This window comes from Dendrobium catenatum, unplaced genomic scaffold (genome assembly GCF_001605985.2).
Source record: "Dendrobium catenatum unplaced genomic scaffold, ASM160598v2 fragScaff_scaffold_1583, whole genome shotgun sequence".
Taxonomy (NCBI): Eukaryota; Viridiplantae; Streptophyta; class Magnoliopsida; order Asparagales; family Orchidaceae; genus Dendrobium; species Dendrobium catenatum.
Genome location: NW_021320045.1, coordinates 80,912 through 146,441, shown reverse-complemented (window position 1 = coordinate 146,441; position 65,530 = coordinate 80,912). Strand labels below are relative to the sequence as shown.

General features: G+C 34.9%; 3 protein-coding genes across 7 annotated transcripts in view; 1 reads left to right on the top strand and 2 right to left on the bottom strand.

The window, feature by feature from the left end:
* The first annotated feature begins 11,404 nt into the window (after positions 1-11,404).
* LOC110107842 (LRR receptor-like serine/threonine-protein kinase RPK2) lies at positions 11,405-16,312 on the top strand. The gene is made up of 3 exons (XM_020838260.2): positions 11,405-15,323; positions 15,657-15,733; positions 15,821-16,312. Exon 1 carries the CDS (start codon positions 12,085-12,087, stop codon positions 15,244-15,246), a length of 3,162 nt encoding a protein of 1,053 aa, XP_020693919.1. The 5' UTR covers positions 11,405-12,084; the 3' UTR covers positions 15,247-15,323; positions 15,657-15,733; positions 15,821-16,312.
* A 7,705-nt stretch (positions 16,313-24,017) lies between these two features.
* LOC110107844 lies at positions 24,018-59,831 on the bottom strand. 2 transcript variants are annotated; one of them, XM_020838261.2, is made up of 16 exons: positions 59,466-59,825; positions 59,251-59,345; positions 54,799-54,912; positions 54,462-54,566; positions 54,312-54,383; positions 34,077-34,189; positions 33,868-34,002; positions 33,712-33,780; positions 33,453-33,540; positions 33,278-33,349; positions 33,088-33,188; positions 32,733-32,850; positions 32,587-32,646; positions 32,385-32,495; positions 24,470-24,592; positions 24,018-24,391 (listed from the first exon to the last, which is right to left on the bottom strand). In XM_020838261.2, exons 1-15 carry the CDS (start codon positions 59,575-59,577, stop codon positions 24,485-24,487), a joined length of 1,473 nt encoding a protein of 490 aa, XP_020693920.1. In that variant the 5' UTR covers positions 59,578-59,825; the 3' UTR covers positions 24,018-24,391; positions 24,470-24,484. The 2 variants fall into 2 exon arrangements, 1 of the variants encoding a protein (XP_020693920.1); XR_003703046.1 differs by lacking the exon at positions 24,018-24,391 and having other exon boundaries at positions 24,577-24,592; positions 32,385-32,507; positions 59,466-59,831.
* A 5,259-nt stretch (positions 59,832-65,090) lies between these two features.
* Positions 65,091-65,530, bottom strand: part of LOC110107841 (probable beta-1,4-xylosyltransferase IRX10) — a 16,708-nt gene continuing 16,268 nt past the window's right edge. The window contains exons 4-5 of one of the 4 annotated variants that reach the window (XM_028700732.1): positions 65,459-65,530; positions 65,091-65,282 (exon numbers count right to left, since the gene is read on the bottom strand). The exon at positions 65,459-65,530 is cut by the window's right edge and continues 468 nt beyond it. In XM_028700732.1, the coding sequence (XP_028556565.1) occupies positions 65,485-65,530 (46 nt within the window). In that variant the 3' untranslated portion in view covers positions 65,091-65,282; positions 65,459-65,484. Of the gene's footprint in view, positions 65,283-65,326 lie in introns of those variants that run through there. The other 3 variants (XM_028700731.1, XM_028700733.1, XM_020838259.2) reach the window with 3 other exon arrangements.

Sequence of the window (65,530 nt, the reverse complement as noted above, 5' to 3'; positions counted from 1 at the left end):
CGGAATGCCAGAAACATTCACCTCCCCAGAAGCAAGAGGAATGTTTAAGGTGAAATCCCCAACCGTTACAGCGGTTTTAAAAGGAGAATTTTTAGGTGTGGGTGAATGGGGCTGATAATTTAAAGGTTGTCCTAGAGCATTTGTGATGGACGTTGTAGCTTGAATGACATGAACAATATTAATTTGCCCAGAATCGGTCTTACCCACAATTACCTCAGATTGTCTGATCTGAGATTTTGATTTTGCCCGATAACGAGCCTGCCTGCTAAAACTCCGACCACAATTGCCTTTTCCTTGGTTTTAACATTTTTATCAAGAATAGGTTTTGTCGGACAAGATGATGAAAAATGCATTAAAGACTTACAATGATCACAGGGGAACGGTCTCCACTCATACTGAACTTTCAGCTTAACCTCAACACCGTCCAAAGAGACACGAATCTCCTCCGGATAGGTAGCCAGATTATCCACAAGAACACAAATCCTGGCATAAGTAAGTCTGGTCTTTTCCTCAGTGAGTTTGTCCGCAGCAACAGGAATGCCGATCTTGCTAGCAATGCGAGAAATCCCTTCAGAATTCCAACAAGCTAGGGGGAGGTCATGAATTTTAACCCAGATAGGAACAGTGGAAAATTCCTCCCGCTTGGGGATGAACTTCGGATGCCATTTCTGAAACACGAACGGCTTTCCCAGAAGAAACCACACACCTCTCGACCAGACCATGTCGAAATCATCCCGACAAGAGAAGCGAAAGAGGAAGAAGCCGTCATTTAATGAGAAAAGCTTAACCGAACCAGACAAGCTCCACGTTTTATTGATAGCTCCGGTCAGAGCTTCGTAAAAAGGCCTTTGGCCAATCGAGTACCCAACCAGACATAAACTCTAATCCTCACCTCCTTTGCTCAGTTTCTCACAAGAGAAAGGAATGACTTCCGGCTCCGAAGGATGATGTGAAAAAGAAAGGGTTTTAGTAGAACTGACCTCAGAGGCAAACACATGACTCCAGTTTTTAGGAGGAGAGCTAACAAAACTACCAGCTTGCGGACAGAGGGGGAAAATCAGAAGGGGGAAGAGAGGAACCCATGGCGAAGAGAGGAACGTATCCTCCGGCAACGCCGGAGGAGGAGGACGAGATGAGGGATCAGCAGGAGGAGGCGCTAGGGCAAAAGAAAACCCTAGGCGCTCGGGGTCCAAACTCTCTATACTTAGGGTTTGTTTGAGATGACTTTGTTATTGCTTTTTAAAATAATTTTTTAGTACGAAAATTTCAAGTTTTAATTTTTTTTTGTATTAGAAGCTTTGCTTTAAAAATAGTAAGAAAGCTATCTTAAACAAAGACTTAAGTTTCGTTTGGGACGAGTTTCTTATTGCTTCTTAAAATTACTTTTTAGTACAAAAATTAGAATTTTCATATTAAAAAGTTGTTGTAAGAAGCAGTAAGAAAGCTGTCCCAAATGAAATCTAGTTTTAGTGATGTGTTCTTTTTATTGTAATAACTATTTCTTAGTTGTCCTTCATTAATGCATCTTTTTTTATTTTTATTTTCTGGAAAAAAGTTAAATCATATGAAATTTCTTGTTTAACTTAGTCATGCATTATTATTATTATTATTATTATTTGCATGGGCTAAAAAAATTGAAGGTGATTTTAAAAATATTATAATTGATTCTCAGTTCTTTTTTTTATGATTATGAGTTCTAAAAATGCTCATTTAGTTCCAAAGATTCTTTTATTATGGTGAGTTGAAGAATGTAAATATAAATAGTTATTCAAATCCAAAGATTCTATCATTCACAATGATTATTAAATCTGTAGTCTATAGAATTAATGATAGGTGCCAAGCTATGGAGAAAAAAACAATAATTTTTTTGTGTATGACTTCATAACAAGTGATAGACAGCCTATAGAATTAGTGAAAGGGAATCTAGGACACCCTGTATTTAGAAAGAAAAAAATATTATTCAATAGCATGTTTTTTTCCCTTCACAACTAATACACAGCAAGACCATGAGATTACCAAAAGTCTTGCCTCCTTTGGATTTTGTTGATATATCCTTGATGTTAAACAGTGCGCTGTTTCTCTTTGTGTATTGTGGCTCGGTATTGTTTGGTACTACGGCTCAGTATCGATGACGTGGTTGTACCTGATTCACCTCCGGATTTAGAATTAACTTAAATAGGCTAATTTGGATTCACCTTATGCTAACTTTAGTTAGCCAAAGAGTTAGATAAACCCAAGTTGTCTCTACATCTTCTAAGAGCCTATAAGATATAGTTGAGCCTCTAAGAAAGTAATCTAAGAGATAGATCAATCTAGGTCAAGTCAGAATGGTAGGTATAGTCATCTATGAAATTTAAGATGACTATATTAAAATAATAAAATAATACCTCAAATTTATTTTTTGTATTTTTCAAAATAAATCAATTTATTTTTAAAAATAAATACATTTAATTTTAATTAAAAAATAAACAAAAACAAAAATTGATTGCAATAATTAGCATTTGTTGATCCTAAATGATACAATTAAGGGGGATTTACAAACATACCATTTTATTTCATGTTATTTATCTATCTAATGCCTAAAATTTTAATATTATATGTCTACCACTCATAGAATAAATATGAGTGTATGAAATAAAATATTAAAATTTATAAGTGATATGAGTGGTAAGAATGAAATATAACAGTGATATATTTGATATTAAAAATTTATATAAGTGATAGGAATGTAATATTAAAATTTAGGATGTGTAAATATGATGAAATAAAGTGTAAATCCCCCTAAAAATAATTATGATGTTGAGTGTCATTTGTTTATTAAAAAATTGTTACGTAATCATGCTGTCAGCAGTCATAGTTACTGTACGCGTTAGCTTTATTTCAAAGTTTTATTAAAGACTAAATTTATTAATTTAAATTTCCTACTCATTAAGAAATAAAAGTGCTTAGAATCACGTGAGTATAATTAGACTAAAACCATATCCTAATTAATTTAAGAGTGGACTGAGCCATTGAGGCACGCATGTGAAGAGCTCTGAACATGCCATTAACTTAATTGATTTAAACAGTATTATGAGCATAATTTTTCTTTAAATTGTGATTAAGACAACTAATCATATTTTTAAACCTGTGCTCTGACAAATCTGTCCTGTGTTAATCCATAACTAATAATCGAATTTCAAATGATGAGCAACACAATTTGTCCATTTATTTCCTTATTTCCTTAAGGTTTTGAATATAAGATCTTCGGGTTGTTTGGCTTGCTGAAAAAGAAATGTAAAGTGCTCAATGTTGAAATGTTGGTGTTTGGTTTAATGAAGAAGTAACGAGTAAAGTTTTGATTAATTTACTCATCATCCATAATTCGATTTTTATGTATTCTAAATTCGTCTGTTTTGACCAAATTCTACAATACATTGCAAGCAGACTTTGCTGTTGTTACCAAGCATCGCCCCTTGTCATTAACGGCCCCCATCGATCTCCCCTTGCCATTGTCGCCCACTACTGACTGAAGTGGAGCATCTGCTAGCCATCGCTGTTATCGCCTACCCACCATCATGCCATTGCCAACTAACGTTGTTGGCCGCCAGTCAGCCATTGTTCCTACTAATAGTTGGTCGTTGGCACCAATTAGCTGTTGTGGCCACTACTGCACATGTGATTGGGGGTGTCAATTCGGGTCAGCAGGTCGGGTTCGGGTCGAACCCGGAACTGACCCGGCACTGTTCGGGTCAACCTGAACCAAATCTGTTTTTAAAAACGGGTCAGGTTTCTGGACCGATTCGGGTCCAGGTCAACCCAACCCGACACGAATGACTCGAAGTTGACCTAAAATTGCTAATTTTAGGGTCAAAATTGGGTCAATATTCGATTTTCGGGTCAATCTCGGGTTTTCGGGTCAAATATGAGTTTTCGTGTCACTTTCGGGTCAATTACGGGTTGTTTGGTCAACCCGAACCCGACCCGATTTTTAAAACGGGTTGATTTGTTCAACACGAACCCGACCCATTTCGGGTTCGGGTCAACCCGAACCCGGATTTTTCCGGGTCGAGTTCGGGTCGTGTCAAAAATTGACACCCTGCATCTTGTACCTCCACTGCTAACTACTGACCATCACTATAGTTGGGCTTTACATTATATTCATTTTATTTTTTTTACAATAATCCAAACAACTCCAAATATTAAAAAAATATATTTATTTACATAATATTTCATTTTACTCTTTATTATTTTTTCAATAAGTCAAAAAGCCCCTTAGTTCAATATTAACTCAAAGCGGTTCTCTCTTATTTTGATTCCAGTCAAATCCAGCTATTGACTAATTTTGCTTAGCTTAATTTGATTCAATTTTAACCCTAAATTTGATCCTCATAAAAAAATCATTAAATTTCTTGAATGATTATCAATCTTTCAGTAAAATTCTTATGTCGAAGTTTTTTTATGATAAAAATGATGAATAAATTTGAAATAATATAAATAAATTTATATTTAAGTTTTTTTATTTTTTTAGATATTTAAGTTAATTAAATCAAATTCATACATACATCATATATATAAGACTCGAATCCAAAACCTCTTAATTAATAGTTAAAACTCTCAACAAAAAAAATAAAATAAAATAAAATGAGCTACGTATTTATATTTGTTTGAGTGACGGTTCTTCTGATAATTTTTAATCAAACTAATAAATTATTCATAATTCATCGTAACAAGCTTTTCTTCTCCATTGTTTGACCCATATTTTTATATCTGAAGATTCCTGCTTGAATTTGTCCGAAAGCAAATCAAATCATTATGGTAAATGAACAAAGTTAATTTATTTTAAACCAAAAAATTTGACTCACTGAGTGAGGGTCAATTATTAGATTTTCCTAGTGTTAGACTATGGCTTCGTTTGGGATAGCTTTCTCATTGCTTTTTAAAATAGCTTATTAGTACAAAAAAATTCTAATTCAATTTTTTTTTTTTAACTAAAACACTGTTTTAAAAAGCATTAAGAAAGCTGTCCCAAACGAACCTTATGACGTTATTTAGGAACTTTTTTATTGTTTTTTAAAGTAACTTTTTAACAATCTTCTTTATTTGAGAACTCGAAGCTTTATATATTGATCATCGCTCTCCTTTAAACTGGAACTTTTCAGCATCATAGGGCATCATTAATCATATGAGCTCCTCAACTGTATAAAATCATAGTCAGAGTACTCAACTGAATCTTTGATTTTGATATTACTTATCATGAAGTGAATAGAAGAAAAATTCGACACACTGAGATCAACTTTATTTCAACTTAAAATTTGAATAAGGGTATCAAAATGGGCAAATTTCAGTCCATTCGAATTCGATCTATTTAATAAATAAGTTAAAAAGATTAATTTGAACCCAACTCGTTAGTAACATGAATGATTTGAACCCAACCCATTAACTCATTTTGATTATTATTATTATTATTTATTTATTAACTATAAAATTTAGGATATGTGATCCAAAATAAGAAGATTACAAGCACAAGTAAAAAAAAGTTAAGGAAAAAAAATGTTAAATGTGTTAGTTTCAGGATAATATGAACCCGACCTTTCTTTTTTACAACAAATAAATGCATTCATTAGTAGAAAAGAAAATTATTGAGAAAGGTCAAAACGAGGCCAATGAAGGAAGAAACCATAGTATTCAAGGCAACCTGAAAAAGCCAAAAGACAACAATAGAAAAAAGAAGGCCAAGAAATTAGTCGGACTCAGCAGTGCCACTTAGTTGTCAGTAAATGACTATTCATTGGCGGCCAAAAAACATGCATCACGAAGCCCCAAATTACACCAGAACAAAGATAACAACCACAAAGGTTGCCAAAATAAGACCATGCAATCCAGAGGGCCGAGCAGTGAAACTGCCTCATCATAGTCCAATGATCCAACCAAGCGACAACACTTTAAACAACCAACTAAAAGGCCACATCAAGCAACTAACTGACCCGAACGTCAAAAATCCCACGAACGAGCCACAAAAACCATATAACGAAGAACCCAAGATAACATAAGAGTCTACTTCTTTTTAGATTTCTTTTTGTTTTTTCGCCTACATCGTTTAGAGCCCCCAGTGGAAAGGGCTTCATCCTCAATACGAGATACATTCCGACCAAACAAATCTTGAAATTCATCTCTAGACTCTGACATTTCATCCCCATCAGCCCGATCTTCCAAAGAGGAATAATCCTCCAACCACTCAAATTGAACCATAGAGGGAACTTTCAAATTTGAAGCAAGACGGGCATTCAAGGCATCATTATAAATAAGAGAGATAGACACATCGATAAGGAACCCATTATCATTCTCAATGGCAATATTAGGCGACAATGCCATTTCAAACAAAGGAGAACTACCATCAACTAAATTCCCTTGACAAGAATAGTTTTCCAAAGAAACCTTCTCAAACACAATAGGGGAAGCATCAATATGTTGATCAATAGCCAGAACTCAGCCAAATCATTCGCATCATCATAATTTATGCCCACACCGACCCCTTGGATTGAAGGGGACACACAAAGACTAATAGAATTGTTGCACACATGATCTGGAACATCTTTATCATACAAATTAACATTAATGCCAACATCCACCTCATAATCAAAACCACCAACAAGTAAGGCAAACGGGTCCATAGGGATGACCCAATCCAAAGGCGCAACCAAATTCTCCAACTCACAAACAGGAGAAGTCAAAGGCCCACTTTCCACATTAACCCCATTTCCTTTAAAAGTTAAACCAGCATTCCCAAGTCCCCCATCAGAAATTGTCACACCCGTATTAATAGAAATTGGGATGTCAGCATGCAATTTATCTAGTTGAGGGTGCAAAATCCGACACTCCACGACCAAATGGCCAAGCTATTTGCAGTGTGAATAATAAGATGGAAAATCTTCCAACACAACAGACTGTATGTACTCAAAATTTTATGGACCAACCCAGATCCTATCGGGGTAATGTTTGTGACATCAAGCTCAACAAAAACATGTACAACAGAAGACCTAAACCTGCAAAAAGAGGCATTATCAGTTTTAAGAGGGCGGCCAAACATGTAACCAAGGCTGTGAATGATACGGGAGGAGAAGAGATGAGGTCTTAGATTAGGGAATGAGATATAGATGAGACCTTAGATTAGGGAATGAGATCTAGATCGGGATAATAGAGAATTCCACCTCAATATCAAAAAGAGGGGTCCATTTGAAAATTTTCATGAAACAGTTGCTCACAAAATAGAAACGATGAGAGAATACTCTACAATAATTCATATCATTAGCAAACTTTATCAAAACATGCTTATGATTAAGCAAAGTAACAGAGAAATCTCCTAAAAGCTTCAGGTTGAAGAAAAAGTTGCGAATAAAATCGATAGAGGGCCGCCGACCAGGGAACTTTCCCACCAAAGAAAATTCGAAAGGAGCAGCAAGAGCACGAATTTCATCTTCAGAAATCCAAAGGGATGGCATTCCACGATGAGTTGTTATTTTAAGATTAGGAAAATGCGAAGAAGAAGAGAGCCAGCCAAAGCTTCTTTAAAGGAACAAGAAATTGATGATCCATCACAAAAATCAGGGCCTTTCAATCAATTAACAACCATGCTAGAAACAAAAAAAAAGGGGAAAGAATGAACTTCCCTGAAGACGGAACCCTAGCGGTTCGAGATCAAGTTGGATTTTCCGACCTGTTTATTAAACAAGTCAATCCGAACCAAAATTTTTCATGTTGAGTTCAAGTCAGGTCATTCATTGATACCCTAAATCTGAAGCCAATGATGAAGGCTAATAAAAACAAGATATTTTATATCATGAATTAAATTAAAAGAATTTATTATGAATTCTATTTTGCATCAACTTTTTATTTTTATTTTTTGACAAAACTCCTAAATCTAAGGAGTAAAAGTAAACTAAAAAATTAGTGCATCAAATCAAAGAAAACAAGCAACAACTTAATTAATCAATCACAAAATCAGTAATTAAATATAAATTTATTTTACAACAATAAGATTTTGTAAAATAAATTTATATATTTTGTATTTAGAAATTTGTGCATTACATATGATCTCGAATTGAACCGAATTTAACTCATAGTATACTTAGAAAGACAATAGAGATAAATCTCGAGCAAAGTTAAATTTGGGCCATTGTCTACCTTTAATTCTGTCCAATTAGCTATCTTCTAATCCCTAACTATTGAGGGTTCTGATCAAGTGATTCATTAATTTCAATTTCAATTTAATTTTAATCAAAATAAAATTTATTTCAAATAATCTTACTCTAATTAAGTTCACAATACCATATAAAGCTGTGGATTTTTTTGAATATAACCTATAGATTAAACTAAGAATCTTGGAAAAGCTTTTCTCATTTCTTGGCTTTTAAGTTCTACCGGAAAGAACGTTGCCTTGCGATGAAGGTTGGGAGGATTGTAGTCGGCGAGCGATGGAGGTCGGAAGTGTTGTCAGGCGACGGTGGTCGGTTGAGTGGAAGTCCGGTGTCGGTTGGTGGCCGAGTAGACCTCTGAAATTTATTGGTGGCCGGATGTACGTCCAACAATAATTGGATGTTTGGTGGAAGTCCATCGTCAGTTGGTCCCCAAACTGAAGTCCAATTTATGGTTTAAACTTTCTAAATACACTTCAGGTCTTCGATTTGAACTCATTTGGACTTCAATTGAGTCGAATTTAGTGTTGTTGAGTTTTTATAATAAGAGAAATAGACACATCAATAAGGATCACATTATCATTCTCAATGGCAATATTAGGCAACAATGCCATTTCAAACAAAGGAGAACTACCATCAACAAAATTTACTTGACAAGAATCGTTTTCCAAAGAAACCTTCTCACACACAATAGGGGAAGCATCAATATGTTGATCAATAGCCAGAACTAAAGCCAAATCATTCACATCATCATAATTTATGCCCACACCGACCCCTTGGATTGAAGGGGACACACAAGGATTAATAGAATTGTTGCACACATGATTTGGAACATCTTTATCATACCAATTAACATTGATGCCAACATCCACCTCAGAATCAAAACCACCAACAAAGTAAGGCAAACGGGGCCATAGGGATGACCAAATCCAAAGGCACAACCAAATTCTCCAACTCACAAATAGGAGAAGTCAAAGACCCACTTTCCACATTAACCCCATTTCCTTTAAAAGTTAAACCAGCATTCCCAAGCCCCCCATCAGAAATTGTCATACCCACATTAATAGAAATTGGGATGTCAGCATGCAATTTATCTAGTTGAGGGTGCAAAATCTGACACTCCACGACCAAATGGCCAAGCAACTTGCAATGTGAATAATAAGATGGAAAATCTTCCAACACAACAGACTGTATGTACTCAAAATTTTCTGGACCAACCCAGATCCTATCGGGGTAATGTTTGTGACATCAAGCTCAACAAAAACATGTGCAACAGAAGACCTAAACCTGCAAAAAAGTGGCATTATCAGTTTTAAGAGGGCGGCCAAACATGTAACCAAGGCCGTGAATGATACGGGAGGAGAAGAGATGAGACCTTAGATTAGGGAATGAGATATAGATCGGGATAATAGGGGATTCCACCTCAATATCAAAAACAGGGGTCCATTTGAAAATTTTCATGAAATAGTTGCTCACAAAATATAAATTATAAGAGAATACTCTACAATAATTCATATAATCAGCAAACTTTATCAAAACATACTTATGGTTAAGCAAAGTAATAGAGAAATCTCCTAAAAGCATGAGGTTGAAGAAAAAGTTGCGGATAAAATCGATAGAGGGCTGCCGACCAGGAAACTTTCCCACAAAAGCAAACTCGAAAGGGGTAGCAAGAGCACGAATTTCATCTTCGAAAATCCAAAGGGATGACATTCCACGATGAGTTGTTATTTTAAGATCAGAGAAATGCGAAGAAGAAGAGAGCCGGCCAAAGCTTATTTAAAGGAACGAGAAATCGACAACCCATCCAAAAAATCGGGGTCTTTCAATCGATTAACAACCAGGCTAGAACTAAAAAAAGGGGAAAGAATGAACTTCTCTGAAGACGAAACCCTAGCGGTTCGGGATCAAGTTGGGTTTTCCGACCTGTATTAAACGAGTCAACCTGAACCATAATTTTTCATGTTGAGTTCGAGTTAGGTCATTTATTGATACCCTAAGTTTGAAGCCAACAATGAAGACTAATAACCGCTAAATAATTTTACATTAACATATTTGAAACTATTTAACATTATATTAAATCCAGCGTGTCATGCATCCTAATAAAAACAAGATATTTTATATCATGAATTAAATTAAAACAATTTCTATTTTGCATCACTTATATTTTTTTTACAAAACTCCTAAATCTAAGGAGTAAAAGTAAACTAAAAAAATTAATGCATCAAATCAAAGAAAACAAGCAACAACTTAATTAATCAATCACAAAATGAGTAATTAAATATAAATTTATTTTAAAACAATAAGATTTTGTAAAATAAATTTATATTTTTTTGTATTTAGAAATTTGTGCATTACATATGATCTCGAATTGAACCGAGTTTAACTCATAGTATACTTAGAAAGACAATAGATAAATCTCGAGCAAAGTTAAATTTGGGCCATTGTCTACCTTTAATTCTGTCCAATTAGCTATCTTCTAATCCCTAACTATTGAGGGTTCTGATCAAGTGATTCATTAATTTCAATTTCAATTTAATTTTAATTAAAATAAAATTTATTTCAAATAGTCTTACTCTAATTAAGTTCAAAATACCATATAAAGCTGTGGATTTTTTTGAATATAACGTATAGATTAAACTAAGAATCTTGGAAAAGCTTTTCTCATTTCTTGGCTTTTAAGTTCTACCGGAAAGAACGTTGCCTTGCGATGAAGGTTGGGAGGATTGTAGTCGGCGAGCGATGGAGGTCGGAAGTGTTGTCAGGCGACGGTGGTCGGTTGAGTGGAAGTCCGGTGTCGGTTGGTGGCCGAGTAGACCTCTGAAATTTATTGGTGGCCGGATGTACGTCCAACAATAATTGGATGTTTGGTGGAAGTCCATCGTCAGTTGGTCCCCAAACTGAAGTCCAATTTATGGTTTAAACTTTCTAAATACACTTCAGGTCTTCGATTTGAACTCATTTGGACTTCAATTGAGTCGAATTTAGTGTTGTTGAGTTTTTATTTTCGAAACATTCATTTTGACTATAAATTTGCTGAAATTAGAGTTCAGATGATCCCATATTTAATTTCGAAAGTTTCCAACTTGATTTTGTCTCGAGAGTCTGTGCCCGACCAAGATAAATTTTTGAAGATATCATTCTCATTTCATTGTTTTAATTTAATAAAAAATAATTTTAGGATTCAATTTTTAAAATTTATAATTAAGATCCATTAATTTAATGCTTTTATAAAATTAAATCATCCAGATTATTGAAATACACACCCTTAAATTACTATATAAATCCTAATAATAGTTATCATAAACTCCCTAAGTTCCCAACAATATATGCATCTACTGAATGCTAAATGACAATATATCCTTAAGATGACCATTGCTTTGTCTCTTAAGCGCTAATGATCCAAACAGTACTAAATTTAAAAAGACCCCATCTTTCACATAACACCACACCCGTCTCTGTTTTGGCTAATTTTTTATTAAACGTAATTGAGATTTTTAATTGGTTACGGCCGGCAGGTTGTCTTGATCTTCCTCCTGGTGGCCCCCGCGGAGCATCTTACCGTTCCCTCGGTTTTCTGGCTGAGCTTTATTAAAATTTTTAAAAAATAATAAGATCATTATTTAAAAGTACTCGAGCACAATTTTAAATATTCGGAGTCCCGTCTTCTTCCTTTCGTGTCCTCGTCGTTGCTTCCCTGTTTTGTAACTCCCACTGAATCTTCTTCGATAAGGTTGGCCGCAGCGGTGAACTCTTCCGACCGGTGGCTTGTTCGTTTACGATTATTTACGGCAAAGGAGCCGTTTTTCTTACACAGAAAGGCTGCCGGCTATGGGTTATTCTTGGTGGATGAAAAAGTAGTTAGCTTTGTGGAAGCGCGCGGCCGTCTGCTCTTCCCTTTCCGCCGGCAATGGGGTTCCTCTTCGTACTAAATTTTCTTGTTTTGGTCTGTCTTGTGTTATTATTTTCATCAATGGCGGCGGCGTTGGACGCGGCGGCCGGGGATGAGGCTGCCCTCCTGGCATTTAAGAGCTCCGTCACCTTTGATCCCTCTGAAATCCTTTCTGGATGGGATCCGGCGGTGAGTAACCAGTGCGCGTGGTATGGAGTTACTTGTGACGTGACTTCCGGCAGAGTCACTGGCCTCGATCTCGCCGGCACAAAGGCATCGCCGCTTGCTGGAATGCTGAACTCCGACATCGGGAATCTTACCGAGCTCAGGTTCCTCTCCCTATCTTACAATTTATTTTCCGGTGAGATTCCTGCCGCGGCGATTGGCGCGCTTCGGCAACTAGAGCTTCTGGATCTCCGCGGCAACAATTTCTCTGGGCGGATCCCCGATCAGATAGCTAACTTGCCGTCCCTTGGTGTTCTTAATCTCTCCCATAACTCACTTCAAGGCCCCATTCCTGACGGCTTAATCGGACTGGCGCCACTAAAATCTTTGGATTTGTCGTTTAATCGTCTTTCGGGAAGGATAAATGTTAGTCCCATTGGAGATTGCAAGTCGCTGAATCACCTTAAACTTTCAGGCAATCTTTTCGTTGGTGCAATTCCTCCAGATATTGGGAAATGCTCCAATATCCAAACTTTGCTTCTTGATGGCAATATTTTCGAAGGGAGCATTCCGGCGAACTTAGGCAGGATAACCGAGCTTCGAGTACTGGATATTTCCATGAACAGCCTCACTGATAGGATTCCAAACGAGCTCGGTAACTGCCACCAGCTTTCAGTTCTAGTCCTGACCAATTTGATTAGCTACTCCATTACTGGTAGCTCTCCACAGCTCTACTTGAGTACCACTGAGGAGTTTAACGCCTTCATTGGGGCTATCCCACCTGAAATTTTCTCAATTCCGAGCCTGGAGATTCTCTGGACTCCAAGAGCAAACCTTGATGGAAGGTTACCTGGTTTTCGAAACAGTGCATGCAATCTGAGGATTCTTAACCTTGGGCAAAACTACATAGCTGGTGGTGTACCAGAGTGGCTTGGCTTGTGTGGGAATCTTACTTACTTGGATCTGAGCTTGAACAATCTCCAGGGTCCAGTTCCTGCAGCTTTAAGTGTGCCGTGCATGGCCTATTTTAATGTCAGTCAAAACACTCTTTCGGGATCTCTTGCTGGATTGTCTGGCAAGATTTGCACAAAAAATATGTTCTCTGAAACTCTACTTGGGAGCCAGGAAGACGATGATCTTTTGAAAATTTACTACAAAAATCTTCTTCATAGTGCTGAAGAAGCTAATCCATTTGGATTAGTGTTTGATGGTGATTTTCTGATTCTCCATGACTTCAGTTCCAATGATTTCAGTGACTCGATGCCTTATTTTCTTCTACCAGCTAATGAGAATTTCTCATATGGCTTGTTATTGAGTAATAATAGGTTCAACGGTTCCCTTCCTGAGAATTTATGGAAATCATGTACTGGTTTAAGAGGCTTTGCAATCAACTTGAGTAGCAATCAGGTATCAGGGGAGATCGGGATGCTCCAAAATTGCTTGCAAATTAAGATCTTTGAAGCAGCAAATAATAATTTAAGTGGCTCATTTCCTTCTGATATCGGCAATTTGCTCTCCCTCTTGTATATTGACTTAAGAAGGAACAATCTGAATGGTACCGTTACAAATCAGTTGGGAACATTGAAGCATGTGGAAGTTATTCTCTTAGGTGGTAATTATTTATCAGGAACAATCCCGGTTCAGCTTGGGGAACTAACGTCTCTTAAACTCTTGGATTTGTCAAGGAATTCTCTATCTGGTTCTATCCCTTCAAGCTTAGCTGATGCCTCTAACCTTGAAATGCTTTTACTTGATCATAACTACCTTTCAGGCAATATACCTCCATCTTTTTCAAATCTATCAAGACTTGCAATGCTAAATGTTTCTTTCAACAACCTCTCTGGTGAAATTCCACATCTTGTGCATGTCACTGATTGCAAACTCTTCCAAGGAAACCAATTCTTGGAGCCATGCTTATATTTGAACACCAACCCTCCAGGACTTGCTTCGAAAAATTACACGGCAAGCTCGAATGGCCGAATTAGCAAGTTCAAGCCCTTCATGGTAGCATCTATTGCTTCTGCGACCGCCGTCGTTTTCATTCTGGCGCTGCTGATCATTTTTCTGATAACTTGGAGAAAGAGATTTATAAATCCAAGTATAGGAAGTAAAGTTGTTGTGACCTTTACTGAAACTCCTTCTGAGTTAACTTGTAGTAACGTTCTAAGAGCTACTGGTAATTTCAGCGTCCAAAGCTTGATAGGAACTGGTGGGTTTGGGGCCACTTACAAGGCAGAGTTGCTCCCTGGTTACTTGGTAGCTGTAAAGAGGCTCTACATAGGAAAATTTCAGGGTCTCCAGCAGTTTGATACTGAAATTAGAACATTGGGAAGGATTCGACACAAAAACCTAGTGACACTAATAGGTTACCACAGGGGAGAAAGAGACACATTCCTCATTTACAATTATCTCTCTGGTGGAAACCTTGAAACTTTTATTCAGAATATGCCTCAGCTTGATATCCAATGGCCAGTGATTCACAAGATAGCTCTAGATCTTGCACAAGCAATTTCATATCTTCACTACTCTTGTGCACCTAGAATAGTTCATAGAGATATCAAGCCTAGTAACATTTTACTAGACGAGAAACTAAATGCTTATCTCTCTGATTTTGGGCTAGCAAGATTATTAGAAGTGTCGCAAACTCATGCGACAACTAATGTGGCAGGTACCTTTGGATATGTTGCTCCTGAGTATGCCACAACATGTAAAGTATCAGATAAGGCTGATGTTTATAGCTTTGGTGTTGTACTGCTGGAGTTGTTGTCAGGGAAGAGATCTCTTGATCCAGCATTCTGGGATTTTGGAGATGGCTTCAACATTGTTGCTTGGGGAAGGTTGTTGATCCAGGAAGAACGCTCTGTCGAGCTCTTCTCTCCTTCTCTCTTGGAGGCGGGACCGATGGATAAGCTTGTCGGAATTTTGAGACTTGCACTAGCTTGCACTGTTGAATCTCTTTCCATAAGACCATCTATGAAACAGGTTGTGGAGATCCTTAAAAAATTGAAGAATTAGCTTGTTCTTCCAATCCTAGCTTTTGCAAATTCATTTAAGAGGGCCACAAGAATGTGGCATTATGCAGCAGCTAATAGGTAAAACTATATAATTGTTTTTCAAGTCTTTTATTCCTCTTGTTCTACCAGTCAATTTGCTTCTTGGTGATGTTAGTTTTGAGTTAAGCTTTGATCTACATTCCTAACAATTCTACCAACGAAGTCTATCATTTCCTTTGGTAATTTGAGGCTGATTTTAACTTTTTAGCTGGTTCTTGTTCTATGATAATTTACTCATGTTTATACGTTTAATGGAAAATTTAACGTTTGCTTATACCATGTAATAAATTCAGCTTGTGGATATGATTAATTTTTTAATAATAAACTTTAGAACATTGTTTCAATCATAATTTGTGTTATTTTTCTGTGTAGCCAATTGGAACTATGAACCCTAAGAGTTGAAGATCACTCCCCCATTTTTTCATCACAGATGAAAATCACTTGTTCATGTAAGGTTCCAGCATTCCTACTTCTTCGGCTGCATTACTTATTATTATGAACATGAAGAGTTTATTTCTATACCTCTTCTCCTACAGCTAACTTTCATCCCCAAGCAGCTGCCAGCATATGAAATCCGAGCAAGAGATCAGTAATAAGCACTGAAATATATGAAGAGATCGCAAGGCACTTGTAATTACTTATTTCCAAGCAATTTGTTCCGTCTTTCCATGTCTAAGTTTGGGCGAAATTATTACATGTGATCATCGGATCATCTGAAGGCGAATCAGGATATGCCATGTCACAAAGTATATAGCATCCGTACACAACAAAATGGTAGTGGTACATCCTGATTTGCCTCTGAACGACTTCCAGTGACCGCACGAAATAATTTCTCCAAATTTGAACAGGTTACCTTCATTCTTATTGTAATTTAATAAATTGGCGTTCAGTTATTTGTAAAGCTAATTAAGGGTCTTTTTTGACCGTTGAGTTCCAGGAAGAAAATCGCAATTCTTCAGTCCATTAAACTTAGATATTTTATTGTTCAAAATTATTGATTGGCTTTAATTCCATTATAATTAATTACATACATGATTTGAAGTTTTTTAATTATTATTTAATCATCAATGAAATTAATAAAGGTTTATATATTTTCAAATAATTTGTAATAAACCACTTGGGTTCTCAATTATATGTTGTATTCATAGTATTGGCGAAACATTTGAATAATTTAAAATATTTATAAGTTTTTATAAATTTTTCATTACTTTTATAGTTTTTAATATAATTGATCAATAATTAAATTATCGTGAAAATAATTAAGGTAAGATCGTATTGAGGACACTAAAGACTATTCTGGTTCAAGGAATCCTAAATAATAATAGCAATGTGGTGAGGATAACACCGCATAACATACCTTAGCCCGACATGGACAACAGTGTAAAACTAATTTATTTATTTATTTTTATCAATCATCGCTCATTTGACGTTTCCTGAGTTCGCTGAAAAAGACATCTCATTCCAACGGCTATGAAAACAATGTTGTGAAAATACAACTGAAATAGTTTTAGAATCAAAGCATAATTAATACAAAGAATATGATGATTTATGTGGTACGATGAACATGCTTATATCCACGGGAAGGGAATGATGATTTCACTATATTAGAAAAAAATATAGATTACAATTTGGTTCTCATCCTCTCGTTCCCTCATACATATAGAAGCCCTTAGACCCACTTTATATATTTGAAACAAACATTAATAAGGAAAACTTCCTAATTAATACACCAATTAAATCTCCCGATTAGGTAATAATTAGATTCTTTAATTAATGCAAAATCAACCGATTAATTAACCCCCCTAAAACTTTCCAAATCAATTCTCTCCACAATTTGGAAAGATTTCCAAATCAACAATCTCTACTTCATCTTTCATTTTAGAAAATGAAATATGACAAATCAAGCTCCAATATAAGAATGACTATACCCAAATCGTTGCCTACATACCCCCTCCCAAAGGATCAAGCATAGTGTAATTCTTCAAAACAACTGGACAATCAGTCATGAGCCTGATTGTAACATATGGATCTCTTCTTGCAATTCACTATGTAAGAATGCAATTTTCACATCGAGCTGCTATAAAATCAGCTTATAATGTGCTACAAGTGCTAAGAGAATACATATCGAATGATGCTTGACCACTAGGGAGAACACCTCATTACAATCAATACCGTCCCATTGCGCAAAGCCTTTTGCCATCCACCTAACCTTATACTACACATCAGCTCCATGAGATCCTTCCTTCTCTTCACACACCCATTTGTAGCAAATGACTTTCCTTCATGGAGGAAGCTTCACCAACCTCCAAGTAGCATTATCCTGAAGAGACTCAATCTCTTCATCTACAGTCCTCTTTTAAAGATCACCACTAGGACTGTCCGCTACCTCCTTGTAGTGACTAGGGATTTCAAGCTCTATGATTGAAAGTGCAAATGCAATGAGGTCCTTCAACCAAGCTGATTTAGGGACATTCTGACGTCTAGTCCTGCTCCTAGCAATAGATTCATGAGCAGGAGCCTCATTCTCAACATCATCTTCTACCAATTGATCTGCAACTGAATCAAGTATTTGGGAAAAAGTGATATGTCTCTATGGAACAAATGGAGTTGCATCAAACTCCAACTTCTGTAGTGCATATGTGGTCCCAATAGAACCCTTCACCTGCTTAGAGTCTCAAAGTTTTAGCAAGCTCACCTCATCAAATGTAGCATCCATGCTAATGATAATCTTATTCTCTACCAGATCAGAGTTTGAAGCTCTTAACTCTACGCTTAAAGCCAATAAAGATTGTCTTCTTTGCACGTGGTTCCAATTTATCATTTTAAACATGATAGTAAACTGGACACCCGAATACTCTCAAGTGCTCATAATCTCTAGCAGGATGCTCCAACCACATCTCTTTTGGGGTTTTCTTCCTAATAGCTGTAAAAGGAAGACGATTCATCAAGTGATAGGCATAGTATATGGCCTCAACCAAATATATTCTATCCAACCCAACATTAAACAACGTACACCAAACTTTCTCCAATCCAGTTCATCCTCTCTACCCCCATTCTGCTGTAGTGTCTCTCTAAAAGTGAAGTTGTGCTCTATCCTAAATGTTATAACTTAAAAATTTTGAAAAATGCATTTTTAGCTACAACAATCTAAATTTTATTCAAGAGCCATTATAAGCCCAAATTATAAATCATATTTTTCATAACATCTCTATTATTGTGTTTTAGTTTTTTTAATTTTTCATAATTTTGAGCATTAGTAAAATTCATTAAGAAATTGACACCTATTGGTTGATACATGTGAGATTTTGGGACCGTCAAGTATCTGTTTTGCAAACTAATTTCACAAAAATTTCTACATAAAATAGACTATTTTATAAAAAAAAAAAAGACTATTTTATGTATATTTCTCTATAATTTTTGGAATCCCCAAAGAAAATTTTATAAATTTTATACTAAAAATTCATCAAAATATTATTATTTTATATAAAAATCTAATTCCACTTTCATTATTTATTAAATCCCTTTGTTTTCTTCTCATTCCCGTTAATAGAGAAGATTTTTGGGAATTTAGAGAAAAGAGGAGAGAGAGACGGGAGAAAAGTTTGAGTTTAGAAGGCATAGAGCAGTTTTTGTCCATTGGCCCAGTTGAAAAATTTGCACGTTATGAGGTAGTTTATGTTTTGCATATTTCATATTTCAATAGTTTTATGATTTTGATATTTTTCTGATTAAATTTGTATTTATGTTACCGAAAACAAGGATAACTTTATTTTAATAAAAATTTTACCGCGTAACTTTTTATATGTTATTTTGAAAATTTTTCACAGGGTGATTTTGAAAAAACAACGATTTTTGCCTACTTTGAAATTTATTTTAACATTTAAAAATAATATTTCAGTTCAATTAAAGCTTCAGAATGATGCTTTACACAATTAGTGAAAATTTGGTTATGTTTGAAAATTGTGAGTTTTTACTCAGCAGTATTTCTAATCTACTATTAGGACATTTTGGTAATTTTTGAATTCAGTCAAATTATGCTTTAATTAATGAAATGCATTGAAAAATATATTGTGATGTGATGTCGATGCTAGTGGGCGACCGAGGTGCGATTCCATTATGCCGACGCAAGTAAGCGACAGAGGTGGGATTTTGTCATTTCAATATTTACTTAATTGTATTTAATTTAAGTATATGATTCAGCACAGTATTCTCAATTCTTTTGATTTTAGTTATTGATTTCTATTTTAGGTTACGATAGCCTACTAAGTCGTATTAGCTCATCCTACTTTTGCTTTTATTTTTAGGCCCGACAAAGGGCAATGAGCAAGCTAAGTAGTTTGGATAACACGCTTTGATCTGTGTTGTAGGTATGTTTTGATTCATTTTGATTTTTATAAGCTTGACTTTTATTTTTGTTATTCTCTCTGTTGTTAAGCGCTGTTGCAGATAGATTTCAGATTACATATATATTTGATGAGATATAGAAAATCATGTTGAGATTTAGTAGTTTTTTATTTATATTGCAATTCGATAGTGGCTCTGTGTAGCATGTAAATAAGAAGTTTTGTTTCAGTACTTTTTTCAATAAGATCTTAGGGTAAGTCTTATTACAATCAAATATGGTATGACCTGTGTAATATCAGATCATATCAGATCGAGTTGTGACAATAGATCTCTAACACTCGTGCAAGAATGCATTCGAGGTGTATTCACCCCAATTGTCTAATCTGACACATCATATCCTTTTGCCAGTCTGAGTTTCAATCTACTTCTTCCAAGTTTTAAAATCTTCAATACCTTACTCTTGTGTCTCATGGTGTACACCTAAATATATATGGAGTAATCATCAATAAAGAGACAAAGTATCAACGCCCGCCTAATGACGCTGTCTTTGTTGGGCTCTAGAACTCTGCATTAACATACTCCAGGATACCATTTATATTATAGATGACCATACCAATAGATACTCGTGTCTTCTTGCCAAATACACAATGTTTATAGAAATCGAGCTTGCAGGTGCTGGAGAGGATTAGCTAGCTACATATGCCACAATGTAGTGGGATCAGAATAATCTTCAGCAACAATAGCCATTTCAATTTCTATTCTTCCCTGAAGATAGTAAAGTTTGTAGCGACGAACTCTATGATATATCTTCAGAACTCTTGCATAAATGACTACCTTGTAGCTCTTGGTCTCTAAAGCCTCAACAGACATAAATTTTTTCATGATATATGGAACGTGTCTTACATCAGTCAGCTCTCTCACAATACCATCATGCATTCTAATAAAGATGCTCCATACACCAACATTATGACAAGCTTGATCATTTCTCATTATTACTATACCACTATCAAGTTCCCTATAGGTACATAACTACTTTCTGATGGGATAAATGAGATAGGTAGCACCAATATCCATAATTCAACATGAACCATATGTATACAAACTTTGAGAAACTATAGATAGTGATACATCTGAGTCTTCATCATGCTCTTCCACACTAAGGTTTGCCTTTGCCTCAGTGGAAACTCCCTTTCCCTTATCCTTCAGAATCATACAAACTTTCTTTCAATGATCAATCTCTAAACAAAAAGCACACTGATTCTTCCTAAGAGTGCCCCCACGAGACTTTCCCTGCTTGCTGATGTTGTCCTTTATTATTTTGCTTGTCAGATCTTCCTTATTAGAGTGTGAAAGCCTCAATTGAATTTATCTTTGCAGATTCTTTGTCCCGACACTAGAACTCGTGATTCAACAATGTAGTAGTCATCTCACCATAGTTTAAGACCTTCCTATGAATGTCATCATAAAGTTTTCATACTCATCTGGGAGCGAATTCAACATAAGAAATGTCTTGTCTTCATCTCTAACATCCCCATCCATATCATATTCAAATGATCAGTTAATAGCTTTGTTAAGTCATTTAGATGCTCATCAATTATAAACCCATGCTTCATTTGAAACATGTAAAGCTGACGTTTTATATATAGACGATTCTCCATGCTCTACGTCGGGTACTTATTCTTCAAAATCTTCCACAACTTCATAGTAGAAGTCTCCATCATTACCCCATATTTGATCTCCTGAGATACACAATTTCTGATCCAGCCACAAGCACTCCGTTTCATCTATAATCAATCTCTCTATGAAATCTCCTTAGGACGTTCTTTGCTCTCCAGAACATCCTCTAGATTCAAAGAGCACAATGCATCCATCACCTAACATCGCCACATGCCAAAGTTTTTTTTTCCATCAAATTTCATTACATCAATTTTGATGGGATGTGTAACCATCTGATGGATCAACACATTTTTCACCAACGAGGTCGTATCCATAGCTCCACCGAATCTCACAGCCTCCATAAAATTGCAGTCATCTCACATAGCCAGAATTACACAAATCCACCTCTCTTTCTTCGCCTAAAAAAACCACACGAATAAAAAGAACAAATTGATCTCTCGTTCTTGAGGCTGCCACTGAAAATTCCATTGAAATCCTTCTCTGATACCAATTGATGTGCAAATACAACAAAAATAAACCCATAATCAAAGCACAATCAACATAAAGAATATGACGACTTACTTGATTAAGGAAAGATGCCTACGCTTACAGGGAGGAGATTATGATTTCACTATATTAAAGAAAAATATTGATTACAAATTGACTCTCTTCCTCTCTTTTCCTCTTACGTACATCAGCCCTTAGGCTCAATTTATAGATTTGAAACAAACATTAATAAGGAAAACTTTCTAATTAAGGCATCAATTAAATCTCCCAACTATGCAATAATCAAATACTCTAATTAATACAAAATCAGCTCATTAATTAACCCCCTAAATCTTTCCAAACCAATTCTCTCCACGATTTGGAAAGGTTTCTGATAGGAAATACTAATGAAACCCGAGAGGAAATTATGCGGAATTCAGAATTTCAGTATTATTCAAAGCAGGTTTTGAGAAATATGTAGATAAAATGCAAGGAAATACTCTTTTGATTGAATAATAGATGAAAGAAACAACACGATACAATTGATCTTTAATTTGAGAGGAAGATCCGGCTCTCTCAATCCCTAGCCGATGACTAGAGACCAAACAACACTCAGAGATCCCAAATTTCAGACCAAATTCAAGATGAAACCCAAACCCTAGCAAGAGAAACAACTTAAAGAATAATACAATACAAAAATCCCTAAACTGCCCTTAATTTTGAAATTTTCCCTCCAAAACCTTCACTAACTACAACCATTATTTTCAATTAAAGTAGGTGGGCCCCACCAAGCCAACCGCCCCCTTACTGGGCGGGATTTCTATTCCACTTGGAATAGAATTGAACCGGTCCAGGTGGGAGAAAGCCTGTACAAATTGAGATGAGAAGTTTTCAATTGAGTATTATCATCATAAGAGGCAAGTGTTGAGCAGCCATCGACGAGATCCAAGGAATTGTCCGATGGTGATAGAAGGCCAGTACCGATTGAGAGGAAAAGAATCTTGCTCTTATGGATGCGAGTCTGATGAAAATTTTCATCATGGTTGAAGCATAGGCTCTCCTCACATCTCTATGATTTCAATTTGGGTTTAATTCCTTGATAAGTAGTGGCAATTTCAGAGGTGGCTGTTTGAATGGAATTAGGATTAATGATGGTAAATTGCTAAGACATGGAGAATGTTCTGTGGGTCATCTAGTATGGGAGATGCGACTGGCACGATCAAATCCAACGCAAACTGATATACTGAGGCGGGTCGTATCGTGTTGAGTCCACAAAAATTAATTTATTTCCCAAGATTTATTTAGGAGTTCTATTTTTCAATATTCAGTAACATAGAGCCTTGATAAATATTATGTAGAAGTGCTAACATCTTTTCATTTACCTTACTAAACTATAAAAAAAAAAAATATTAATGATGCAATCTGTATCTACACCACGATTGTGTTAGGCCGGCACTTGAGCCGGCTGGACCGGTCCAAACCAGACCGGTCCACACCTACGCGAGGCGAAAACCCGCAGAACGGGCGGAACAGCAGGCGGAACCGAGCTCACCCGACGGGGGCCAAGGAGGAGTTTTGGGAGGGAAATTTTGAATGCGATGGGCTGTTTAGACATTTTGTAAAACTCCTTTATGGTTAATTAGGAGGTTAGGAGGAAAAGGGGGGATTATCTTGCATTTTGAATATTGTTGAGATCTAGGTTTTCTTGTTCTTGGGCTCTAGACTACGGCTAGAGATTTGGAGAGTTTTTCCATCCTCTCGAATCGAAGGAAAGTTGTATCTTACTAGTCTCTTGCATCTACTAGTGGAATACAATCATTTGCTATTGATTTCCTACGTTTTTCTCTCAGTTTTTCCCATTTTTCCCATTTGTCCGCTGTTTTTTCACTGTTTTCCTGTGCGGGACAGAATTTGGCAAGGGGATTTGCACGTGAGACGCTTAGGAAATACTTGATCCCGAGTATTTCCTATCAGATTGTCAAAAGAATAGTTATATATAATGAATGCACTTATAATCAGAGTCTTACTATGTATCAGCAGCCTTTACTCAAGTGGACTTTTGTCCTTCCTTGAGAATAGTGTATGCAGGTAAAATAAAGTTGATAATAATATGATGGTTCACTTCTCACATATTGCTATAATCTTTCCTCCCTATCCAGATCTTGCAAACGAAATTAATCCCAACGGCACGCTTGTCTATTGTTGGATGTCAGGAACATGGGCGAAATGAAAATACTAAAGAGAAGGTTTACAGTCTTACAAACCATGATTTTAGTTTCATAATCAAGCTACGCATTCCATATACATTTACCTTGTTTCCTTCGTTTGATACAAACATTAGGATGAGATGATGGTGGTCCTAGCTAGATATGAATTGCAGGTAAGCTGAAATAAAATTATTATGTAACCGCGAGAGAATAAAATTTACAGGTTGGGGATTCACTATACATGAAAGCTAAGATGAAACAAAGAAAAAAAGAATGTGAAGAGCACAAGGGAAAAAGAAAAGGAAAGAATCCATTATTACAGGGCAATTAATGAAAGAATTTTGAGTAAAGGAGAAAAGGACCTTGGAGAAACTATGCTTCAACTTCAGAAACCTGACACAGTTTACAGAAGCCCTGAAAATATATAATATTGGTTATGAGAAATAGAGAATGTTGCTCAAGGAGGATCATCAAAAGGAAGAAAAGTAGAACCTGGTAGACTTAAGCTCAAGCCGCTGGAGTTCGTCTTGCTTTCAATACTAGTTCTTCTGTGGTGATCCCTATTATATCATTGGCCCGTCTCAGAGGAACACACATAATTCTTCCAATCGTGTCCTGAATAGATGAGATATAATGTGAAAACTCTCTCAAAGAAAATTTAATTAGTCCAAAGCACAATTGATCCAGTTTAATTTAGTTTATTTTCTAACATTTGAGGTCAGCATAGCCATAGAGTTGTCAACTAATTTGGTTAGCCACCGAGTACCTGATTTTAATTTTACGTTTACTGTTATCTACCTATGTATGTCAATAATGGTTAAGCATGATTTGATCATATATGCCATCTTCCCAACTCAGAAAAATCCAAATTCTGAGTATAGAAGATAAAATTTTAGGTCAAGTTCAGATTTGAAATCTTAACACAATTGACTTTTAGGTTGGGTTCAATTTGACCCACAAATTCAAAATTGACCTGATTATCATTGGGGATTGTGTTAAATGGGTCAAATTTAGGTTAAACATATAGTGTTTGAGTTAATTGAGTTGCGTTGATAAAAAAAATTGTATAATCTATATAATAAATGACTTAAATTGGGCGGACTTGTTTTGGCTCGTCAGGTTTAAGTCAAGCAAATTCGGGTCTGATCAACTTCATATCAAATTCAAATCCGACAAATTAACCCAACACCCATAACAGCTATCATGCAATCACATATTCTAAGCAAGTTCCTGTACTCCAATGCTTTTTGAGGAAAAGAAACCAATCATTTAAAATATGTAGAGCTGAACTTCATTTAAACCCAAACTGTTGAATGAATTGAGTAAATTAGAAGTAATCTTCAGCCCCCTGCATATTTTCACAAGATTTGCGGTCTTCAAACACTCAGCATAAATAATTGTATCACAACCTATTCCATTGGAATAACTTCTAAGGTATGACTCATTCATTCAATTCCCACAAAAGAAAAGAAATTAGAGCTGACGCTTCATCCCTTTATCGTAGCATTCCATGATTAGTATGTACGTTCTTAGTTCTTATTTAGTAGATTACAGGCTCGCCTAGCATTATTACCAATTTTTCTCATTCAAGTTTTCTCAGGTTCTTCTTAGCATGCAATGCACGACATGACGAACAATCATTCTACTGCTACATAAATTCTGTTGAGGACTGTATGCTATTGTCGGTTTTTTGTGAAATATTAATTGAAGGTCAAAATCCTGCTATACCAAAACCACTGATATTTGGCTGTTTGCACCCATCTCAATTTTTTTTTTCTGAAATATAGAAGTGTTTTTCAATGGAAAATTTAATCTTATGCAAGCAAGATTACTTTTTTTCCTAAAAGTTCAGGAATTTAATTGAACTGTAGTCTCTTCCCTAATCTTCAAGATCGGGGAAAAAGACATGTTCAACAAAATATGGTACTTGTCACATTTATGTACCCTTGGATAATTTGGGGAAAAAAATCAGGGAATCATTACAAAAAATTAAGGGAAAAAAATCATGGAATCGTTACTAAAATTAAATAAATTAGGGTAAAAGCCTTATGTCATCAGCCTTATCCCAACTATTTGAAGTCGATGAATTCTCTATATGTCTTTGAATTAAGGGAAAATGATTGTAATCATTTTAAGTAATTATAAATTTAGTAGTCAAGTTCATACATTATCACAATCCAATTTGCCTCCAACTTCATGCAACAATAAGTTCCAAAAGGCAATTACAGTTTGAAACAGCCATGTTGGACTCCTACTTTGGGAGAAAAGTTGAACAGTAGGCCTTCAATATGAATGAGAATGACAATATCACCTAAATCATAACGTTTTTCTGCTTTTGCTTGGTTTACGGCTAACCATTCACTTGTTAGCTTATCCCAATCATGTGGAGCCAGCTTTATAAATACCTATTCTTTATTCATCCGTATATAGTAGTTTTTGAGGTGTTGAATATATTTTTGCTAATATTTTTGCATAATTTTATCCAAGTTACCTTCAGTTTACACATTTTTTCTTCCGAGTCCTACATTAATTTGGTCTACCTATCTTATTTAACTCATCCTCCATTCTTTGTGTACATTGCAAACAACTCAACTCTATTTTTCACTATTTCATCTAATAGATGCCACTCCTGCTGGCCCATTAATATAATAGTTTCTCAATCTATCCTCCTTAATTTTGTCAATACGTTCATCTTAAAAAACTTATTTTTTTCATGCATAGCTTATCTATTAATCACTTCTTCATTATCAAACATTCATATCCATACAACATAACCAGCGTATTACAATTTCATCAAACTTAACTACGAGCCCTTATATTCTTGCATTGCATTGTACTATTAAGCCACCCGACCTTAACTCTCTAGATGTTGCATCATCATTTTTCAAAATTCTACAAACTCTAAACATTTTATAATTGATTATCTTCTAAGCATTTTATCTATTGTTTAAATTTTCTTTTTTTTTTAACAATGTATCACTTATTAGAAGTGTAATATGCAAAACAAATATACATCAAGTTATCTCACTTTGAGTATTCTTCATAAGCATTTTTGTATCCAATATAAAAAGATAATGACTTAGTGTTGACCTTTGTTGTTAAAGTTTTGTAACTGAAAGCTTTTTGGTCACTCAATGCTTATTTATACTCCATCATATATATATTTTTAATATACTCAAACCAAATTTTATAAATATTTTTCTAATGTCAAGTCAACAATATGTCAAGGTGCCACTGCACCACCAAAATCCCATTAGAATCAATTAAAAAGGTTTTTAACTATAACATAATTCAATATCTTCTATAATTGCCACTTTGGTAATTAACATCAAGTCTTACACTTCTCTTAACATAGATATTTTGTATTAGCTGCACGTGTTTTGATAATTGGTTAGAAATTTGTGGAGAAAGAAATTACATATTTATGAATGATGTATGAGCACTAAGTGACCATAGTTTAAAGTTCTTGATAATTCTTTAAAATCTGTATAATATTTCCAAGCTATAAAGTAATTTTGTTCTATTTTTATTAAATTGATAAGTTATTTAAGCATTCGTTTTTTTAATATTTTATCTTTTTAAATTATCACATAGCATAAAAAAATATTCTAATTCTAAACATTAAAGTCAATAATATTAAAGCTTATAAAAATCTAAATATATTTAAAAATCATAATCAAATGAGCAATATTAAATGATTTTTATTATACGCACTTTTGTACTAAAAAAAAGATTAAAAAATGAGGAAACTTTTAAAATTATTTGACTACTTAGCAATTATATATGAGTCAATACAAGTCAATACAAGTTTTGATGTTGAAAATACAATTAAGATAAATAAATAAATATCCACGAGTTAAAATTGAAAAATAGTTGAAAGATAGATAAGTAAATGTTAAGTAGATCAGCTTAAAAAAAAAAAAAAGATAAGTAAATGTTGAACAATATAAAATAACATAATTTCATTTTGATGAAGGGTAGAATCTTTGTTGATGAAATACTAGAACCTTTTTAATAGCATAACATATTTGCTTATTTTTTTATCTATTTATGTTTTTTTATTAATTATAATAATTTTGGTTCTTCAAATGAATGCTTTTGTGTGACAAATATTATTTGTTACAATAAAATTGAGTTGTTTGATATTCATGCAACTTAAATGATTTTGGTTTCTTATATCTTTTATTTTTATTAGATAATTGAAGATTATATGATATTTATAATTTGGATGCACTCGGTGATGTGAAACGGGAATAGGAATTGCTCGGAACTAAAAAAATAATTGCTTGACTAGTCAATATAAAGATTAACGTTTATAGATTTAGGAATCTTTAGTTGTAAAGTTGCTTAGGCAATAGTACATGCTTTGAAGACAGGACAATTCAAAACAATAACAAACATATAAGTAAAACCAAGTGTGCTTAACAAAAATTCACCTTGAGTTTTCCTCAGTCAAGCTCTCTTTAGGGTTTGTGGAAGAAAGATATCAGCATTACCGATGTGATCACCAAAAGGAGGGGGGAGCTTACATTACCGTCCAAGAGAAAGCTAGCCGGAGTAGGAGTAGGAGTAGGTGGAGGATGTAGGATTTTCCACCGGGTTGGAAGGTAGAAGACATCGATGGCGGTTGATAAAGAATTAAAATGGTATTCAATCCACATATACTTCAACGGTTGCGTCGATCTCCACGTTGATGTCAAAGAATAACGATCTCAAGACGTTTATGCGCCCTTGGGAGTCAAAGACGAACACATGGTCAACATCCGGGTTGGCCATGCATGATTGTCCAAAGAGGGAAAATTGAGAGTGAGAGAGGAGGGGGGCGGGTAGGAGTTCGGCCAAGCAATGGGGGTGGGGAAGGCGAATGAGGATGGGACTTGGATTCTAGAGTTTGGTGGTGGAGGAAGATTAAGATTAAATCTAAATTAATTTCAAATTTAATGGGTAATTAGGGCTATGTTTATTTGAAATTTGATTTTGAAATAATTGAGGAACTAGGAGGGAAAGTGGGGAGAGGGTTGTATTAATTAGATCATTAATTCATGGGATCTAATTAATTAGAAAGTGGAGGGGGGAGTGGCCGGCCAAGGAGAGAAGGGGGAGAGAGGGGTTAGGTATTAAGGAGGTGGGCCCAAGCAATTAAGGGGATTGATTGCTTAAATCTAAAATTAATTTCATATTTAAATTGGGGTTTTCCTAAATTGGAGGAGGGGAATTTAAGAAGAGTTTGAAATTCAAATATTTTGAATTTGAATTTAATTCTCTCCCTAAATTAGTGGGGCTAAATTAAGAAAGCATTTATGGTGAATTCAAATTCAAAGTTTGGAGGGAATTATGTGGCTAGCGGCTATGGTGGGGGAGGCTTTAGGTGGTGGAGGAAGGAGCCGGCAGGTGGAGGGAGCTTGGGCTGGGTGTTGGGAGCCGATGGGTGGTGGGAAGGGGGAGGGGATATGGTGACGTCGGTTAGGGGAGATGGGTATGGGTGTGAGGGCTGTCGGTTTGGGAGGAGAGGGAGAGGTCGGCCGACAGGTATTGGAGAAGGGGAAGGAGAAAATAAAAATTGAAAACCAAGAGCTCACCTGTTAGTGGACTCTTGGGTACTTTGTTGGCCCTCCAAGGCTTCACCACTCTCACCACTCTCTCTAGAACTCCAAAACGTAGGAGAAAGAAATCTAAATTTTTTTCATTAATCAACAACATTCATAAGATGGAAAACAAGGCTATAAATAGGCCCTCATACCAGAACAAAACAAAAAACCAATTTCCCCTTGGGGTTACTGATACAAGTGTTTCTCACCAAAACTGAAGTAGATCCGATGGAGACTGCTGTCCACAGCAGAAAAACACAGCAAATCTGCTGTTTACAGCAGAATTTCAGAGGAAATTGGAAAGAAAACTCAAAGCAAGATTTGTATTCCACTAGTAGAAGAAGAAATTAGCAAAGATACCAATTTGATAGGAAACACTTAGATTCTCAAGTGTTTCTCACCAAAACTGAAGTAGATCCGATGGAGACTGCTGTCCACAGCAGAAAAACACAGCAAATCTGCTGTTTAGAGCAGAATTTCAGAGGAAATTGGAAAGAAAACTCAAAGCAAGATTTGTATTCCACTAGTAGAAGAAGAAAACAACAAAGATACAATTGATCCTCAATTCAAGAGGAGGATCGATCTCTCCCAAATCTCTAGATGCCGCTAGAGCCCAAAGAAATCCGTCGTCATATTCCCCTCTTCCCCTTTCAAAATCAGCACCTTGACGCTGAAATTCAGCACCTCGACGCTGAAACTCTTCTCTTCTTCCGCCAAACTCTGCACTTTCGTCATATTCCCCTCTTCTACCTTCAAAATCAGCACTTCGACGCTGAAATTCAGCACCTCGACGCTGAAATTCCCCTCTTCTCCCGCTAAAATCAGCACCTCTTCGATCATTTTCCATGCTCATCTCCTCCCTAGAAAATGGCTCTAGAGGTGGCATGTCGTCTTCTCCCTCAAGGATCTCTACATCCTGATTCCTCCTCCCCCTAAGCGGGTTAGGATTTCCTCCTACGCCAAGGTCGCCGATAGTCTCTCTTGCTTCCGACGTCGTCGGATTAGTCTTCATCTCAAGTAATTTCTTCATTATCTCTTCCATAGCCGTGAACTTCCCATCCAACCTTTCATTATTGGCGGTGATTTCAAGGAATTTTTCCTCCAAATCTGATTTTAATTGGCCAAATTCGCCTTCCAGGACTTCGATCTTCTTTCTGGCCATCTTTCTTTCTACGAGCCACAAGAAATCTTCCTCCGAATGCCAAAAAACCCGCTGAAATTCCAGGATTTCAGCCGCCGATGGTCCCAAAAACGACGCTCTGATACCAATTTGATAGGAAACACTTGGATTCCCAGGTGTTTCTCTCCAAAACTGAAATAGATCCGATGGAGACTGCTGTCCACAGCAGAAAAACACAACAAATCTGCTGTTTACAGCAGTTTACAGCATAATTTCAGAGGAAATTGGAAAGAAAACTCAAAGCAAGATTTGTATTCCACTAGTAGAACAAGAAAACAGCAAAGATACCAATTTGATAGGAAACACTTGGATTCCCAAGTGTTTCTCACCAAAACTGAAGTAGATCCGATGGAGACTGCTGTCCACAGCAGAAAAACACATCAAATCTGTTGTTTACAGCAGAATTTCAGAGGAAATTGGAAAGAAAACTCAAAGCAAGATTTGTATTCCACTAGTAGAAGAAGAAAACAACAAAGATACAATTGATCCTCAATTCGAGAGGAGGATCGATCTCTCCCAAATCTCTAGACGCCGCTAGAGCCCAAAGAAAACCTAAATCTAAGAGATCTCAAATTTCAGCCAAATTCAAGATACTCAAACCCTAGCCAAATCAACTATTTAATGCATACAAATCAAAAGGAATTCCCTAAGCAGTCCCTACGTTCAAATTTCCCTCTCAAAATGCTCAAAAAAAACTTCCTAAACGGCTCTACGAGGGCGGACGGGCCGCTCGGTCTCCGCCAGAGGCGGATTCTCCGCCGTTTCTGCGAATAGCCGGTCCCATGCGGACCGGCTGGACCGGTCCCGTGGACCGGTCTAACAGTTACATGCATCTAGTCCCTCAAGTAAGGGTAAAAACGGAAAAGGACACTAATAATAATAATAAAATTACAATACATTAATCAGAAATAAAAAGATGTGAGCGTAGCTGTAGATCTCCGATGTCTCATCGCACCAGAATCTCATGTTGACGTCCTCATCACTCGGGCTATGGGCTCCACTACTGTCTTTTCACTTAATGTGTACCAAATTAATAATTGGTTTACTTAATTACAATAAAGTGGCATCCATGTAATGGTGATGTTACACAATGAGCATATGGATCAATGAGGTGGTTGGCCAAAATGGCAGCTGGACGAATGTCTTGGGCCTTTTGGCATGATGAGCATTAGGTATAATTGAAGCAGATCTGCAGATGGCTAGCGCTAGCTAGGATGTGAATCTGTGGGTAGATATTCACAATAGGAATAGGAATATTTCCACACTTCCCCTTCTCTACCTCTTTTTATTCTCTAGCCCTTCCTCTTCATTTTCTTTTCCTTGTCCTCCATAATTTCTTCTCTAAATTAATCTTCTAAAACAAATATATTCTAGTCTCTCAAAATTTTTCTCCACAATCTATTATTGGCTTCAAAACAAAACCTTATGATTTACAACTAACAAAAGGTTCATGAAAGAAATTACCTACTTTAACCTACATTGCAACTACCAAACTATTTCCATTTAAAGAGAGATTGTTTATAACCCTAAAACTGGCAGCGCGGCATGAGATGTATCTTGTTTCTTATCAAGAGAAGATGCTAGATTATAATCAATACCAGGAATATAAGCAAGAATGACGGTACATAATTATACTTACTCGAGTTACCAGTCCAAGCTTCTCCAGCTTTTGAACAGCATCTACCACATCAAAATTGCATTGAACACCAAACTCATCCTTGATGAGTTCTTCACATCTAAAATCGAGATCCTATGCATCCATCTGAACGATATTAATGCAAATGATCTGCAGAATATTTCTTCAACATGCAAAGCTGATAAAAGTAACAAAAAGCTTATACTTGAATTGTTGCCTTCCCTTGCTCCATCAATATAAAGTAAGACACTATCACTTCTTTAACCTGTCAATTAGCAGAGAACAGAAGGATATTAATTGATGAATGATTGCTACAAAGTGCCTTGCATAATTTCCAAGTTCGATACTTACTTCCTGTTGAATTACATCATCGCACAAGTGTAGAAGCGTGCCTCTTCCGCTATCAAGTTGCTTGTCATACATCGATTGTGTTATTAAATTTTGATAAGTTACCAAGTTTTGTTGAAACCTGTCAGATGACCAAGTTGTGTTATTAAATTAACAAGAAACGCATGGGGATTTCTGTTTAACTGTTTAAGGACAAATTTTGCATATTAACATGCATGTATTCTTTCTTCTTCTTCTTCTTTTTTTTGGCCATACTAAAGTGCATGTGCTTATTGTTACCATGTGAATCTAACAAGATCAGTCATTGCAAAAAACGCTAAATTGGTGTCAATGATTATGATCTAAGAAATGTACTTACGAAAAATAAATCTTTGCACAATAGCCAATAACACCAGAAAGGATGGCTATAACAACCCAAATGTCAGATTTGGGCATTTCAAGAGAGCTAACCAGAGTTACCTGGACAATTAACACTATCAGATGAAATGTAATTATGAGTTCAGTCTTGGATGATATTAATCATCTGATTATTAGTTTTCGAGAAATACAAGTCCAATGACAACAGAACTCAGGAATTTAACCCAATCCATTGGGGTCAGGCTTGGATTCATCTTTTCAGGCTACAAGAAAAAAATGCAGATCCATAAGTTACATTTCAGAGCAAGAGATCCATGACAATGTTTCTTTTCAAACACATAGTTACTGTTTATGCCCTGAACTCACCAAAACTAGCTCCATATCAGCCATAGGAATGCTCTTAAAATGTTTAACATAGATTCCTCTGTCTTTCTTGTCATCACTGCTGGCTCTCCTACGTCATTAATGATAAAACTTTTGGGTTAATCTATTGATATTATCAGCACATCAATGATTCACTTTTTCCTGATACCAGAGTTCAAAGAACACAATATCTCATTCTAAAATAATAATAATAATAATAAAACACTATCTCATTCTGAGTGGAACATTTCCCAGAATTTACCTGTAGACAACAATCATCCTATCAAAAGTTGGTTCCTGGATTGTAATCTTTCCGACCAAATTTTGCATACTGTAACAGATAGATAACTATTTTTAGAGTGAAGACGAGAAAGTGCCAGAAGCCCAAAAATATTGCATATAAGGCCTGAATAAGAACTTTAGCTCCATCTTTTTAAGCTGGATGCGTTCCACATATAAGTCCTGCAATTCTGTTTCTCCAATTGTTTCATCAGCTTTCTGTGAATCTGTCCTTCGCCTCATGATTGTCTTTCTGGACAAAAACTTTTCCAACCTACCATTTCAATTTTTCTTTTTAAGACATAGAATAGTAATTTGCTAGTGACTGAGAACTTGAAAACAGCTTACTTAGAAGCTCTAAGAATCCATTGCCAAAAACGTGCTATAAGCATATCCAATTTTTCCATGAAGAAGTAATCCGTTGTTCTGTCAATACCAATACCTCGCCGAAAGACTACGTACTACGTCCACATAATGTGTCAGAAATAATCAAACTTCAAGAGATTTAATCAAGTACTAGTCAGCATGTCCAGTAATTTTCCAAAGCATCTTAACAAAAAAGAACTTTTATTTGTGTAAAGATGTTTGATTGTTCAACTAATGTCCCACCTCATGTATGATCGTCGATGGTCAACAGGATTATTAGAAAGCTTGTTGTATTTACTTTTCAAATTCACTATTTGATGAGAAAATATAAACAAACTTGTTGATTTCACTGTAATATTGGTGCCTATATTCAGCCAAGTAAAAACAACATAATATGAAATAAATAATACTAAGAATACTCTGAATTAAGAGAATATATTATATGACAAAGATGAAATATTTACTAATAACTAATTTTCCAACCAAGTAAATTTCTTCAAAAACACTCCATTAAGCTAGATCTTATAGATCATAGAAATTTAACTTGCTGCAAAGATTGGTGATCAAAATGTCCCCAGAGCCTTTGCAAATATATATACTAATTGTTTTTCACTAGAGACATGAGGAGTGATGAACCTATTTAAGGAAACTACATCCCTGATAATGACAATCTGATGAGGACATCAGGCCTTGGAGAGTCTACCAAAGGCGGAGCCGACGATCTACGGCCACGATCGCACCGATCTACTTTTGATTATTGTTGTATTAGTTTTATTATTGTATTATGTTTCATGAGTTTGTTGTATTTTTTTCGTTTACACCCTCGCTTAAGGGCTTAGTCCTATGTATGCCCTAAGGGCAATTGAGTCTTTGCATTTTCTTAGTTGTTTTGGGCTATTTAAAGCCTTCCCATCCTTTGAGGGGGAATGAATATGACTATGAAAATTTCAACAATTGAGTTCTTGTGAGAGTTTGAGAGATCTTAGAGAGAAATCCCTAGGCGAGGGAATTGGATCACCCACCAGCTGCAGGAAGCGTCTGGGCTCGTGGTTATGTTCTTCTCCCTTTCTTCCCTCCTTTCTCTCCCTTAAACTGCCGGCCTCCCCATCCAATTCCTCCTAGCCGCCGGCCAATAGCCCACCTCCACCTCCTCCAAGCCGTCGGACAATAACCCATCTCCAGCTCCTCCTAGCCGCCAGCCACCTAAGACCCCATCCATAACCTTGGCCAACCAATCCCAAACTCCACCGCTACCTAACCCTAACCCTAGCCGCTGGCCACCCAACCCTATTCCCCTTGCCTCCACAATTCAAATCCCCCCTGCCTCTTTCCATGTATGAGACACTTTGAATTAGGAAAGCATTTGATTTCAAATTCCAATAAATTTTGAATTTGAAATTATTTCCTAATATAAGATGGTCTATTTTAGAAAAGTTGCTTAAATTAACTCCAATTAATTTTCTAATTGGATTTGATTTAATCCCATTGTTCCTAATTTAATATCCCAATTAAAGCAAGTATTAAAACTACACCTATGATGTCGCTGGCCCCCCTTCCCTATCCCACAACAGGCTTGATGCATTCCTCCACTTCAACCATCCAACTTGAATTCTAATAATAATATCCCCATCCATTTTACCATCACTTTGGATAATATACCCAAGATATCTAAAACGTGTACTATTATTAATGACTTAATCACCCAAAGTCAAAATCCTTTCATTAGATCTATTACTACTAAAATTACACTCCATGTATTAGGTTTTAGATCTACTCAAATGAAAACCTTTAGACTCTAAGGTTGACCTCTATAATTCAAGTTTACCTTCAACTCCCTCTCTAGTTTTATCAAAAAGAAGGATATCATCAGCAAAAAAACATACACCAGGTACATCCTCCTGCAAATGTCTAGTAAGAACATCCATAACTAAGGCAAAATGATATGGGCTTAAAACTGATCATTGATGTAATCCAACTGAAATAGGAAAATTCTTGGTCCAACCTCCTTGTGTTTGAACTCAAGTAACAATTCTTACATACATATCCTTAATGACTTGAGTATAAGCCTTCTCTAAATCATAAGCTTTCTCTAAATCAATAAACATCATTTATAGATCCTCCTCATTCTCCCTATACTTCTCCATCAAACCTCTCAATAAATGTATAGCTTCCATATTAGACCTACCCAGCATGAATCCAAATTGACTTTGAGAAACATTAGTATCACATCATAACCTATGCTCAATAACTCTCACCCAAAGTTTTAATGTATGACACATTAACTTAATTCCTCTATAATTCACACACTCTTATGCATCACCTTTATTTCTTAAAAATAGTAATAATCAACACACCCCTTTCCACTCATTTGGCATCTTTCTAGCCGTGAAAATAATATTGAAAGTTTTGTAAGTCAAAAATTTCTTTATCTCCTAAACATTTTCACACCTCTATTAGAATATTATCAGGTCCAACAACTTTTTAACACTTCATTTTCTTCTTTAATTTTGGTGTTACTAATATGTTGATTAAAATAAAAATCACTATTTTCATTTAGCTGACCCCACGTAGTGGGATAAAGGCTTGATGTTGTTGTTGTTGTATTTTCATTTAGCGTACTAAAGTCACTAAAATTAATCGTATTCTCACAATCTTCATTTAAAAGCTTATCAAAATATCTCATCCACCTTTATTGAATATCCACTTCTAATAAAAGTACTTCTTGAAGGGAATTGCAACATCTTGCAACAACCATAGCCATAATTATGACAACCGACCATTGATGTTAGCAATAATAGCAATCTATTCAAGATCAAAAGAGGTAAGCTTAATAATCTTGAGAACTTTCAAGATAATGACGAAGGTATTGAAAACAATGGAGTCATCCAATAATTGAGCTTGAATGGCCTAGAAGAATGGATGGAAACTAGAGAGAAACTCATAGCAAAAACTTGCCATTTTATTTTTGCCAAGTAGTGACATTAGTAAGGAAGCGCCTAAGCGGCAATAATAAAGAAGTTTATTTTCTTTTCAATGTGTTATAGTATGTTATGTTTGAACAAAAATTTCACCCTATTGTAAGAAAAAGATGTTTGCATACCTGATAAATGTTAGTATCATAACATTATGTGGAACAAAAGAAACCCCACAACTTTTGGTAGTCACATGAAACATGGCTGTAGATCCACACGTTGGTTCATCTCTAATAGCAAAAACGTAACAATAATGTAATACAATTGTTGTAACACGTTCTCTTACACGTGTACTGATATCATTGGTTTGTAAGGTCTATAAATACAACTGTGTAACAGGGTACTAGATACTCAATACAAGATACACTTCTGAGATCATTCTCTATTTTGAGTTGTCTTTATGGTATCAGAGCAGTTCCGATTTTTTTTCCCGCCAATGGAGAACTCCTCATCGCAAACGGCGGAACAACAACCGATATTGTTTGATGATCATGGAAGTATACCGGCGCCTCTCAAGTTCGTCATTTCTAACATCAAGATCATCGTCAACACTCCACTATCTGCAGAAAACTACCCAATATGGAAATCACATGTTCTCAAACTCTTGAACTCAAATGGATTTGCTAACTTTCTTCTTCCTTCTACCTCACCATCGCATCGTTTTCTTCAACGATCTAATGGATCCGATGAGATCAACCCAAAGTACAACGAATGGATGCTTATTGACCAAAATCTTGTTGTAGCACTATGTTCGACGTTGTCTCCAACAATTCTTCTATATGTAATAAATCTTGAATCGTGTTCGGACATATGGACATCAATAGCTCGTAGGCTTCAATTATCAAACAAATCTAGAGTAATACAACTCAAGAATGAGCTGCATAATGATCAAATGAAGAATAACAACATGTTTCAATACCTGATGGAAATAAAAACTATTATTGATAATATAGCAGCAGCAGGATCAAATGTCGGTCAAGAAGATATTATTCTTTATATTCTAAATGGGCTTCGACAGGCATATCAAGAATTCAAGACTTCCATTCGAACAAAACTTCATCCAATTGATCTCGAAGATCTTTATTCTCTTCTGATGAGTGAGGAAATCAATTTACAAGCTGAATCCATTAAGCAGGTCTCCATTACAGACTCGTCAACAGCATTATACTCATCACGAGGTAGAGGACGAAGGGGAGAGGCCGAACTAATCAGCAATCATGTAGAAATGCATCATCACCTAGTATAATATGCCAAATCTGCAACAAGAAAGGTCATTCGGCACACAATTGTTGGCATCGTATGAATACGAGCTATAATCCTCCGTAGACACAACAAACAAACTTAGAGCCATCAAGAGCTATGATGGCAGCAAATGAAATGGCCAATCATGATTGGTATTTAGATTCAAGTGCTTCTACGCATCTCACACACTCGCTAGAAAATCTGCTCAAGCCACACAATATAATGGTTATGACAACATTACTAATGGTGACGATCTGTTGACCTCATTTTTGTATGAGGTCACTAGTGACCCACCCAGACTCCAGATTAATCCTGACCCCAGATCAATTTAATCTCTAGACCAATCTAGACTCTAGGATCCTCCTAGAATCCAGACCTTATGATCTATTCTAAATCCTAAGATCCTTCTAGACTCCAGACCTAAGGATCTACTCTAGACCCTAGGATTCTTCTAGATTCTAGATCTTAGAGTCCCTCTAGATTCTAGGACCAACCCAGATTCAAATCAATCCAAATCTCTGATCAATTCAAATCATAAACAAATCTAGACTTCAATCAATTCAATTTTCAAATCAAATCCAGACTTATAAACTTATCCAGACTTTAAACCTATCATGATCCCAAATTTAGTTCAAACATTGATTGTGCTTCTATCAAACTTTAATCCTATCCTATCATTTATGATCCTCTCAAATGGTTATAGCTGATATGGATAATTCAAATCCACTCATTCAAACTCAAAAGCCAAATCAAATCCAGAAATCCAAACTCAAACACAAGGCTAAAGGTCCAAGTCCTGAAAGCATTTTTCAGTGATTTTTCAAACACTTGAAAACCCAGTCAAATAACCTCCAATTCAGAGTCTATCACTTGCTCAGTGATAAGACATGTCTGTAGAGGTAACCCTTCAAATTTGAGCCCATTCTGAAGTCTCTAATCCCAGAAATTAAATCAAAATTCAAAGGCTATAAAACCTTCAAATATTTACGGCCTATGCCACTGGACCTGCCACCCAGTGGATCATGACCTTGGAGCTTTCTACAAAGCCTCCAGGCTCCAACCACTTCAAAACCCTTGATTATGACCCATTGAGTACTAACCTGTATTTTGGTGGACCCACTTTGACCCCCGGTTGACCAGGGGTCAAAATCACCAAAATACCCCTTAAGGGTAATTTTGAAGTTTTCTCCAAACTTTAACTTGGTCTTTTCAAACCAAACTTCAAAAACTCTTTCAATGCATCCTAATCACCCTTAGGAGTGCAATGAACTCAAGCCCTGACCCTGGTCAAGCCTGGTTGACTTGTTCGACTCTTTTGACCAAAATACTCCTTAGGGGTTCAAATACCCATTTCAAATCAAATGAACTCCAAATTGTTTGGAACCACTTCTAGCAAGTTTTAAATATCAAACTAAACCTGTCAGACCCAAACTCAGATCCTGGGTCAACCTAGTTGACCAAGTCAATCTAGGTTGACCAAACATGTCTTTAAGAGTCAAAACATGCATTTTGACTTAATTGACCTTCCCAGACTTTCAGACCACCTCCAATAAACTCAAAACATCAAACCAAACTTGTTGAGCCCAAATTCGGGTCCTAGGTCAACTTGGTTGACCAAGTCAACCTAAGTTGACCTAAAAACCCTTTAATGTTTAAATAGGTTATTTTAACCCATTTGACATTTCAAACCTCTTTCAAGCCTTTAATCCAATCTTATATCATGGCTTAAGTACATATAAGATTAATATAAGCTAAGTCATGATTAGATGGACCAAGTCAACTTACATTGACTTGGTCAAATCTCTCTTCATGCATGTGTATGCATTTAAACCATAAAACTTGTACATTCAACCTTCTTCAAATCACCTCCATTAGTTCAAACACCCTCACATGCCATATCATCAGTCAATTTGACTGGTTGACTAGTCAACTCAGTCAATAAATGACTTATTTGGCTCCAAATGGCCAAATCTCATAACTTGAGTTAATCCAACCCATTTAAATCCTTCTTAAACCTAATCTATCCTAATCTAAATCACATCAGATTCCTAGAGTAACTCCTAACCCTTGATTTAATCATCATCTAAAATCTTCCTAGAGTAACTCCTAACCCTTGATTTAAGATCAAGTGGTTTAGATTACTCTACATGTCCAAATGGGGACCAAGAGGCCCTTCCACCTTATGTGTCATTGTGTACTTTGATTCCCTGCTCCCAACCACCCTAGGGACAGGTGAAAATCATTCAAGAGCCCCCTAAGTGCCAGTCAGCCATTTTGATCAAAGGACATTTCAATAGGGTGAAGGCTTGAAAAGAGGGAAGATGCTAACCTAGAGCTTCTCTCACTTAATTCTCCATCTCCAGAGCTCTCCCAGCCTCTAATACTCCTCTTAGAGCTTATCCAGATGATTTCCTAGCTTTCCCAAACCATTCTCCACCAAATCCAAGCCTCCAAAGCCCCATTGGTGAAGAGAGAAGAAGGTTGAGAGAGAAAGAGGATTTTCTAGGATAACTTCTAATCCAGCCAGCATCAAGTCTTGAAGTCTTCTACAAAGTTGAAGAGGATTGCAGCAGCTTTCCAACAAACCCAAGATCGTTAAAATCCGTCCATTGGTTGGTGAGATATCACAACTTTTAGTTAAATTTTAAATTTGAAACTGCAATGTATGGAGCCTTCAAACTCCAGGAATTGAAAGATTAGATTACCATGAGCTTATGTTTCAAATTTCATCAAATTTCGATGAGTTTTTTGAAAGTTATGAGCATTTCAATTTTCTAGCTCATTTTGAACTAAAATAACCTGGATCGATCTCGGCCATCCGATCTTCCCTCTTTCTTGATCGGACGACCCAGGATTACTGATGACGTGGTTAAGTGGTTAATAACAGCGCGCCACGTGTCAAAATGACACGCGCCACCGCCTTTTTGGGGCCAATCATTGCCAATGATTGGCGTCTGCTATTAATGGATTCAAATAATTCAAAAAAATGTTCAGAAATTCAAAAAATTCACAGTAAATTCTTTTCTCCACCAAATTAAGTGTTCTTAGACTCGTTTGAAAGATAATGTCATTTAGTATTTAATAAAAATAAAATCAAGTTAATTTGATCACTATATTATGAGATATTATTGATTATTTGAAATCAGTTTTTTATGAATTTCTCATAATATAGTGGTCAATTGAGCCCCAAATTTTGGTGAAAAGTTATTGGGTATCTTAGGCATATATTATAATTTTATTAGGGGCAGATACCCAATAGATTACTGTAATATGAATTTTCAAAATAATGGGTCAATTTTGGACCCCAAACTTTTAAAATTCACAACTCTATAGATCTTTAGACTTAGGGTGCATGATTGTTGTGATGTGTTTAAATGTATGTAAGGATTAGGTACACCTAATTTCAAACCCATTGGAACACTAGTGTCATCTAGGAAAAATAATTAAGGACAACGTCTAGTTAACTTAAAAAAATCCTAGAAAATTCTACACACATCCAATAGGGGTGAAACATGAGAAAATTAAACTTAGTGACAATTTACGCCTTAGGTTCAAATTTCACTCAATCTGAAGCTCATTAAGTCATAAAATTAAACAAGTCAATATTAGCCTCTTAATTAAGCATTAAACCTTACAGAAATTCTAATAAATTAAATTTAAACCCAAAAATTACAAGTAAGACCTCTAACTGACCAGAATCAAACCCGTAATCAAAGAAAAATAGAATCAACTTAATTTGACACCAAATCTAGAGATAATTTAATTTTAAGTAAAATTAAATATTTAATTAATCTAATTAATTTAAAATAATTAAAAATTCCAAAAAAATTTCAAACACTTGAGAATCTTTTTTTAGGTTATTCCTGACCTTTGGAGTTGATTTTAAGGAGTTTGGAATTCATTTGGAACAAAATCAACAAATGACCTTTAATTAAGCAATTTTGAAAATTATAATAAATACACAAATTTTGAAAATTCATAATTAATTCAATAAAAATCCAAATCAGTCAAACTCAATTGCATTCAACTCATAATGATGTCTAATATTTATAAAAAATTTCAAAACTTCAGAAATCTTTCAAAATCAAAAAGTCATCAAATCGGTCAAATTTAACTCAAAATCAAATTAAAACTTCAAACATTCATAATAAAATTCAGAAAAATCCAATTTCAGCATACTTACAGTCTAACTGATCGTATTAAGGTCTAGTATTTTAATAAAATATTAATTTTCCAGAATTTAACTTTAATAAAAAAATCAACTTTTAACCCTTTAATTAAATGATTAAAATAATCCAAAAAATCTTAAAATTCGAAAATCATTCTAAAACTCCAAAAATCTTTAATTAACTTTAAAAACAGCAATCAACCAATCTTAAATTAAAATTCGTTAACTTTCAAACCTTAATCAAATCAAAACACTTAATTATATCGGGTACCACTAGGTAACTCAGGCCTACGAGGCTATTTGCTTAGCCCCAAGGAAGGCAAAATAAAGTTCACGGCCTCGGTGTGAAACAAAGGTGATTTCCAACAAATAACTAAGAATTAATCTTAAAATTAACTTTAAGCCATTATTATTTAAACTCAAACTTAAATATTCATTTGAATCTTCAAACCAATCAAAGTTCAAACAACTTTAACAGATTGTCCTCCATAGGACATATCCAAATCACACTGCCTATCTCACACATTTTAGATGATTTGCTAGGACAACCAACACTAGTTTTAAGCTAGGCCGGTGTTTACTTTTCCGTTGTGAGCCGGATTTTCGAGCTTTCACTACATGCTGGTTGTTAGCTTAGAATTGATTAACTGTCTGTTTATTTATTTACTGCACTATGTTGAGCATTTAAATTTCAAATATATAAACTGTTTGAGATCAATTATAACTGCTTGGGATTATATATAACTACTGATTATTAGGATAACCCTACAAGATCGAGTCTAGATTTTTTTCAATTTTGATTAATGTAATTTGATATAATTTGAGTTGTACTTTAAAGTACTTTGAGAATGGGATGTTAAAACATCCAATTTGGGATCCAAAGAGGAAGAGACATCCCTTAGGGGAGAGTCCCTCTCAAATTTGGATGATTTTAAAAATATCCAAAGAGAAAAGATAACACCCAGTTCAAGGGGGAGTTTCTTTTCAGTTGGATATCCGGATCCGACGATCCAAGAAGCAGCAGAAGGACGAAGAAGTGGATAACGAGAAAACTCATTCTCAAAGTCACTTGAGTCTTAGGATTAAAAATCCGGGTTGTTGTCAGTGGTGCCCGACCACTTTACTTTTCTGCAATTCTTGGATGTAATATTAAGTGGCACTTGCCACATGGACTTTAAATTTGATATTGATTTAATTTAATTGATTTACTTATTGATTGATGTGTTGACTACGAATTATATCAAATGACATTAATCAAAATTGAAAAAAATCTAGACTCGATCCTGTAGGGTTATGTTAATAATCAGTAGTTATATATAATCTCAAGCAGTTATAATTGATCTCAAACAGTTTATATATTTGAAATTTAAATGCTCAACATAGTGCAGTAAATAAATAAACAGACAGTCAATCAATTCTAAGCTAACAATCAGCATGCAGTAAAAGCTTGAAAATCCGGCACACCTGCAAAAAAGTAAACACCTACCTAGCCTAAAACTAGACTTAGTTGTCCTAGCAAACCATCTAAAGTGTGTGAGATAGGCCGTGTGGTTTGGATATGTCCTATGGAGGGCAATTTATTAAAGTTGTTTGAAGTTTGATTGGTTGGAAGGCTCAAAGGAATATTTAAGTTTGAGTTTAAATATTAATGGCTTAAAGTTAATTTTAAAATTAATTATAGTTATTTGTTGGATACCACCTTTGTTTCACACCGAGACCGTGAAGTTTATTTCACCTTCCTTGGGGCTAAACAAATAGCCTCGTAGGCCTGGGTTATCCAGTGGTACCCGATATAATTAAGTGTTTTGATTTGATTAAGGTTTGAAAGTTAACAATTTTAATTTAAGATTGGTTGATAGCTGGTGTTAAAGTTAATTACAAATTTTTTGAGTTTTAGAATGATTTTTGAATTTTAAAAATTTTTTGGATTATTTTAATCATTTAATTAAGGGGTTAAAGTTGACTTTTTTATTAAAGTTCAATTCTGAAAAATTAATATTTTATTAAAATACTAGAACTTAATACAATTAGTTAGACTATAAGTATACTGAAATTAGATTTTTCTGAATTTTATTATAAAGTTTTGAAGTTTTGACTTAATTTTGAGTTAAGTTTGACCGATTTGATGACTTTTTTATTTTGAAATATTTTTGAAGATTTGAAATTTTTGATAAATATTAGACATTATTATGAGTTGAATGCAATTGAGTTTGACTGATTTGGATTTTTTTTAATTAATTATTAGTTTTAAAAATTTGTGTATTTATTAGAATTTTCAAAATTGCTTAATTAAAGGTCATTTGATGATTTTTGTTTCAAATGAATTCCAAACTATTTGAAATAAGCTCCAAAGGTCAAGAATGACCTAGAGAAAGATTTCCAAGTGTTTGGGAAAATTTTGAAATTTTTAATTATTTTAAATTAATTAAATTAATTAAATATTCAATTTTACTTAAAATTAAATTATCTACAGATTTGATGTCAAATTAAGTTTATTCTATTTTTTATTGATTAAGGATTTGATTCTGGTCAGTTAGAGGTCTTACTTGTAATTTTTGGGTTTAAATTTGATTTATTAGAATTTCTGTAAGATTTAATGCTTAATTAAGGAGCTAATATTGACTTGTTTAATTTTATGACTTAATGAGCTCCATATTGAGTGAAATTTAAACCTAAGGTTTATATTGTCACTAAGTTTAATTTTCTCAAGTTTCACCCCTATTATACAACAACAACAACAACAACAACATCAAGCCTTTATCCCACTACGTGGGGTCGGCTACATGAATCCTTTTTCTCCATTGTGTCCTATTAAAAGTCAAATTCTCGTTTAAATCTAATAAAGAAAGGTCATTCCTAATATTTTCTAACCAAGTCTTTTTAGGTCTACCCCTACCTTTCTTAACATAAGTCAAATCTAATACCTCTACTCTCCTAACCGGGTCATCGCAAGGCCGCCGTTTTATGTGACCAAACCATTTAAGGCGACTTTCTCTAATCTTATCTTCTACTGGAGCTACTCCAACCTTTTCACGTATATGCTCATTTCGTTTTATGTGATCAAACCATTTAAGTTTCACCCCTATTATATGTGTGTAAAATTTTCTAGGATTTTTCTAAGTTGACTAGACCTTGTCCTTAATTATTTTTCCTAGATGACACTAGTGTTCCAATGGGTTTGAAATCAGGTGTACTTAACCCTTACATACATTTAAACACATCACAACAATCATGCACCCTAATTCTAAAGATCTATGGAGTTATGAATTTTTAAAGTTTTGGGTCCAAAATTGACCCATTACTTTGAAAATTCATATCACAATAATCTATTGGGTATCTGCCCCTAATAAAATTACAATATATGCCTAAGATACCCAATAACTTTCCACCAAAATTTGGGGCTCAAATGACCACTGGATTATGAGAAATTCATAAAAAATTGATTTCAAACAATCAATAATATCTCACAATACAGTGACCAAATTAACTTGATTTTATTTTTATTAAATACTACATGACATCATCTTTCAAACGAGCCTAAGAACACCTAATTTGATGGAGAAATGAATTTACTGTGAATTTTCAAAGTTCTGAACACTTTTTTGAATTATTCAAATCCATTAATAGCCGGCGCCAATCATTGGCAATGATGCAAATGATTGGCGCCAAAAAGGCGGCGGCACGTGTCATTTTGACATGTGGTGCTCTGTTATCAACCACTTAACCACATCATCAGTAATCCTGGGCCGTCCAATCAAGAAAGAGGGAAGATCGGACGACCGAAATAGATCCAGGCTATTTTAGTTCAAAATGAGCTAGAAAATTGAAATCTTCATAACTTTCAAAATACTCATTGAAATTTGATGAAATTTGAAACATAAGCTCATGGTAATCTAATCTTTCAATGCCTAGAGTTTGGAGGCTCCATACATTGTAGATTTTGAGCAGTTTCAAATTTAAAATTTAACTAAAAGTTGCGATATCTCACCTACCAATGGACGGATTTTGATGATATTGGGCTCGTTGGAAAGCTGCTGCAATCCTCTTCAACTTTGTAGAAGACTTCAAGACTTGATGCCGACTGGATTAGAAGTTATCCTAGAAAATCCTCTTTCTCTCTCTACCTTCTTCTCTCTTCACCAATAGGGCTTTGGAGGCTTGGATTTGGTGGAGAATGGTTTGGGAAAGCTAAGAAATCGTTGGAGAAGCTCTAAGAGGAGTATTAGAGTCTGGGAGAGCTCTGGAGATGGGGAATTAAGTGAGAGAAGCTCTATGTTAGCATCTTCCCTCCTTTCAAGCCTTCACCTATTGAAATGTTCTTTGATAAAAATGGCCGGCTGGGATTCACTGAGGGGGCTCTTGGATGATTTTCACCTGTCCCTAAAGTGGTTGGGAGCAGGGAATCAAAGTACACAAGGACACATGAGGTGGAAAGGCCTCTTGGTCCCCATTTGGATATGTAGAGTAATCTAAACCACTTGATCTTAAATCAAGGGTTAGAAGTTACTCTAGGAAGATTCTAAAGGATGATTAAACAGCTGGAGTGATTTAGATTATGATAAATTATATTTAAAAGGGATTTAAATGGGTTGGATTAACTCAAGCCATGAGATTTGGCCATTTGAAGCCAAATAAGTCATTTGTTGACTGAGTTGACTAGTCAACCAGTCAAATTGACTGATGACATGACATGTGAGGGTGTTTGAACTAATGGAGGTGATTTGAAGAAAGTTGAGTATTCAAGTTTTATGGTTTAAATGTATACACATGCATGAAGAGAGCTTTGACCAAGTCAATGTAAGTTGACTTGGTCCAACTAACCATGACTTAGCTTATATTGAACTTATATATACTTAAGTCATGATACAGGATTAGGTTAAAGGCTTGAAAGAGGTTTAAAATGTTAAATGGGTTAAAATAATATATTTAAACATTAAAGGGTATTTAGGTCAACCTAAGTTGACTTGATCAACCAAGTTGACCCAGGACAGGAATTTGGGCTCAACAAGTTTGGTTTGATGTTTTGAGTCTGTTGGAGGTGGTCTCAATATCTGGGAAGGTCAATTAAGTCAAAATTCATATTTTGACCCTTAAAGGCATGTTTGGTCAACCTAGGTTGACTTGGTCAACTAGGTTGATCAGGGTCTGGGTTTGGATCTAACAGGTTTGGTTTGATATTTGAAACTTGTTAGAAGTTGTTTCAAATAATTTGGAATTCATTTGATTTGAAAAAGGTATGTGAACCCCTAAGGGATATTTTGGTCAAAAGGGTCGAACTAGTCAACCAGACTTGACCAGGGTCAGGGCTTGAGTTCATTGCACTCCTAAGGGTGATTAGGATGCATTGGAAGAGTTTTTGAAGTTTGGTTTGAAAAGACTAAGTTGAAGTTGGGAGAAAACTTCAAAATTGCTCTTAAGGGGCATTTTGGTGATTTTGACCCCTGGTCAACCGGGAGTCAAAGTGGGTCCACCAAAATACCGTTTAGTGCTCAATGGGTCATAATCAAGGGTTTTGAAGTGGTTGGAGGTTTTGGAGAAAGCTCCAAGGTCAGGATCCACTGGGTGGCAGGTCTAGTGGTATAGGCCGTAAGTATTTGAAGGTTTTATAACCTTTGGATTTTGATTTAATTTCTGGGGTTAGAGATCTCAAAATGGGCTCAAATTTGGAGGGTTACCTCTACAGACATGTCTTATCACTGTGTAAGTGATAGACTCTGAATTGGAGGTCATTTGACTAAGTTTTGAAGTGTTTGAAAAATCACTGAAAAAGGCTTTCAAGACATGGACCTTTGGCCTTGAGTTTGAGTTTGGATTTCTACCGATTGCGCATTATGGTAATGGTATCTTACCTACACCACATCATAAGCTTCGAATATCTCCTCTTCTTCATATCCCAAATCTATCATACAACTTGTTATCTGTTTCTAATTTAGTTCATGATAACAATGTATGTGTTTCTTTTGATGCATCTGGATATGTTATAAAGGATTTAAAAACAAAGCAAAGTCTTCTGTCGGGTCCAAGCCATAAAGGACTATATCCAATCAACTATGCTATTCTCTCTGACATAACTTCTGCTCTAACATCAAACTGCCAAGCTTCTTCCCTTTGGAATCAAAGACTTGGTCATCCTCATGCTTATATTCTCAATGTTGTTTCCAATACAAACAAACTACTTAACATTCCTACTAGTAGTCTTGTTTGCAATGACTGTAAGGTCTCTAAAGGCCATAAACTGTCATTTTCTAAATCTCTTTCTAGATCCTCTCAACCCCTAGCCATCATTCATTCAGATGTATGGGTCCATCTTCTGTCACTTCACATCAAAGATTCAAGTATTATGTGATTTTCATAGATGATTTTTCACGTTTTATTTGGGGTTTTCCTATGCACTACAAATCTGATGTTTGTTCTATTTTCATTACATTCAAATGTTTTGTTGAAAAACAAAACCACTCATTGTATAAAATGTTTAAGATCTGATGAAGGGAAAGAATTTGTCAATTCTCACCTCAATGCTTTTCTAACTCTACTCTTGAGCAAAATGGGGTGGCTGAAAGAAAACATCGCCATCTCATAAAAACTACAAGGACTCTTATGCAACAACATCTATTCCTCACTCATTTTGGCTAGATGTAGTGCTTACAGCTTCGTATCTCATAAATAGACTCCCATCCAGAGTCTCAGATCTCAACTCTCCTCTTCAAGTTTTGTTTCAAAAGCAATCAGATTATTCGTTTTTAAGAGTATTTGGATGTGTTTGTTTCCCTTGGATTCCACCAAACCAGAGACACAAGCTGGAACCTCGCTCACTAAGGTGTGTCTTTCTTGGCTACTCAAGTGACTCAAAAGGATACAAATGTCTAGATATCACAACCAACAAAATATATACATCTAGACATGTAACTTTTGCTGAAACCTCCTTTCCGTTTAAATCTAAACTGCCTCATACATCTTCACACATATTCCAGTTCAAAATACGCCACAGCTTCTAGTTCCAACTTCTATAGTCCCTTACCAACACTCATCTTCTACGAACACCACAAGATGCTCCTCCACATAAACTTAACCGAAGCATCTCATGAGTTTGCTGCTGAAACAAATCACATAACCACAAATAATACAAACAGCTGAAACTCTTCATTATATCCCACACTATCCCCATCATTACCTCCACCAACTAAAACTTCTCAATCCAATCATCCTATGACAACAAGACTCAAAACTGGCTCTCTCAAACCAAGACAAATACTTAATCTGATTCACGATCAGGAGAAGCCCGATGTGTGCGTCTCAGAAGAACCAACTACCTATTCAGAAGCCATTAAAATACCACAATGGAGGACTACAATGGTGGAGGATTTTCTGGCTTTACAAAAGCAAGGAACGTGGGAACTCGTTCCACCTCCTGATAATACTTCAATTCTAGGTAGCAAGTGGACATACAGAATCAAATTTAACTAAATGGATCCATTGCTAGATATAAAGCAAGGCTTATGGCTCAAGGTAATAATCAGAAGTATGGCATCAATTACCGGGAAACATTTAGCCCGGTGGCTAAGTTTCCTACAATCAGAGTCCTATTGACCATTGCGATTGTTAAAAACTGGCAGTTACATCAATTAAATGTAACGAATGCTTTCTTACATGGACAACTGGATGAAGCTATCTATATGAAGCAACCAAAAGACTTTGAAGACAAGGAGTATCCTAATCATGTCTGTAGTTTAAGGAAGGTTATCTATGGGCTTAAACAAGCTCCTAGGCAATGATTCAATACATTCTCCACATATCTCAAGTCTATTGCCTTTACTCATTGAAAGGCAGACTCATCATTACTTATCTTCACTAAAGACAACATTCAAATTTATCTTGCAGTATATGTGGACGATATTCTTCTTACAGACAATGACACCACTATGCTTCAAAACATCATTCAGCATTTAAGTAACAGATTTGCAATGAAGAATCTTGGTACAGTTAACAGTTTTCTGGGTATTCAAATTGTCAAAACACTGAATTCGTTCTTCTTACATCAAGAAAACTATGCAACATCTATTCTTAAAGCTGCTGGAATGAACCTCTGTAAACCGCTTTCAAATCCATGCTGCACCAAGCCTCCACAGTTTGTTCCAGATGATCCGATATTAGCTGATTTGCATGCTTAAAGAAAAATTACAGGTTCATTACAATATCTAACTATAACAAGACCGGATATCTCTTATGTTGTGAATGTTCTATGCCAACATATGCATCATCCTACATCTCAACACACGTACCTACTCAAACGATTGCTAAGATACATTAAAGGTACCATACAGTTTAGACTTCCGAATTATGCTGGATCGCTAGAACTTAAATCATTTTCAGACGTTGATTGGGCAAGAGATCAAGAAAATCAGCATTCCACATCAGGATATTGCACTTTCTTAGGAAATACATTGATATCCTGGAGAGTTAAAAAGATTGTTGCTCGCTCATCTACAGGATCTGAATACAGGGCATTAGTGACAGCAGTTTCTGATATCATATGGCTTAGGCGGCTGATGCAAGATTTTCAAATTAATCTTTCTTCTCCAACAGAACTTAGTTGTGATAACAACTTGGCTATTGCACTCGCAAATAATCTGGTTTTTCATGCTAGAACTAAACATATCGAAATCGATCATCATTTTATTCGTGATCATATTAACTCTGGAAACATTACTATATCTGTGATTACTACACAAGATCAAGTAGCAGACATATTAACTAAGCCTCTGTCAACTCCTAGATTTCATCTTCTTCATACCAAGCTTACTGTTCAGAATACTCCATCAGCTTGAGGGGGAGTGATCGCAGAAACGTAACAATAATGTAATACAATTGTTGTAACACGTTCTCTTACACGTGTACTGATATCATTGGTTTGTAAGGTCTATAAATGCAACTCTTTAACAGGGTACTAGATACTCAATACAAGATACACTTTTGAGATCATTCTCTGTTTTGAGTTGTCTTTAATCTCTATTGAGCATTAATATGAGAACAACTTAGAAAGAAAATTTCCACTTGAATCTTTGGTGATGGTTATTTATTTGGCAATGAGAGCTACTGTATTTTGAAATTTCTCATAAGAGCCAACAAGGAAATAAAAAGCACGAAATCACATGAGCTTGTTTATACCATTGAGTTTCAATAGAGCAAGTCATTTCCAAACATCAGAAAAACGAAAAGTGAAAACAAGTATTTAGGAGATATTCAAGTTTTACAGTCAGTGTGAGGAGAAAGTCATTCACAAACAACGGATAACGAAAAAGAGAGTACCGAAGCATTTAATGAATCCTAGAGTAGAGTTAGGTCCACGACAAGACAAGTGAGAAAGGTTCTCGACAAGTGGCTAAGGTGAGATGCTCATCAACACTGCTGGAAAGATTGCTCAAATCGACACAATGCGCAGCAGCGCGTGGTGCAGGAGCAGAAAGATTTATATGGTAGAAGAGGCGCATAGCGAGCGGGAGTAGCGCAGTAGGATGCACGGCAGTGTGTGCACGCTGTTATGGGCTAGCGACAGAGCGGCGAGACAGATTGTCCCGCGAAGTGAAGGGCGTCAGCAGCCTAGCAGGGGGTGGTGTTAGCAGCGGGCAGGATGCAGCGCAGCAAACGCAGGTTGCGGGGGCAGGCGAGACGATGAAGCCAAGAACAAGGGAATGCAGAACAAAAAAAAGTAATAGTTGAAAAAATCAAAAATAGGAATAAATTCATTGAATTTAAAATAATATTAAATACAAATAACGGAATAAAAAATAATAATTGAGAATATTCTCTTTTTTAAAAAAATATATATTATGTAATAAAATATAATAATTAGTAAATTATTAATGTGATAAGATTAGAGCAGCACCGATGACGAATAAGATTAGAGAGAGTTTTATCTAATATGACTTGGTAATATTAAACATCAGATTTTTGATGATCCATTTAGAAGAGCATGTGTATTAGACTATGTTGCACCGATACACCTATTTATTAAGGCGTGCTGTATCCGATACACTGATATGCCTCCGATACGTCACTGATACGTGTCAGATACATCAAAGCCGTATCCAATTAAAATACTATTTAATTTCAAAAGGACACCGTTGAAAAAAAAAATCCAAAAAAAAAAAGACGCATCGTATTTACTTTCGGGGCTTCGAGCAAGGTTCTCTGATTTTCCGAGATGGATTTGAGTCTCCTGATAATATGAGAATATTAGAAATTACTAATCTTTAACTTGATGAGCCTGAATTATAAGCTATGATATTTATTGAAGATGAAATAAAAGTTCAAAGACACACCAATGAAGAAGCTAATCATACCATTCCTTCTATTAAATAGTTGAAATTTCATGTGCTAGATAATTTATGTTTATGCTTTTGTTGTTGTACTATACATTTAATGCTTTCTTATATTTTGATATTATAAGCTACAAGACTACAAATGATGTTGTTGTTATTGTTGTTGTTTTGGTAATTTCAAATATTATGCTTTTATTGTTTTCTTAATTTTTATGTATGATTTATAAATTATAAATTTCTATAATGAAAATTATCAAAGAAAATATTGCACAAAGAATATTTAAATTGAAACATGTCGTAAAATCCCACATCCCTCATTTTGACATCACAACTTAGATAAATTACAAAATTAATCTTAGCAGCCAAGCGATTTTCTCTAAGGTTAAATTCTATTAATAAATCTTTTTTCGTTTATAAATTACTCCCATAAGAGCATTATTCTTCAATTATTCAAAGAGCCAGTTATAGAGCTTATTATCATAGTTTCAAGGACCTGATTCACTCTTGAATTTTTGCAGAAGAATTAATTCCAAGTATACACTGCAACATCCTGCTGTAGCGCCCTTCAATGTTGTATGAGTACTGAAGAACTGCAGTAGATAATCATCATACTTGATCTTATTTCAACCATACAGGTTGCTACAGGAGGTGTTAATTCAAATTCTAGTCATATCCACTGATTTTGTTTGTATTTTGTGGCATTTCATTACAACATCAAGCCTTTGTCCCACTACGTGGGATCGGCTACATGAATTCTTTTTCGTCATTGTGTCCGGTTAAAAGTCAAATTCTCATTTAAATCTAATAAAGAAATATCATTTCTAATATTTTCTAACCAAGTCTTTTTATGTTTACCTCTACCTTTCTTAATATAAGTTGAATCTAATACCTCAACTTTTCTAGCCGGGTCATCGGAAGGTCTCCGTTTAATGTGACCAAACCATCTAAGGCGACTCTCTCTAATCTTATCTTTCACTGGAGCTACTCCAACCTTTTCACGTATATGCTCATTTCGTATCATATCTCTAAGAGTCAAGCCACTCATCCACCTAAGCATCCTCGTCTCTACAACACTTAACTTAGTATTATGCTTATCTTTTAATGGCCAACATTTGGCACCATAAAGCATTATAGGTCTCACCACCATCTTATAGAATTTTAACTTAAGTTTGAGAGGGACTTTTTTATCGCACAACAAGCCCGATGCATTCCTCCACTTCAACCATCCAACTTGAATTCTATTGATAATATCTACATCTATTTCGCCATCACTTTGAACAATTGATCCAAGATATCTAAAACATGTACTCTTATTAATGACTTGATGGCCCAAAGTCACAATCCCCTCACTTGGTCTATTGCTACTAAAATTACACTCCATCTTTTTGTGGCATTTCATTATATTAATTTTATACACCTGTTATATTTATCCATTTTCTACACTTTCTTCTATATACACAAATCATCCAAGTGACAGTCCAAAAATAAAAAAATATATATATACAAAAATAAGTACCTTGTCAGAAAATTCAGGGAGATTTTCCTGGGGATGCTCTTTGAAATACCTTGAGAAAAGATTTTTGTCCAACTTGAAGCATTAAAAAAAAATCATAATCAGGAAAATGCACAAAATCATGAACAAATATAAAATAATTTAAATTTGAACCTTTGATTCATCCACTCTGATAGGAAGATTTAGGAGATACTGCCCATGGTGTGCTACATCCATCTCCTCATTTGTGACCACTTTGAAATTGCTCTTTTCCATTACCTGTGTCATCATAGGAAACAAATATGACAAAACTCAGAGCTAAATCATTTAAACGCCAATGAAAATAACATTCCAGGAAAGTTTCTTTATGGAATCCAGATTTATCTCAGTATTTGAAACCTTACAGATTATTGCAAGGCTTAACAACAACAATATCAGCATTTGGGGAAGAAATGAATTGTTTCTTCTCCCTTTTATGATGTTCAATGATTGAGCTAAAAGACTAACGTACCTTAAAGAAGAATCTTAGGAAGTTCTGCTCAAGAACATCAATCTCATCTGAGCGCAAGTTTTGTTGCTCCAATTTCTCAGCACCGTTAACAGGGTTGAATAAGGTATAAAGTTGCTGCATATAGACATCCTTGTCGTTACCAAATCATAGAGCAAATATAATCGTTTAAAACTGAGTGGCATAATAATTTTCTTGCATGTTTTCAATGTTTTAAGTTTAAAACTTGAAATATTTATTTGAATTCCGCGTCTTAAATTTATTGTTTAGTCGAATGAATTGTCTTTATTTTTCAGAAATAAAACTTATAAGACAAAATAATTTCTTTTGAAGTGAGGAACCCCTAAATAAAACAGAAATTGCACAACATGATCAACTGGTAATACACATCAATCACCCACCAAGAAACTCGTCCTTCTTATGGGTCCAATCGAGGATTCCTCATCAAGCTAGCTCGACACTCACCGCATTCCTAGACCACCATCATCTCAGTCACTCATTCCCTCTCAAATGATCCTTCTCACTCAAGCTTGCTAAGCTCATATTGTAATAACCCGAATTTCTAAAATAATTTTTTTAATGAAAATTTTGAATTTCAGCATCGTGCCTTGCCAAAGAAGAAAGAGAGGGAGGAGAGAGAAGTTTGTTCGGAGCTTTTTCATCTGTCAATTTTGTTTAGAGATTTTTTCTATTTGTTGTAAGTAACTCAAATTCTTTGAAATGACATTTGGGTTACTTACAATGAATAGAAAAAATCTCTGAACCAAATTGATAAACGAAAAAGCTCTGAACAACCTTCTATCTTTTCCTTCTCTCTATCTTCTTTGGCAAGGAACGGCACTAAAATTTAGATTTTTCATTTAAAAAATTATTTCAGAAATTCGGGGGGAGCAAGCCAAGCAAGGCTATAGACAGAGGACCATGGGATCTAGAGAATACAACGAAGGGTCTATGAACAGGACAGATGGAAGAAGAGTGGATGAAGATTAAAGAAGACCTACACAATATGCTATAACAACACTGCCACCCGTATGACCTAGAGTTTACAGTCTAATCCAACAGAGTGATATAAATGCATCTGGAGGATCCACTGGTAAAACTTTAATTCATATAGTTATAATTGCATTTCAATTGATTTATTGATAATTATTGCATGGTATATTGAGTGATTGAATGACATATTATAGTGTGATTGCTTGAGTAAATTCATGATTGATTGAATGCAACGAATCATAATGATAAGTTAGTAATTAGTATTGATTTTAAATGAATGTAAATGAATTTTTTTTTGTTTTGAATTGTATTGATCTTCTGATTATTATATATTGATTTTTGGATAATGAATATAATGAGGTATGCAATTGTTAGTTGCTTTCACTGGATAGAAATTTATTATTTTGATGATTTATAGAAGCTCTGGTTGATTAATTAAAAATATAAAATAGATAATTCTTCCAAATTTAATTTTGGGGCATTACACAGCTAAAGGAAAGGCTCCTAACTATAGTTGCATCTCATCTCACCGCAACCATTCAACTCGATGCCTCTTCCTTCATTGTAACATCTCGCTCACTTCTCTCTTCTCAAGCAATCCGAGATCTCTCACACATGTCATCATTAACATCATCAAGCTCGCTATCCGCATGGCCCCTCATCTTAACGCTAGCCCACAGACTTGCTCCAGCCTACTCAACGCTACTGATTTCATCCAAGGACCACTCATAAAGTCCTTCCCAACTTTCCCCCTTTCAGCAAATCAAAGGTTACCATGTGTCTTGGGTAGTATGTGTAGCATTATAGTTTTTTCTTTTGTGTAGCCCTCAAAATCCTATTAATAATGGGTGATGTAGAGCAGTTTGGGACTTTTGACTGATTCTAGTGGATTCAAGGTTGATTTGAGACTCATAGTCTTCTTGAGCATTTTGCTTATTCTCTCCTTCTCTCTAATCTACTCTCCACTCTCCACTCTCCATTCTCACACAAACTCTAGCTCACTAGCTCATCAAGTAGGCCTACTAGTAAAGTCAAGGGTCATACACATACATAATTGAATCCAACAATACAAGAAATTAGATAATAGCAAGTTTGACCAAATTTCAATTACAAATTATGGAGGAGGCCTCCTCAGGAAGTTGTTAATCAAGACTTGCACCACAGAGAAAGAAGTTGCATCCAATTAACATATAGAAGTTTGAGAGGAAATTAATAAGTTATGAGCAATTGAATGAGCTTTTGCATGCCTCCATATTCCTACCCATAATCACAAAGAGACTCAAAATTAGCAGCCTCACAAATTTTTGTAATCAGTTACATTTCAAAAATCAAAGATTACCATCTCAGAATCTAGAAATTCAATAATGCTTGAATCCCTATATAGTTCCAGGAAGAGTAAGCTTTTGATTTGGTTTCAACCCATATGAAAAACAGTGCTGCAAGTACTAGTCACCTTCCTATTAGGAATCTGAAGAATATGCATGATCGACATGCATTCAAGTTTGGCTTCAAGAGGAAAAAATAATTCCAAGAGGCAGGCGATCAACGGTGGAAGAAATAGTACCATAATAGTGATTTCATTAACAGTCATAATGCAATAACAGAGAAAACTAAAGAGCCTACCAAAAAGCCAACAACATAATAAAAAAATCAATCACTGGCCCCAAGAAACCAGTGATTGAACTCATGGGCGGATTCATAGAAGGGGCACTAGGATCGTGCTTCCACTGCACTGCCCAGCTCAAAAGCAGTTAATAGAATAGTTGTTTTATTTATTTGTTTATTTTATAAATCCTTAACACAAATCCCTATCCAAGAACCTAGCCGCATACACAATACTGCATCTAGCATGAAGTCGTTGTCATGCTCATGCCAGCCATCGCATTCGCACTTGCAATTGTTGTGCCAGCTCCCAACCAGAGCTAACTGAAAACAGCACAAGGAACTAAACAAAACCAACACAAACTTATTCTATATAAGGATCCATAATATGTATGTTTTTTTTGGGACAAAGACAAAAAAAAAAGAGAGAAAAATATAAGTAAAACAACTAAGGCAACTTCAAAAACTTAGAATTCAATATTCTCATCTTAATTCCCACATATTGTATAATCTCAACAAGAAATAACTTCCAAATTTATATTAAACAAAAACAATATCATTAGTATCAAAGTATACATACAATAGCATAAAACTCCCAATCATAATTTGAATATTTTTACACTACCTAATTCAAATTTTTATTATATTAAGTAATCAAATGTCCCTTGATCTTAACTCAAGACACACTCAATACCTAATCTACATGTGCATCACAAAAATCTCAAAAACATTATTAAAAAGTATTGCTTTACTTTTGAAGAATATCTATACAAAAAAGTTAAATTAAGCTTTACTTTGCTTAGTGACCCTATTAAAGTGAAAGAGAGTGCAATACCCTTTTATTTGGAAAGGGTGAGGATATGTAACCTAATCAAAGTGGACCCCAAATTAACTTATTTTAGATTTCTTGAAGAAGTGAAGCTTTACTTCTTATTTAAATCAAGCACTTGAAGCATCGGTTGCATTAATAAGTCTTTCTTAATATCATTAAAACTGTAATAAGTAGATTTTGTCCATTCAACCTCTTATCTTCTTTAGGCACTTTGTAATTTGTTCCATACAATACTAGAACTTTTTAATTAATCTCCTATAGAGAGTAGCCATATCATAAAAACTTTGAATCTCTTGTGTGTTAATATTATTAAATACTTTGGCTTTATTAATATCAACAAATAATCCACCACTTTGCAGAATAAGTTCTAAGAATATTATATATCACATAGTACTTTTTAATATTCAGATATAACTTTTCAGCATATAATTTTTCAAGCTCTTTTTAAGATGAAATAAATGATATTATATCATAATATTATGAATCAGAATATGATCAAATATACAATAAAAATTTTCAATAAACAAAAATTTCAAAGAAAAGCTAAAGAAAAATATTCACAATTCCCATAACATTATTTGCTTTCAAATAAAAGCTAAAGAACAATACTTATGATTCTCATAATAGAATTTTGTGCATTAATCAATCCAAAAGACATTGTCATTCATTCATACAAATCATCTTTAGTTTTAAAAGAATTTTTTCATTAATCCTTCTCTCTCACTCTTATTTGATGGCAATAACTCTAATTAATTTCTAAAAATACGATAACTTCAATCATAATATCCAACATATCATCCAATTAATTATCCTACTATCCACACACACAACCTCTAACTATCATACTTCTTAGGTATAAAAAAGAAAACACAAAATCCTTTTTGTTTCACCAAATGGGATAGTAACACCAAACACTACGATACAAATAATGCATTAATTATATTCAAATGGAAGGAAAACAACTTAGTCTATAAGATATTATAATTAAGTACTAAAGAGTGGAATAAAATATCAGAATAACACCATACCATGAGATCCTCAAACTGCAGTAGATACCAAGCCCGGATAGTGTACTCCATTCGTTTGCACAACTTCATGAAATCTGTTCTATCTGCAGGTTGCTCTGTCATGGAAAACTAGGTGCAAAAATTTTAAAATCTAATTCAGAAACTTTAGTAAAGGGAATTAGACTGGGATGAGCATTATCGAACACTAGAATGACGTGATAAGAAATGTGTATAACCTATAAGGTAGGAGAGCTTCATCACAAGCTTGAGTTTGAGGATTGGGATCACTGACTCTCTCTCTAATTTGATGACTTCCTTCATCTTCGCCAGGGCCGCAAGAGAACCCATTGCCGAGGAATGATTGAATTATGAGGACGAGACTGAAGACAATGATGGATATGAGGAGTGATCTATTCATTTAAATAGAACAGTATTGAGAATGGAGAAAAGGGGAAAGTGAAGAGAGGAATCGACAAAGAAAGAGGTTGCGTGGCCCGAGCTGCCTCCTTTTCGACCGCTAAATTGGTTTGCCTTGGTGAAGACGACTGGTAGTAACCAGCGACACCTCTCTCTCTCTCTCTCTCTCTCTCTCTCTCGCTCTCGCTCTTCGGATAAGTGCCAAGTAAGCGCGATGGCTACATGCCATTAACAAATTAATGATTTCCAGCGTCTAACGCTTAATTGATTTCCTATTTTATTTTTTTTTGTCATTAACAAAAATGAGGTTTCATGTGTAGATGAGTTACTCTAAGGGCATCTTCAATCGAAAATCTCATTTTTCACTCTAAAATGTTGTGATTCATCTCCAATCGAACTTCATTTTGCCCTTTTTTGCGAAGTTAACGGTCGTTCTCTTCTTTTCGGACGTTTCTTCGGAAAGTTCGGTAGAGATAGAAAAATGACAAAGATGAACAGTGCAACGCCAATATTGGCGTCCCACTGTTCACCCGCAGCTAAATAGCGGTTTACTATTCGACTAGAGCTCGCGAGCAACACCATTCAAGCGTTTGAAATTCGATTGAAGATGCCCTAAAAGAACTAAGAGGAAGAAGCTACAAGAGTAGCAGCCAAAACTGAGCCATGCACGATACAAATGGACCAAAACTTTATATATGAAAGATATGAAGAATAAAATTATAGTATACTAAAACTAAAACGGTAAACAGAGCAAAAAGAAATTCGATCCGAGAACGTCAAAGTCAGGATTCTAATAATTCTATCAAAATCCATCAGCAACAAGAAGCTAGGGATGATTCCCCTGGTTGCCAGAAAGGCCATACGAGAGGTAAAAAAGTAAAGAGTTAGATGATTATCTTCATCGGCCTTAGCAAGCACAAATCCCACCGGAACTTAAAAATATATCATAAAAAAAAACCTTCATCACAGAAATGCCAGATTAAGCCTAAAAGAAAAAGAAGCAACTGGTTCCAACCACCAGCACATCAAAAAAAAAACAAACAGCAGCCAGCCATTACAATTGTAACAAACAAACACTATTGGAACTAAACCACATCATTTATATTCGTTCACTTCATCCACTCAGTGGCTTTGTGTAAAGTCCCAGAATTAAATTTGAATTAATTATTTATTTTATCTTCTTAATTAATCAACTAGAGCTTCTATAAATCATTATAGTAATACAGCAATATCCAATGAAACCAACTAACAATCACATGCCTCAAAATATTTCACTATATACACAAAATAAATATATAATAGATAGAAGATCAATATAGTTACTACTCTACCGCAAACTCATGAATACAAAGGAATAAGAAAAAATATAAACAAAATCAAAAGAAAACCTGATGATCTTTGTCAATCTCACTCTAACTGATCTTGACATCTTCCCTGATCTGAAATCATGAACAATCTCATAACTTAATGAGTATAAAAGTCCAACCAGTAACAAAAACTCTATCACTATTTTTAATGCAAATAAAAGAATTAATGTGTATGTTCAATTCCAATTAATATCAATCATCACTTATTATGAGCAAGAAAATCTAAAAAATTAATAATAAAATCAATATGATCAATAAAGTCATCAAATAAGTCATGATAGTATGTTATGCTATATTGTATTAATATTAATGTCAATACTATTGCAGTTATATCTATCAATCTGTTAATGTAAAGCAAGAAAGGGCAATCAAGTTTTCTTTTAATGAGGATTCTTAAGTGGCATTAGATATTTATATTAAAATAATAATATAATAATTATATAATTTAAAAAGTTTTTAATATAAAATTTGTATAAACTCTTTTGGGGCTTTAAAATTGTAAAAGAAATTTTCATAAAATATGTTATTTTATTTAAAAAATAATGATGAAATCAACTTGTAAAATGGATCCCTGATGGTCTCAAAATTCCAACTATTACCGACATGTATCAATTTTTTAAGAATTTACATCAGTGCAAAAAAATATAAAAAATTTATTATAATTAAAACATAATAATATCTATCTTATGACAAAGACAATTTGTGATTTGGACTTATAATAACTCCTAAACAAATTATTTGTTTGGGTCAAAATATAGGATATTACACTTTGGGACAAACAACCTTCTTAATTTTGAGGGAAGTGGTGACAACACTAGCATAATTAGAACCAAACTTTTGATTACTTCTCTCCCTCCAAATATGATAGATTGTGTAGCAAATAATCAGATGGTTGAAACATTTATAGTCATGTGACATAGAGGAGTAATCTTTCTCATACTTAAGGCCTCATCTATTTTTAAAACACCAACCAAAGCAATCCAAGCAAATATACATAATATCTCAGAGCAAAATGTTTGTGTCAAGCATCATCATAGGCACAAATTAGTAGTGTTATGATAGCCATAAAGAAAGTTTTTGAAAGCACCAGCATTGCCATTAGAACCAATATTACCAAAATTCCAAGAGATGCAGTTAGAAGCAGCTTCGTGAATTGGGATTGCATTAATAGCTTCAGTTATGTTATTGTGGAGAGAGTTAAACAAACACTAATCATCTCCTATAATAAGAGATAAAACAGTTGCATTTGTGTGTGTGTGTGGCGAGTGGGTGGTGAGAGAGTAAATAATGAATATCAGAAGATCTAACAAGGCATTTCCCACGGTACCAATGATCCCAATAAAGAGAAACAGGCCATGAATTGGAAATAGAAAAATTGACTCTGTTAGACACCTTGGCTAGTGATGCAAATATTCTTCCATAATTTAGAAGCTCTTTGAGGAAGAGGCTTCCAAGGAGAAATATATTTAGTTCTTAACCAGCAATAGTGGGGAGAAGAGAAATTGTAGAGCCTATTAATAATTGTGCAATTGAAGGCATACAAAAGGGTAGAAAAATCAAGAAGCCCAATGCCACCTCAGGTACGTAAGTTTGGAACAATGTGTTTGAATCTTGAGGTAATCACAAATGGTTGTGGGGAAATTTTCGTTTATTAATTTTTGAAACTGGTAAAGGCTACCTAATTGACACAAAATCTTATATTTCTTTAGAGTTTGAGAGTTTAACTACCATTGAGAGAGTAGTTGTGCAATTGTGATCCTTACAGCTCTTTGCTTGATATCAAATGGTTAATAATGATCAATTCAAAATATTAACATTAATATCACTGGCTGGTGACGACAATTAAAACACATTGAAGTATTGAATTTCATTTTGTGTCAGATATTTAAATGTCATATTAATGAATAAATACTAAACTATTGGCCTTAATTTGAAGGATAAAACTTTTGACAAAAATAGATTTGATCAATGGTGTGTTAAGCCCAATATTTGTCTATCTTTGGACTTCTTAATAAGAGGTATCAAATTTGATGGTTAAGCTAAGATCAAGTACTTGATATGATTTATAGCTCACATAGATTTTGAATACTAAACCAATGGAGAAAAAGGATTCATGTAGCCGACCCCACGTAGTGGGATAAAAGCTTGATGTTGTTGTTGTTGTTATTGTTGTATAGATTTTGAATACTACATGTCATAGTGATTGATATAGAGAGAGTTCTCATTTTGTCAAGTCATGTGAGATTATTGAGTTGTCTTAAATTGTATAGTTAAAAAGCATATTGATGTAGAAATACCAAATAGTTAGCCTAAAATCTTTGCTTTGGGGTGAGAAAATGAGTTTAACTAATATTATAACAAATAACTTGATTGAGATAGGATTCGTTTGGAACAACTTTGTTATTATTATCTAAAGCAGTTTTTAGTAAAAAAATTACTTTAGAAAATAGTAAGAAAGTTGTCGTAAGCATAAGTCATTTATATGAATTGTGGCTTCCACGAGCCTTTAATACATTCTACTATATAGTTAAGTATTGTTTATAATTCCTAACTTCCAAGACTGTATTCTCGAAGCATAAAACTTTATGATGTTGAAAAAAATATTCATTTGAAGGAGAGAGTAGATAATTATTATGAGGGAAATATTATAAGGCACAAGAGTGTTGAGTTTAGTCTCACATCAAATGATAAAAATATGTAAGCATAAAATATCAAAAGATTGACCCTCGTCTACAAGCTTAAATCTTTTGGTAAAAAATGAGTTTAGCTACTAATGTAGTAGGTCCAACTTTTTAATCTCTCATTGATTTAGGCTTCGTTTGGGACGGCTTTTTTTCTGCTTCTTAAAGCAGCTTCTTAATACAAAAAATTTAATTTTGTACTAAAAAGCTACTTTAAGAAGCAATAAGAAAGCCGTCCCAAACGAAGCCTTAATCTCTTAAAAGTGGTAACATAATTGATGGCTAGTATTCACATGATTTGTACCTTCTATAAGGCTACGTTTGGGATGACTTTCTTATTATTTTTTAAATTAAGTAGCTTCCTAGTTATTTTTAAAGCAACTTTCTAGTACAAAAACTTTGTAAACTAAAAAAATAAATACTAAAAAATTATTTGAAGTAGTAAGGAAGCCATCCCAAACGAAGCATAAATCTTAAATGCCTTCTATCACATTTGATTAAAATTCAAGAGCAAATAACTACCACAATATATTGACATGATTGAGTGAGCTAATGATGCATGAAACTTTTTGATAAAACAAAAATCATTTGAATAAAAAATAATTATCACCATGAATTTAAGAGCTCCCACAAGAGAGAGTGTAAAGATAAATAAAAGTATTAAATTTAATCTCACATATAATGCATGAAAAATATATTTGTATAAAAAAGCAAAGAGATTGGCCCTCTCTCATAAAACCCAAAGCTTTCAAATAGGAGCGAATCCAGCATCTTTTCTTAGGGTTGGCAAAAAAAAATTTAGTAGGGTATGGGCAAAAATGATTAGGATTGATAAAATTAGGGCAAAACTTTTTTTAAGAGGGGGCAAAATACCCAAAATACTCAAAATATTCCAAAAAAATACCCTCTAAAATTATAAAAAAAAAAAAATTTGAGGGTGGGCATTTGCCCCCCCTCACTACCATTGGGATCCGCCCATGCTTTCAAATCAAAATTATACTTCATCATAAATATATGATGCTCATTTGTAATCACTTTTGATTCACACTCCTGAACCGTCCAATGAAATTGTCTCTCTTTTGAGCTATTTAATTTGCTAAAAAAGGAATGCAAAATAAATTGACATACAATGTAAAAATATATATAATATATTTAAAATGTTTAAAATTATTTGAATGAATGAAAATTAAATGCAGGTGATAATTATTGATATTATTATTATTATTATTAAAGTAAAATAAATTGCAATGTAAAACTCAATGATGATAATGATTGGTGGCAATAAGCGGGCAGCCGATGGTGATGGATGGCTAGTAGTAGCAATGGCTAGCAACCACCATAGGCGACAACCACAATGAACGTGGTTCATGATGGCATCAAGTGGAGCAACATGGCTTTTATTCTCTCTTATACATAAGGTGTGTACAAGAGAGAAATTAAAAATTAAAAAATTAAAAAAAATACTTCATGATTTCACTTGATTGAAGTCCGGATGAAAAACTGCGCCCAAACTCCGTACATAATAATCTCTCCATGACCACAAGCAGAAATCACCATTTCTTCTCAGGACTGCAAGCTTCAAAGCCATCTCAAAAATTCAAAAATCAAAACATTCAGCTGGAATCTCAGATCTATTAACAAAAAATAAATTTTATATCATAACGGTAAATTTTCAGTTCAAACTTTTAGAAAACTACAACGAAAACAGGAACCTACATAACGTTCTTTAATAACCAGGCTCAATAAAAAATAAATAAAACATACCACTCGAATAACAGCCATGGCTGTCACTACCAAGGTTTCAAGTCACCCACTGGACCCGCAGTCCAGTTCAAC

Excerpts from the sequence above, each read along its gene's own strand:
- LOC110107842 (XM_020838260.2), top strand. The coding sequence starts at position 12,085 with ATGGGGTTCCTCTTCGTACTAAATTTTCTTGTTTTGGTCTGTCTTGTG.
- LOC110107844 (XM_020838261.2), bottom strand. The coding sequence starts at position 59,577 with ATGGGTTCTCTTGCGGCCCTGGCGAAGATGAAGGAAGTCATCAAATTA. Across the intron at positions 59,346-59,465 it reads GAAGCTCTCCTACCTTATAG|AGCAACCTGCAGATAGAACA; the intron begins GTTATACACATT and ends TTTCCATGACAG. Across the intron at positions 34,190-54,311 it reads TCCCTGAATTTTCTGACAAG|TACGTAGTCTTTCGGCGAGG; the intron begins GTACTTATTTTT and ends ATGTGGACGTAG.